At 39.5% G+C, this 60,948-nt stretch overlaps 7 protein-coding genes across 11 annotated transcripts; 3 read left to right on the forward strand and 4 right to left on the reverse strand.

The window, feature by feature from the left end:
* The first annotated feature begins 9,003 nt into the window (after positions 1 to 9,003).
* fibina (fin bud initiation factor a) lies at positions 9,004 to 10,059 on the forward strand. Its single transcript, XM_073472500.1, has one exon. The coding sequence runs from the start codon at positions 9,004 to 9,006 to the stop codon at positions 9,628 to 9,630; it is 627 nt and encodes a 208-aa protein (XP_073328601.1). The 3' UTR covers positions 9,631 to 10,059.
* Positions 10,060 to 14,586: 4,527 nt separating this feature from the next.
* tmem276a (transmembrane protein 276a) lies at positions 14,587 to 16,255 on the reverse strand. The gene is made up of 4 exons (XM_073472728.1): positions 15,853 to 16,255; positions 15,302 to 15,415; positions 15,043 to 15,180; positions 14,587 to 14,903 (listed from the first exon to the last, which is right to left on the reverse strand). The coding sequence occupies exons 1-4, from the start codon at positions 16,253 to 16,255 to the stop codon at positions 14,656 to 14,658; spliced, it is 903 nt and encodes a 300-aa protein (XP_073328829.1). The 3' UTR covers positions 14,587 to 14,655.
* A 1,530-nt stretch (positions 16,256 to 17,785) lies between these two features.
* Positions 17,786 to 21,525, forward strand: spi1a (Spi-1 proto-oncogene a). Its single transcript, XM_073472272.1, has 5 exons — positions 17,786 to 17,936; positions 19,178 to 19,271; positions 19,382 to 19,566; positions 20,680 to 20,845; positions 20,935 to 21,525. Exons 1-5 carry the CDS (start codon positions 17,913 to 17,915, stop codon positions 21,243 to 21,245), a joined length of 780 nt encoding a protein of 259 aa, XP_073328373.1. The 5' UTR covers positions 17,786 to 17,912; the 3' UTR covers positions 21,246 to 21,525.
* A 1,465-nt stretch (positions 21,526 to 22,990) lies between these two features.
* On the forward strand, positions 22,991 to 28,191 carry LOC141000584 (protein regulator of cytokinesis 1-like). 3 transcript variants are annotated; one of them, XM_073471321.1, is made up of 14 exons: positions 22,991 to 23,150; positions 23,640 to 23,772; positions 23,863 to 23,985; positions 24,078 to 24,311; positions 24,390 to 24,560; positions 24,671 to 24,820; positions 24,950 to 25,097; positions 25,184 to 25,320; positions 25,414 to 25,509; positions 25,857 to 26,003; positions 26,102 to 26,212; positions 26,325 to 26,429; positions 26,878 to 27,048; positions 27,668 to 28,191. In XM_073471321.1, exons 1-14 carry the CDS (start codon positions 23,140 to 23,142, stop codon positions 27,737 to 27,739), a joined length of 1,809 nt encoding a protein of 602 aa, XP_073327422.1. In that variant the 5' UTR covers positions 22,991 to 23,139; the 3' UTR covers positions 27,740 to 28,191. The 3 variants fall into 3 exon arrangements, with proteins under 3 accessions (XP_073327422.1, XP_073327421.1, XP_073327423.1); XM_073471320.1 differs by lacking the exon at positions 22,991 to 23,150 and adding an exon at positions 23,286 to 23,359; XM_073471322.1 differs by lacking the exon at positions 22,991 to 23,150 and adding an exon at positions 23,286 to 23,359 and having other exon boundaries at positions 26,878 to 26,981.
* LOC141000586 (uncharacterized) lies at positions 28,182 to 31,371 on the reverse strand. Its single transcript, XM_073471323.1, has 5 exons — positions 31,249 to 31,371; positions 29,600 to 30,253; positions 29,318 to 29,488; positions 28,640 to 28,741; positions 28,182 to 28,547 (listed from the first exon to the last, which is right to left on the reverse strand). Exons 1-5 carry the CDS (start codon positions 31,369 to 31,371, stop codon positions 28,413 to 28,415), a joined length of 1,185 nt encoding a protein of 394 aa, XP_073327424.1. The 3' UTR covers positions 28,182 to 28,412.
* A 723-nt stretch (positions 31,372 to 32,094) lies between these two features.
* clpxb (caseinolytic mitochondrial matrix peptidase chaperone subunit Xb) lies at positions 32,095 to 44,042 on the reverse strand. Of its 3 annotated transcripts, none has more exons than XM_073471592.1 (15): positions 43,776 to 44,042; positions 43,120 to 43,198; positions 41,853 to 42,013; positions 41,621 to 41,735; positions 39,932 to 40,086; positions 39,653 to 39,812; positions 38,829 to 38,870; positions 37,487 to 37,663; positions 37,181 to 37,345; positions 35,966 to 36,054; positions 35,606 to 35,770; positions 35,185 to 35,484; positions 34,107 to 34,199; positions 33,651 to 33,757; positions 32,095 to 33,513 (listed from the first exon to the last, which is right to left on the reverse strand). In XM_073471592.1, the coding sequence occupies exons 2-15, from the start codon at positions 43,172 to 43,174 to the stop codon at positions 33,423 to 33,425; spliced, it is 1,875 nt and encodes a 624-aa protein (XP_073327693.1). In that variant the 5' UTR covers positions 43,175 to 43,198; positions 43,776 to 44,042; the 3' UTR covers positions 32,095 to 33,422. The 3 variants fall into 3 exon arrangements, with proteins under 3 accessions (XP_073327693.1, XP_073327695.1, XP_073327694.1); XM_073471593.1 differs by lacking the exon at positions 43,776 to 44,042 and adding an exon at positions 43,524 to 43,542 and having other exon boundaries at positions 33,338 to 33,513; XM_073471594.1 differs by lacking the exon at positions 38,829 to 38,870 and having other exon boundaries at positions 43,776 to 43,943.
* A 2,082-nt stretch (positions 44,043 to 46,124) lies between these two features.
* Positions 46,125 to 60,428, reverse strand: LOC141000927 (uncharacterized). Its single transcript, XM_073471814.1, has 35 exons — positions 60,165 to 60,428; positions 59,079 to 59,130; positions 58,970 to 58,987; positions 58,816 to 58,887; positions 58,074 to 58,166; positions 57,614 to 57,733; positions 57,373 to 57,441; positions 56,945 to 57,034; positions 56,779 to 56,841; positions 56,593 to 56,682; positions 56,450 to 56,521; positions 56,256 to 56,333; positions 55,898 to 55,990; positions 55,610 to 55,702; positions 55,387 to 55,476; positions 54,992 to 55,081; positions 54,696 to 54,785; positions 54,301 to 54,390; positions 54,005 to 54,094; positions 53,625 to 53,714; positions 53,448 to 53,537; positions 53,065 to 53,154; positions 52,334 to 52,426; positions 52,175 to 52,249; positions 51,635 to 51,703; positions 51,464 to 51,553; positions 51,281 to 51,373; positions 51,103 to 51,180; positions 50,781 to 50,873; positions 50,470 to 50,562; positions 50,262 to 50,342; positions 47,195 to 47,248; positions 46,935 to 47,060; positions 46,675 to 46,825; positions 46,125 to 46,593 (listed from the first exon to the last, which is right to left on the reverse strand). The coding sequence occupies exons 1-35, from the start codon at positions 60,426 to 60,428 to the stop codon at positions 46,125 to 46,127; spliced, it is 3,552 nt and encodes a 1,183-aa protein (XP_073327915.1).
* Between the last annotated feature and the right edge of the window lie 520 nt (positions 60,429 to 60,948).

Here is a 60,948-nt window from a genome sequence, read left to right on the forward strand (position 1 = left end):
TTATAGTTAAGTATCGTGTAGTTACATAAATGTGTTTGTTAAGTTACAGATGTCTTTTTCAGGTTTTCATCTTTGAATAAATGTGTTTGTATTGACCTTGCTGGCAGTGTGTTTCACAAACTAGTCAGCAATGTTCCTGTGAAGACACCACTTGACTGCAATTTGAAAGAAAATATGTACTGACAGATTAAATGAAACATTGTTCTGAAAATAAAGAGGCCCTGTGGAGTTTCAATGTAAACAGAATGAGTTTCTGTTAACATTCAGTGCCACTCACCAAAACACATTTGTTTGTATCCTTCAGATCAAACAAATGTGTCGAATTCAATTTTCATAAAACATTTGTAGAGCAGAGCGTGCACAGTTTATATCTATGGTTACATGCTTCGTTACTGCTTTTGATGGCGTACTGCTGCGCTTCCTGCTTAGTGGACTATTGTGAAATATTGTGAAAGAAATTGGTACGGCGCTACACATGTGCGCAGGAACAAACAGAAACACCTCTCAGCAACCTAAAACATCCATGTGGCTGAAGTGTAGTTCTAGTTCTGTGAGAAAAGGGGTGAAGCAGATGCATATCTGCTCCTAACAATAAGGAAGATGCTCTAGTTCAACTCAAAATTTGTTCTGCAGCTCAGTTGCACATGTCTGCAGCAGTTGGGGGTTCTCTACAGGGCACCAAAGTTAAACCTGTGGGTTTGTCGACCCGTAAAACAGAAGCAGTGTTATTCACATTTCTAGCAGAGCAGTTTTCCAGAGCAGACATAACTCCAACCACAGCCTCACATCTCAGTTATGTTAACCAGTCTCCCTCTCGTACAGACTGCAGGCTTTAGTTCTTGGGCTCTATGTAGTGACTGATTCATACAGCACAGATTTACAGTACAGGTTAGGAAGGTAATCAGCGGTCCCGCTGAGACTGAGCCCATAAATTCAACAGCACTGAGGTGTAAACAGGACAGGGAGCCATGGATGAGCAGCAGGGGACAAAAGAGTCAGCACAGACATCCACAAATCATCAGATAGCTCAGCTCAACTAGATCACTCCAAAACCTGTTCTGATGGGATCTGTTAGATTTGTTTTGACAAAAATATTCGACAAAAGATGTTCAATGAAAATACCACTGATTTTATGTCAGTGGTTGATTTTTAGTCACATGGCTCGAGGGCTGGCAGTGGCAGTCAGTGGGTCAGTGCACCACTTTTGTTCAGACTAAGATATGTCAGCAACTAACAGATTGACCCCACTGTATTGTGTTTTTGCAAAAAGGACCCAAATGCAATACACCAAGACAAATGGATAAAAAAAAACAAAAAGGCAAGTTTTAATAACGTAAGCTAAAGTCCCCCAACTATCTTACTCCAGAATCGCCTCCCCCTAGATAAGAGGGGAGATTCATAAGATACAAACCCCCAGTGGTGAACATTAGGACCTGTTTAACATCAGCATGTTGCACTGTCATTGCATGTTAGCATTCTGACGTTAGCATTTAGCTCTAAGCACTGCTGTGCCTCAGTAAAGCCTCACAGAGACACTGACATGGCTGTCGACTTGTCAAGTCTTGTAAAGTCTTTATACTCTCATTAATGCATCCCCGTTTACAGACTGTCAGCATATTTTTTTTTATCAATTTATTGGATTTGAGTCTTTCCTGGCTCCTCATACTAAGTGCTGACGCCTATCCAAGATGATTTAAAAGCATTTGAACGGACAGCACACCTGGAAAAGCCTTCTTCAAGATCCAACACTTGAATATTAATGCAGGCAAATCAAGTTGTTTCCAGATCAGTGCCTACCAATAGAATTTCAAGCAATAAAATGCATTAAAATTCATTTTTGTTATATAGTGCATTTTGCACCGCAGCTGGTGAAGATAACAGTACAGCAGGCATGGTGGTAAAATGCCCAGCTGGGTGAGAGGGGACTGTGATTCAGATATGAGGCACGAGTAACAGCAGTGACAGCTGAGTTGACCTGAGTTAAGCCTCCTGCGCTGAGGAACAGCAGCCGCGAATTACTTTGCAGAGCTGGATGGATGAAGGAACTGACACCTGCCCAGAGGGTCGAAGCGAAAAACCTGCTATCAAACCTCCTGCAGCACCAGGAAATAACTGAGCAGAGTCAGTTAGATTTTACTCTAAACAAGATAGATATAATTTACTAATAAAACTGTAATTATCATCACAATCATTGCTATTGTTACTGGTTGTAACATATCTTTGGTTTAATAATATAAGAAAAAATACAGACTTATGCAACATATACCTGATTTATGTACATCTGTGCCTTTGTAAAGCATAATCATTTAAATTCTTGGCATTTCCACTCTTATGTAGGATGCATTTAGTGCCACAAATGTGCAGTCAGCTCCAAAGTAAACACCTGCAAATCGATGTTATCCTCATATGTAAAAATGTCACATATTACAGCTGCTTGGTGTCTTGCTGGTTTATGTTTGTGCTCTGCAGTGCAGATTCATCTGTAAATAGCATTAAGCTGGTTTTGTGTTGACACAAATGTTTGTCAGTCCAGGTGCTGGCAGTGCTGGAGAAAATTACAAACCACAAAGTCCCGATGGGTCCCCGCAGTAAGAACACGCACAGTGCTGAGTTGCTTGGTCAATAACATCCTCTGTTTAAACATAAATCTTGCAGAAATACACTGAAAACTGAAAACATGGACACTTAGCTTGGTATTTCTATGTCTGGAGAGACATTAAAGGATAAATTCAGCCAAAAATGAAAATTCAGTCATTATCTAGTCACGCACATGCAGATGGAAAATCTGGTGAAGTTTCATAGTCCACAAAACATTTCTGGAGCTTCACAGCAAAACAGTGTTGCAGCATTCTCCTAAACAACTGATGTAGATGGAAACTTGTTGTAAAACAATAAAAAACAACTGAAAATGGCTCTTTTAAAGCAGACAACACAGCACAAAACAATCAAATAAGTAGAGTGAGGAGGCTGAGGGACATAATCCTTCAACTTTAACAAACACAATTTTTACTTACACAAACACAGCTCTGCATATATTTACTGTGAGTGGAAGAGCGGCGGTCTAAGCTTGGTAGGAGCTGCATCTCTGGATTATGAGCTTAGTGAAAACACAGTGTAGTCGTGCCTCCACGTTGGTGTGAAAGTTGAGAGCAGAGGTTTATTAGTCATCCTCATTGTTCCATTCACTAACACTGTCAGGGGCATGCTGAAAACATCCACTCTCTGTTCACACTCTTGAATACATATTTCTAACCTTCAGTGGGTTCATTTCCAGTGGATCTATTTAAGCGCTCCCACTTTCCAGAAGGTTATTGACCTTATTGCTTTTAAACAATGGTGAGTGTGTGGGCTCATGAAAGAGTCATCATCATCATCAGTTTATATGTGTAGGAAGAGAGAGGGGAAAAAACTGTGACCGTGATTATAATACTACTGTAGGTAAAAGATTGCACAAAATTATGTGTCTCGGGGCTGTATTGTATTGTAGTCCATTGATGTTTCTGACAGTGGGAAAATAATTTGCTTCAGTGGGTTTTCTTCTGTGTGATTGTTGGAGAATAGAAATCTTAAAAAAAGACTTTTGTCTTTGGAATAAATAAAACAAACACTTACAGTTGATGCTTTTGACAGATGTATTTTTGTAGTCAATATAAATTTCAGAGTAAGACTTCTGTTTCTGGTTATGGTTTTGTGGAAACAATCACAATATCAGTGCTATAAAAAGACAGAGTAAAACACTCGGTTGTATTAGTAAATAGGCTGGTTTTGTTACTTACTGATCTAGCAGATAGAAAGCTGGTTTTGAACTGACTCAGTGGTAGGGTGAAAGCATATCAGCAGGGGAACAGACATTTACACAACACTGGTGCTCTCCATTGAATGAATGCCCATCCGTTCACTCTTGATTTACCTTGGTTTCTATCACTCTCCCTCTTCACCTTCTTTGCCTCCTCCTACCGCTGGGTTCATTTTTTATTGCATTGCAGTTTCCACAGTTATTTCTGTTGTTTCACAGTTACCTGGGGATAGTGGCCAGACAAAACAACGCCTCTTCCTGATTTGGCTGCGCAAATGGCAGACATGCTTCCATCTTGCTGTAATTCATCCAGTTTTTTGTGGGGAAAATCAAAGCTGTTGGCGAGCAGGGCGGCATAATGAAAGTGAGGTTTATAGGGTCCCAACCTATACGTGGATGGTGTCATTTTGTTAAAGCCATTACACTGTGCAAACAGTATTTACTGCAATGATAAGTTAAAGCAAAAAAGCTGTATATTGTCAGTTTAACAACAAGGTCCATCTTCCTCAGAATCGTTTCCGTAATGTTGTCAGACACTCAGAATAGCAACCTCAGTCTCTCAGTGGCAAAAAAAAAGCATGTTTAGTGGACTTAACGTTGCCAGTCGCCCTAAAGGATTACATAGCAGTCATTGAAGCAGTGTCAAGGCTGCAGGCTGAGGAGATCCATTGGACCAATTCCAAAATGTTTGGTATGTATGACCCAGTTCCTCACCCAAACATGTAAATATTTAATCCAGGTTAAAAAAAATACCAGAATTCCCCTTTAAGTGCATGTTGTCATATTGACAAAATGCAGTATGATTCATCTAAATGGCCATCAGTCTGCGGTCATTAGTTCAACTCAATATTTCCAAACAGGATTTACAGCAATTATTCTCAATAAATACATAAAAACAAAGCAAAGTATTTGCTTTACAACAGAATGAGAGGATTGAGCAGAGATTTGTGTTCTCTTGGTGATTATTTAAAGCTGATTGTTGATTAATAAGAAGTCGATGTTGTAATTCCTCAGAGACCATGTTAATGAAGGGCTGCATAAATAAACCTTGCTTCATCGCTAATAACTAACTAAACATCTCTGTAATGAATTATCAAACCTAAATAATTATTCTGACACTGAGAGGAGCATGAGGTCATTGAGATTCACTGTGAGTCAGCTGCCTGGCTCCCACACAGCCTGCAGGCCCTCGACCCTTCAGGCTTCACTGAGAGGAAAAAACCCATCGCCACAGTCTGAAAGGCATCTGTCCAAACTGCAGGCTTCAGGGTCCATACACACACATACTCGCACACATGTTACAGAAGAGGATCAACAAGAACATCCTCCGAACTCCACTGAATTATATTTGTTGTTACACTTGTTGCTACATCTGCTTTCAGACAGCGTTGCCCTGCAGAGCCTCACTCTGCTTTGGCAGGCTGGTCAGTTTACTCTATCTGTGTTTATCTTGAGTGACGCTCTATTTATTCAGGTGTTTCACTTAAGACGAAACAGAGAAAGCCTGGATACTGGGAAGCCTCAGGCTGTCTTCGCTTCTATCCTTCATTTAACAGTGTGTTCAGCAGTACAGCAGCAGCTTTCAAACAAACAACAAGCTCTTCTTTGGTGACCCAAAGTTGAAGTTGATGAGAAACACAAAAGTTGAATTTTAGATTATTTCCACAAGTTCTTGCTGAATGTGATGACTGCACTGTTGTGGTGCAGCAGTAACACAACACAGAGAGATCTCTCATCTCTGTACAGTTAAAAATAAATACAGTAGAAGATGCAAACTGTGTGTACAAATAGTGTCCATCTTGGCTCCAGTTAATTGAATTATTTTTTAGGTTAGAGCCAAATTATAATCAGTAATTGTTCAATTCCAATTAGTTACTGAAAATCAACAACAAAACACTGAAAATGTTCTGTATGAACTGTGAAAAAAGGAGCTGGAGTGAGGGTGTCACAACTGCAACAGCATCCCCACATTGATCTGCATCTGATTAATCACCCTGTTCGGCAGAAAGCACTCGATCCTCCTGTCATTTCAAAATAGATATTTTGACGCAGTCTAAATAATAATATCAGTAAGGACTGCACTCCAGCGATGCATCGATCTATCAGCAAATGTTCACCTTGTTGACTGTTATCGACCTTTCTACAAATATGATGACATTCGGCGGTGGCAGTGGCCGATGTTTATCTGATGTGTTGCATCAATTTTACACTGGCACATTCATGAGCTGCTGTATTGACATCCCTGCCATCAGTTTGTAAGGCTGAAAAATTCTTCTAATTGATTTGGTAGCAGTTACCTTAAAAAAGATCGTGAAGGTGGCAGGGCCAAACATTGATTGCCAATTTTGGAGGGGACAACTACATGAAATTTTCTCAAGAAATTCCTGAGGGGGACGCCTACATTAGTCCCACAACTCTGTTAATGAAGAGTCCGTTACCCTGCCAGCTAAGAAAAAGTAAATCGCATTTCCATCTTCTCTCATTGACTCATCAGCGTTTGGCATCGGCTACCAGACAAATTGTTATTTAAACATCAGAATCAACCCAGAATTTCACGATTGGTGCATCCCCACCACATATCATTTGGCCCTACATGTTTCAGGGCCCTGCTGATGTGTATTTTATTTGCCTTTAGTTAAACTCAAAAATCATTGAGGGCTGGTCCTTATTTACAAATATGTTGAGAAAAAAAGACAAAACTATTAAAACAAGTCTGCAAATAATGCACATAAAAACAATCAGTTAAAACGGGTACAGAGATAGTGTGATTTCTTATTGAGGATTTTATTACACTAAGGGCTACCAAATAATGAATTTTCAGGTGGCTGTCTCACTGATATTGTTCACTAATTGATCAGACATTATTAATGGGATTGATTACACCTTTGCTCTGGTAAAGGTCCATCAGTCGTCTCTACTGTGTTCTCACCTTTCCCCATCATCTGACCTCCTCACACACCTGAACTCTTGCTCTCAATTCCCTCATCAGCTCAAAGTATATAAACTCAACCTGTGTCTTCCTTTTAGCTGTTGTTTCCTGACAGATTGTCTATCGGGCCCCCGAGCCACAGTGTTCTGACTTTGTTGTCTTATATCTGCCTTCCTGTTTTTCAAATCTTCGATCCTTTGATCCTGACTTTTGCCTTCCTGCATGATCTCTAGGCTTTGTTCGCTGCTGACTGCCTGCCTTTTACCAACCTGTATCCTGCCTGTTGTCAGAGCTAATCCTGCTTTTATCCTGCTGTCTGTGGAGTCTGCTTGTGGCTCTCAATTGTTACAAGAGATGAATATACACAACAACTCCTATATGCAGAATACTAAACACTAGCCCTTGGCAATAGGATCAAACATTTGTGATTTTCCATTCTTCTTTTTTTAGTTTACGATTACATCAAATCTTTCATACAGTTCCCAAACCATATGTGTTTTATCAAACCATTTCTTCAATGTTGTGTAGCAGCAAATCACAATACTGCACATACTATATGGAACAAAAATGGATGGAGGACAATAACAGCCAGTTTCCAGCTCTTTGTTTACAGTCTGCCATATGTTTCCAGTTTGTGTGAGTGCTGCTGACATGCTGAGAGCCGTATCGGAGACCACCCCGTGATGATGTAATTATCCAAGACAGGATGTGAAGTGGAGGGGATCGTAGCCCAGGGGACTCTCCCCTCCGTGCGGTAATGTAATCACCTGACTGAAGTCATCAGAGTGAGCTCTAACTGCACTCTCACTGTCTGGGAGTCCAATAGAAATCATCGACTCCGAGCTGCACTCTGATAAAAATTCATTGCATTTATTCCTCATATTCCTGTGTGACAACAAAACAAAAGACTGTTTCCTCTTTTCTTACATTATTTGTGGACATTAAAACAACTGATCTGATTTCCTTTTCCTCTGATGATATACATTTGGCACTTTATTAATGGCAGCATTCTTGAAATTTTAATTTAATTCAGATGTGGAAGCTTTGTATTGTATTTATTTATATAGCTAGTTATTGTGTTACAGTCAGAGCTGTGACATTTAATCGGTGTACCTAAGTGGACTTGACTGCTGTGTGCAGTAGACAGGACTGCATTCAGGCAGGCCTTGAATATTTAATAGCATTGGAGGAACTTGTGCTATGTGGAAAAAACACGATGTAACTTAAAAAAAACGCTATGTAAAGGAAATGTTCAAGAAAAACCTGCATGTTGACTTGACATCCTTGACTTGAGTCGTTGTGACTCAAATGTTCATTTTATGTTTTCATAAAATGTTCATTTTTTTAGTCTGTCTCTCTTTCATGGTCCTGTCATTTCTGTGTTTTATGAGTTTTCTGGGGTTTTGTTGTATCGTTTGCCTTGTTTCCAGAGATCTGTTACTCCTCTGCTCCTCCCCAGTCTCTCTGAAATTAAGGATTTTTACAGTTATGGAGGCAATTCATGAGATTACATGCAGCTTCCTCTGGAGCCACAAAAGGCTTTGTACCACTTTTTCCCAGTAGTACTCCCAAAGACCTGTAAACACGCCTAAAGGACCTATTTGTAAGAAAAAATGATTTTTAAGTCTCACTCTCAATTGTCCATAACTGGCGCTTTGGGATGGCGGACGTCAATCCCAAAGTGTCAGTTTTTGACAAGTTTGAAATAAGACTCAAAAATCTACTTTTCTCACAAATAGGACCTATAATGTTTTAAAATGTTGGAGTTACCCTTTAAGAAGGTCAGAGAAGATTTCTGGTAATAGAAACTGCCAACTGAGAGCTTCATTATAGCACAAAACACAATATTAAAAGTTTATTTCACTCCTGAAATGACTGAAAGCTCTTTTAATAAGAACTATACTCTTAAATATTAATGTTTTAAAATGCACACACAAAAAAAACGGGACATAAAAAGTCTGTTTTCAAACGTGACTGATGGAGAAAAACTCCTTTTGCACTTCAAAATTTCCGCTCAGACATAAATTAAAAACAGTGTTCGCTCAGTTCTAAGGTTTCCTGTGTGACTCTTGTTGGAAAGCAGCCTGGTGACTCTGCGCTGACACTGTGTGGTTGGAGTATCCAGGGGCCACCAGGGGCCCTCCTGACTCAAACAGGCAGTCTGTGCCTTTTAGGTGACGGGGGACTGGGTGTAACATGAGCCGGGGTGAAAACTGTGCGCTGGATCCGGCTGCCAGTGCAGATGCGGTTCGCCAAAGAGAGAGAGAGGAGGTGCATGATGGATCCCGTCCCACTGCTGCTCATCATGGCCACAGCTCTGCCATGCTGCTCGGCGGTCTACACCGGGCCCCTCCAACCGGAGATCTCCAACGGCACTTTCCATCACTTCTTCGTCCCGGACGGGGACTACGAGGAGACTGAGGACCCGGAGGTGTGCCAGATGCTGTTCAAATTCTCAGATGTGTATCCATGTGGGGCCAATGAAGAGAGGGACTCCGTGGTGCGGGACGACTTCATCATCACCAAGCTGCAGGCGGAGGACGCGGCGCGGCTGCTGGAGGGCATCGGCCGGACCGTGGCGCACGACCTGGACGGAGAGGACAGCTACGGCAAGTTCCTCCAGCGGGAGATCAGCCAGATCGGAGAGGCCTTTAATAACGTGGACAAGTCTCTGGTGGAGCTGGAGGTGAAGTTTAAACAAAGTCAAGAAACTGAGCTGAGAGAGGAGCAACAGTTGAACGGCCACGTGATGAAGCAAGTGAGTGACATCAGGGGCTCTCTGAGGGGAACCACTGACATCTCTGTGGGACTGAAGGACAAACAGGAGCTGCTGTCTCTCATCATCCGCAGTCATGGTTCCAGACTGAGCCGCCTGAAGACTGAGTATCTTAATGTTGGCTCTTAGTGGGGTTATTGTACCTTAGTGTGTGTGAGAGAGTGTGTTTGTGTGAGAGTGTGTGAGGGGACCCTCCAGTTCAACAACAGCTGGAAATGTCAATGTGGCTTAAAAATATCTTTCTAAGTATCTTGAATAGTTGTAACCTTTGGTTATCCCCATTCCTCGGACGTGTGTCATTAAAGGGAGCTGGAACAATAACGTCGACACATTCCTCTGAGTCAGGAGGGGAAAAGGAAATGTGGACATAAATTAAGTCTGCATGGAGCCCTTTGTGCCACCCCAGAGGAAAAGTTTTATTCTGAAGAGACTGTGAAAATAAAAGCCCTCCAAGTGGATTTATTGGCCATAAAACATCTGTATTTTTGTTTGTATGGTATAATTTATGTTGTTTTTTTAGGTTATTATTGATCAAATAAATGCTTAATATTCATCACATATCTTTATGCTTCCTTTTATTTTAGACAACATGAGTTTTCTACTGCATGTCTTGCTCAATTTTTCCTACAATGCCACTCAGTGGTTTATTGTAATAAAATAGAATAAAACAAACATCTCCATCGCTGAAGCCTGAGGTCACCATAAACACTGAAAACCTTTGAAATCTGAACTTTTGATTTCCCTCCTCTGTCACGTCTTTACGTCACCATGTTTGTTGTTGGTACTTCAAGTGGCATGCTTGCCTGTCCCATCGAGTGGCCCTGGTTAATTGGCGTCTGAAGTCTGTCACTGCCTCCCACTTCCATCTGGAAGCCATCTTCTCGAGTATGAAATAAGTTCGTCCGGAGGCAGCCACTCTCTGCATTATCTACTCCTTTGTCTGTCACGGTCTATAAAATGTGATCTGAGATGATTTTGCGGTGAAATTCTGAGTCACTAAAAGTAGACTTATAAAAAGTGGCACACGACTTGTTTGAATCTAAACAAATCTACTCTTTTGTTGAAACACATCTTATTCCAGACCCATTGTTTGTAGGAGGTAAGTTGTTTTGAATTCCTGAAATACATTAACTCTACAAACTAACCAACTGTCAGGCTGTTTTCATTTGCAGCGCCTTGACTTTCATATTTTGAAGGCCTCTGGTCGTCATCTGTGTATTTTCTTTAACTACCATCTAAAAATGCTCTTTTTCCAGCCAATGTCTGCAACAACCACAAAGTAGCTGCCATAAGCGTGCCCTCTTTTTACACAGATAATGTCTCTGCAGATGTGAGCGAGCCAGATGGGTTGCCATGGGCGCAACTGGGTGTGATTTCCTCTGTCTGGTTTTCCTCACAGTCCGGCTTCCCCTGAGGGACCCCGTTTTAAAAACAGCCCTCTGGAGCTCAGCACAGTCAGTCAGCCAACCCCGTCAAAAACCCAGAGCTGCAGGAGCTCCATGTGCAGAGAAACCCTATATGTCTGCAAGGCTCCTAATTTTCAGGGGCACTGCACAGGGCTCACAGGATTTGATTAAAAGATTTGGTTGAATTTTCCACTGTGTAAGTGAAGGTAGAGCGGTCACGAAACCTCTCATAAGCACTCATCCTACTTAATTTGTATTTTTTGGCTCAGATCATAAATTCCACCTATAGTGAGAATATTTTTCTCTAGGCTGGTTTCAAACCTCATACAAGGAAGGCCTGAGTGAAGAGTGTTCTCCTCACTGCCTTATTTTAAGGACAAACAAAGAAAGGTCAGGAATGCAGAGCAGAGTTGACCTGAGAACACACTGATCCCTCTCCAAAGCCCCCAAACCTCATGCCTCTGTGGTGTTATTATTAGAAAGATGAGAGCTGTTTGAATACTACCACTGCTGCTAGTCCTACCATTATTATCACTGCAATGAAAACCATTGTGTAGTACAACTACTGCTATCACCGTTTAGCTGCATCTGTTAATAAATGGCACATTTCATACATCATTGTGCTTTACAGGATAAAAACACAGCAAAGTTTAACAGTGCTGTTTGTGAGAAAAGTTGACTTTTGAGTCTCATTCCCAATTCATCAAAAACTGACACTTTGGGATTGTAGGACGGGTCGGCCGCCATCCCAAAGTGTCAAACTAGGTCACAAAATTAAAAGTAGGTTAACTGAAAAAAGGGGGAGACAGAAAAGAAAAGTGTATGTCTGTATGTGTATGTATGAATAGTGCAACAATAATGTACGTTTGTAACAAAATCCCACGGCACACCTGGACTCCACCAGGTTCGAGTATGCACAATAGGTTTTTAGTTTTGATTTAAAAGTGGCCAGAGTCTGGACTTGTCTAATATAAACTGGGAGGTTATTTCAGGTCTGGGTTGCATGATATCAAAAGGATGCTCCGCCTGGCTGGTCGCAGATGTCCTCAGGGTTCTGCGAGGTTCATATGGCAGAAGCATGTCTGAGATGGATTTCTGCCCAGAGCCAAGCAGTGATCTGTAGACGAGAAGCAAGATTTTGAAGTCAATTCTCTGAGTGACTGGTAGCCGGTAGCCGGACTGGTAGAATTGATGTGATACAGTCAGATATCTTGAGAAAAAAAGATACATGCTGGTTGTTGATCACATTATAATGACAATAGAGTGAGTGCTTTTCAACAACTGAGAAAACTCCCGCTGAGCATCCTTCGATGAAGACCATGAGATGGCGTTGAAAGCTTTGAAAAAACAAGCAAGTGGGCCTTGAGTTAAGATTATTATTGTCAAACTTGTACGCTCACGTGTCTGATACTTATGAGCTGTAAACAATGGATGACTTCTGCACTGTGCTAAAATAAGAAATTGTTTAATTCAAAAACTGTGCATCTTGAAGATAATTTATTCTAGATTTTATTTCTATGTCTATAATATAAAGCATATCATTCATCATGTCATGGACTTATAATTACTTGCAAAAGCAGTCTCTGGTGGCCGATGGTACTCAACAGCAGGGATTTCTTTCGAGGCTGCAGCTGCTCACCATAACTCTGCAAAGTTAATAAATAGGCCATCATTTGAGCAATACAGCAGTGGAAAGGAGATGCTAACGGGCAGAGAAACCTCAGGAAATGATTGGTGCTATCAATCGAATTGTATGTCAGAAAGATTTAATTAGGAATAAAAGTTGTGGGAAAGTAATTAAAGCGGCTGGTACGCATGTTGTCAATGGATTAAACCTTTTAACGGTCATCAATCATATTACAAGAGGAAATTTGTGCTGATGTCACAATAAAGTATGAGATCAGGAAACTGTTGATGCAGATTCAATAATATTTATTAAAGGACAAGTTCACCCAAAAATGAAAAGTCAGTCATTATTTGCTACAACGGAAAGTCGGGGGGGGGACTTTTGTAGTCCACAAAACATTTCTGGAGCTTCACAGCAAAACAGTGTTGGAGCGTTCTCCTAAACAGCTGAAGTAGATGGGGACTTGTTTTAAAACATAAAAACAAACGATAAAAAGTAAACATAAAATGGCTCCATACAGCTCATCTTGTGTAATCCAAGTCTCCAGAAGCACTGATATCCCGAACTAATTTAAAAAGACGTTAACGTGGTGGAGCTCTTGCATCTGCTTCAGACAGGGTGTACGCTAACACGCTTTAAAAAGAGTGAAAATAACGCCAAATCAATCAATGTCTGGGCTTCTGGAGACTTGGATTACGCCAGACAAGCTGTATCGAACCCTTTTCTGTTTTTTTGTCCTTTTCTGGTTGTTTTTTTTAAAATATTTTAAAACAAGTCCCCATCTACTTCAGTTGTTCAGGAAAATGCTGCAACACTGTTTCGCTGTGAAGCTCCAGAATGAATGACTTTATTTTGAACCAAACGTTAACACAACATAATAAAAAACAAACAAAACAGAAGTAACAGAGTCCAAAAAGAAGTAGGTAGAAGTAAAACTTACATATCCCTTCCCCCTTTCTCACTTTTCTTCTTTTAACTCATGTATTATTTCAACACATTCTCAAATGTATTTACAACTAATAAACAAACAACTATCCCCAGTTTATTTGCCACCCTGCCCAGTTTATTTGCCACAATGTTAGTAGATAACAACCGAATTTTCATGTTTGGGGTGACGTTACCCTTTAAAGGAGATTTTTTGACTGTGACACACTGCAGACAGTTACTACATTTCGTCTGTTCTTTTTTTATTTGGATTGTTTTATTTTTGTCACTCAGTTTTGGTCACTGACTCAAGCTTTGGTCAATGACATTTTCACATTTAAGAGTTCAGAAGTGGTTGAATAAAACAGACTCCTTGTTACACTAACAGGAACATAAACAGCCGAGGCAGCTGCTGTTTAAAAGTAATGCTGTAAATGTTTGGACTCCATCAGCAGGCCCCTCTCTGCCTGCTGACACACCAGTGACTCAGAACAAGAGAAAAGACGACCACAAAGACGTTTATATCATGTTGGTTCGGTGTGTTACACGGGCAGAAAAAAAAAAAGTTTTGCATTGCTGTTTTATTTTTCAAAAATATTTCGATGGGGGGTAAGACCTCAAGAACAACAAAACATTTCCCTCAAACACAGTTTGGTCTTAATGCTCATATTTTTCCTTGAATAAACACAAATGCATCTGCATACATACAATTCAAAAAGTACATGTAGCCTACATATCTTGGTTTGAATGGGTACATAATGATACACAGTTGCCCTTTGAAATGTGACGGTACACATCCATGGATTGATCTTCAATACAGATTTCAAAGTTGTGCTATTGATCTTCTGCCAGTGTTTCTTTTTCTCTTTTTTTTCTTCTTGAACTAGCAGATTTTACAGGAAGAAAAAAAAACTTGTATAACTATTCTCCTCTCGAAGAGCAAGCAATAACACTGAACAGTTCATTCATAAAGAGGGACAGAAAAACAGCACCAGAGGAACTGAAATCATCTTCAGTCATATGTCACCTCTTTGTCATTTTCATGTGAGCGAGAGCCAGTGTCCAGTGCTTTCTCTGTGCCAAGCTGTGTGAAGGCTCTCTCTCTCTGCTCTGAGTCCCTGGGTGAAACTGTCTCTTGAACAGGGCTCGTCACCGTTTCAGGATGAGACAGGTGTCTGTTAGATGTGCGGCGGCCTGTCACACGCAGCCGTTCTCCTGCCTGGGCTTGTGCACCACTGGGGTGTGTGGAGGGTAGAGGGAAGGAGCCAGTGTGCACAAGAAACCAGCCAGCAGCGTGAGGCCCAGTCCGCCCCACGCACAGAACATGGACCAGCCGTACCCGTGGCTGATGTCCTCTGGGATCCCGAACATGTAGCGAGGGTAGCGGGACAGTTCAAAGTTGATCCCGGCCACACATGTGCAGAGGGAGATTATGCAGCATGTCCCTGGCAGAGAGGAAGGAAAATAAGTCAGACACACTCAGCCACCCATTGATGCATCATTCCCCCCCCTTTCGTTAACAACGACCTTACTGCCCCTCTGTGGTGATGCAGGGTAGTGCTCTTTATGTAAAGTGCATCTCACCTCCCATGAGGAAGAGGAGTCCAGCGACATACTGCATCAGATCATGCTCCTTACAGCAGCCCAGCACGCCTATGATCCAGCCGAACAGGATGATGGAGATGGCCATGCCTATGAAGCTGGCAGTCATCCTCTGGAGATCTGCAAAGAGAAAGAGAAACAGAGAGGGAGGGGGAGTGTTTGTTTGGGGTGATGCCAAGTTTCTCGACATTGATTCATCAGATTATGAAAGGGGGGGGAAAAAACAAAAAATAAAACTCACGGAGCGCGTGCCACTCATCCTGCCTTATTGTCTTCGTCAGATTGATTGGCAGATTTCTGGGCAACGCTGATGATGAGTAGTAGTATTTTATTGGAGTGCAGCGCGGAACCAATCCTGTGGATGTAAACAACACAAAGAGGATGTCACATAAGCACTGAGATCAGATGGAGAGGATATCACAAGGCTCTCTCTCTCTCTCTCTCTCTGCTGCCACCCCCCCACCCCCCTCCAAAAAATAAGCACCCAACCTCCCCTCCTCCACCACCACCACCCACCCATCCACCCACACCACTGTGGAGTAGCTTATTGTACGCATCTCGAGGCTTCTGTTACTACAGCTTGCCCTTTTGTGCTGGAAAATATCACAGCGCGTCGAGTGCGTTGTAACTGTACTCCGCGCGTTGGTGCTGCGTAGGCCTCGAGGGTCTGTGCGCAGCATCAGCACCTCGGATAGCGCATTCAAAGTATCTACCGGTGGCGCTTCATTCACACAATAACAACACAAATGTACAGAGCATTAAAGCACAGAATGTGATCCCTCAAAGACAAACCTTTAAAGATCAAATCCTCCGTCTCCAAGTCGAATCCCCCCCGGTGGCACTTTCTCCACAGTCCGGTGATGGTGGAGTTGTACTGCCGACTGCAGAGGGACTCCATGGCCGGGGCAGGAGGCAAGAAGTGCCGCTTCGCCCGCAGCAGCATCTCGCCGCCGACGCTGGAGCCCCTCCTCTCCACATTTTTCTCCTTTGGCAACATGCGAAGTGGCAGGTTGTTGTTGGAGATGTAGATGTAACCGGGGTCGTTTCTTTTGTTTGAATAATTCTTGCAGCGTTCCCGGTGCCTCCTCGCGTCCGTCTCGTACCAGTTGTCAGTGCTGATCGCTATCGCTATCAGTCCCAAAGCGCAAAACGCCAAAAAGAGACCCGCCACGGTTAAAGTCCTCATCGCAGCCATGTTCCATGCGTATCTCGCCTCGGTGCCGTGATGATTCCACGGGACAGCAGGACTCCGCTCCCGGCTGATGCTGTCAGTATCTGAGGTGGGGAGCAAATTCAGCAATACGCGGAAATGTGACCTGCAGAAGAATCCCCGAAGCCCTCATTTCTTTGATTTGTCAGCCACAACCGAAAAAGAGCCAAATTCCGAGGCAGGAAGATAAATAAATACATTTGGGCCTCGATGAGCTATTTTGGTTGTCTCCTCTATGCCTCTGAACTCAGTCTAGCCTAGATACTGGTCAGTCCAACATTTCTTTCCAGTAGATGGAGACAGAGCAAATATTTGAAAGCACAACAAGCCCCAGGCCTGCACTTACGCATGATCTGTAGGAGATGGTTTGGTAGTAGAGGAAGTGCCCTCCCTCACGTTTTCATACATATCACAGCTGCTGTTGTTTTAAACCTTCAGTTGTGAAAGACTGACTCTATTAAACCACACAGAGGGCCTCATCTTTCTCTGGCTGGTGTACAGGAAACTGTTTCATCACATCCAGCAGCTTGCCTGTGGCAACTTTCCGTCATCATGGGACCAAATGTGTAAAAAAAAATAGTCGAAAACAGTTTGGATCATTGTGTAATTTTGAGAGAAGTCATAGAAATACAAAAACAAATACAGCACATATATGATTTAAGTATTTGTTTCCTGCTAATGACGCTTACTCATGAGAGATGTATCTGGGTTTTATTCTAGGTTTTTTGGGGCAACATTTTTTAAAACACAAACAAGTCACAGTGACACATAAGCTCTGGATGTTTCAGTCATGTTTACACTGGTTTCATTCTCTTGGTCAATACTTCCTCAATTGAAACCAGAATGCCAAACTAAAAGAGGAACAAGTCCGATTCCAAACTTCACTTTTGGTTTCGGCTCCTGTGCTCAGTAACTCTTTATAAAAATTCCAGCATGAATAAATCTTACCGGGGATTCGTTGTTGTTGTTGACAGTGAGAAAACAAGCAAAGCAGATTTTCCTGCACAGCAAGAAGCTTTTACTAAATTATGAAGAGTTCAGTTAAATAGTGATGACCTTTTATTTGTGTTTTTTTCTTGTGTTAGTATTGAGAGCAGGATTAGAGTTAATGTTGCTCTAAGGTCACATTAGCTCTTGAACTCATGAGGGGGGAAGTTGAAGCAAACAAGGGCATGGATGTGGTACTGAACAGTGTGACGCACCCAAAAAAATTGTTTTGGAAGGTTTAGGGAAAAAAACAACAGCTTTTAAACAGCACATTACCTGCTGCTACTTTCCACTTTTTTCCCTGATGTTTTGAGTAATTATAGATTTACTGTAGGTTCTTCGAATCTGCTCTCAAAGAGAGGAATCATTCTGAATTATTGTACAATCATACCTCTTAATTGTGCACTACAGTGCATGTGAATATGATTGGCTCATACTGTACACCACACTCGGCCATCAGGAACTAGCTGATCACTTGAATTTGACGACTGGATGATATGAACGCCGACTGCATAGGGTCCGGCTTTCAGTTCCCATTTGTCTGGTGAAGTCAGTGCACAGTGACATTGCGTACGTCTCTGTGAAGCAATAAGAAAAAGTTAACATTCATCACAAGCTTCAAGGACCAAGATTCTCATGCTGCCTTGTTTACAAGATGGACGGATATGTCACATCACCTGTAAGTGTTGCTGTTTTATTGTCTCTTGGATCGATGTTTGTGACACTGAGAGAATATTTTACTGTTCGTTCTATGTGCCTCTGTAGCTGTTTCAAAAAAACCTTTTAGAGTAACGAAGTAAATTCTTGTGACCAGAGTGGGACAAGTATGGCCGAGAAGAGAAGACTTTCTTCTTTGGGTTTTGTTTCTGTTTAAAGGACGTACATTTTAGTAACCCTGAACATACATGTCTGTATGAACTCGAGTCCCCTGTGATCTGGTCTGTTTTGGCACTTTATTCTTTTCATTATCCCGTCTTAATGTTCTATTACAAGTAAGGCTGGTTGATATAGACCAACAAGATGAGCAAGACTTTTGATATCGTTATCTCATGATATGTGTAAGTGTAGCCTTTTCCCGGTTTTGAAGGCTGCGTGACAGTTTGATTGTCTGTGTCTGTGTATTATATAAAGCATATATTGCCAGGAAACTATTTATTTAAAGGGCAACTCCACCAATTTTACACATTAAAGTGTGTTTACAGGTCTTGGGGAGGATTACTGCTTATGTGAAGTAAAAGTATCTTATGTGAGTAGTATAAAGCCTTTCATGGCTTGAGAGGAAGCTCCATGTAATCTGATAAATTGCCTCCAGTGATGTCACTCGGTGGCTAAATTGCATTGTGGGTAATCTAGGCAGCAGGTTTTGTGAATGAAGATGGATACATGGATAAAAAGGCACTATCTTTGGTTCTGCTGGATCAATTTCAATAATTTGTTTTTTAAACCATAATGAGTCAGACAGTGTTATAAGAGCGCATTGCTAAACCAGCAGACTGCTTTTCAAAACCTGGTGCCTACATTACCCACAATGCAACTTTGCGTTTGTGTGACACAATTGGAGGCAAATTTATCAGATTACAATGCAGCTTCTTCTGGAGCCACAGAAGTCTTTATATTGCTTTTTTAACAAATGTATTAGTACTCCCAAAGACATGTAAACACACTTTAATGTGTGAGTTACCCTTTTAAGTCGAAATAATATTGATTAAATCGTTTTATATGAAGTGCTTTAGAGAAAATATTTTGTGCATTACGATGTAGCCTAAATATATTGCGATCTTGTTTGCAGGCTCTATTGCTCAGTAAATTAAATAAAACCTTGTGTTTGAACTGATTCATTTTTCACCTCACTTTAGCAGGACAAAGAGACACAACTTTTACTTTCTCTATGACAAAAAATTTAATTCTTTCCCTTCAAAGGCTTCGGAGGAAATCCTTCCAAATGAACCTGAGGATTACCGACCCCCTGCAGAGCTGTACCCGTACCTCACTACTGCGGGGGAGATTTATGAAGGTGAGCAGTTGGGATTTAACCATTGAACAGAGCATGAATATCTACATGACTGAGTGCCTTACAGTGCAGTACAGTTACTGAGTGCCTGTATACCTTCTGTCACTTTTCAGACCATAGATGGACCTTCCACTCTGAGCGTGTCCAGCCAACAGACTTTGACAATTCTCCAGTGAATCATCTCACAGAGCTTCAGTCTGTATCTCCTCAACAACTGATCCCACCCTACCGCTACAGCAGCGAGTCTCTGCCCCTTCACCTGGACCCAGCGCTCGGACCTCTCTCTGTGTCACCACCAGTAAGATCTTGTGTGTGAATAAGTGAATGGTGGTACTAGTGTGAAAAGACACAATCTCCTCAAATGTGGTTTAAGATATAGATAAGTAAATGTTGTCTATGATTATAGACATATGTACCAAAGCAAAACCAACATCCCAGCAGGAAAAAGCTCCCTTAATTGACTACAAGGTCAATTTTGAATGTGATCTTAATATTGGTGTGCAGCTGATGAAAGAGCTATTACGTGATTCATGTTGGTCATCTTACTGTATTTACTCTGAGTGAAGAACAGAAGCAGAACAGAACAGAAAGAAGGAAACTGACTCAGAAAAACTTGGGTTTTGTTGATTTTTCTTCTTATTTTTCATAATTGGATAATTTTTAATGTAACAGAGCCCCTTGTGAAGATAAAATGATGGTAAATTAAAAAGCTAACTAGGGCTACCCCTAATGATTGTTCACTAATCATTATAGATTAATCTGTTGATTATATTCTTGCTCGATTGATAATTGTAAAAAATGCCAATAATAATTTTACCAGAGCTCGAGCTGACTCCTTTAAGCTGCTCGATATGTCCAACCAGCCATCTACAACCCAGTGATATTCAATTCACTATCATATAAGACAAAGGAAACCAGCAAACATTCACTAATAAAGGAGCTAGAATCGACTAACAACATTGTTGATTAATATTCTGTCAATTGAATAATCAACTAATCATTTCAACTTCATCATTTCCTATGGTTAATATACATAAATGTGTGGTTGTACGTGCTGCAGGTCAAACAGAAAAGGTTCTTTGGACTAAATCTGTTGCTGCCACAATAATAACACAATACATTTCCAGGAATTACCCTAAAAAAACATCATGGATTTAGATCACTTATAATCTAACAAAAAAAAGGGCTTTGATCTCTACAAAGACAGCGCATGACGTTGGGGATATTTTCACTGAAATGTCATCTGCACCACACAGTCTTGCTGAGCATTGAAATCTATTTTGGCAGAGTTACTTCCTCTTTTGGAACAATGACAGTGTTTTAACGAAAATGTCAGACGGATTGCAACACAAAACCCATTGCAGCTCTAAAACTCCTTTTAACTATACTGTGCTTTATATCTCTCCTAAAGATCCCATATTACACCCAGTCCCTGGTTTACCAGTACCAGCCCTCTGCCTCGCCTGGCCATTACTATTCAGAAGAGGAACAGAGAGGAATGAGTCCCCCGCTTGAGGTATCAGATGGGGAGGATGAATTTGAAGACCATAATCACTCCTCCTTCAGGAAAGACACTAGTGAGTATTTCCAATGCAAATTTTCTACTGAGATTGAATGTACTGAAAGACAAAATTGCTTTAATGAGTCTAATGTTTTCAAAAATCAGGCAACAAGAAGAAAATCCGCTTGTACCAGTTCCTCCTGGACTTGCTCAGAAACGGTGACATGAGTGACAGTATCTGGTGGGTGGACCAGGAAAAAGGCATCTTCCAGTTCTCCACAAAACACAAAGAAGTTCTGGCCAGCCACTGGGGTACTCAGAAAGGAAACCGCAAAAAAATGACCTACCAAAAGATGGCTCGAGCTCTGAGGAACTATGGTAAAACTGGAGAGATTAAAAAAGTAAAGAAGAAGTTAACCTACCAGTTCAGTGAGGCAGTGCTGAGGAACATCTACATACGCCAGTATCCTCACTGATGGGGGAGCAAAGGCTGTCTTTTGTTACGCTGAAATCACTAAACTAGCCAAGATTGTGTTTGCCTGTTTGCTATGTACTTAGTTTTTCTACCAAGTTTTCCTACCTATTTATTTGTGATGCACGTCCTCTACTGCTTCCATATAAATTGCTTTATTACATACTCAAATTAAATTTGTGCTTTTGTGTCTGCAAAGATTAAAGGATAATGACACATCAGGGAAAGTTAAAAAAAAAATCTATTTTTTGTCATGAATGTGTGTAAATAAATATTATGTTCTATTGTTTTTGTCAAATTACTGAAATAAACTGAATTCTCCTTTAAAAAAGCAAAAACCATTTCAGAGCATGGTGTAGCCTATTTCCAAATGGGGCAACATTGCTGCAAATGATCTCATATCTCATTAAGAGCAAGATGAGTAATCGATAAGTCGATCGAAAGAAAGTTAACAAACAATTATTTTGATAACATTTGCTGTGTCCAGCTCCTGAAATATCTGGATTTGCCGCTTTTCTTGGTAATTTATGACAGTAAATAAAGGGTCTTTGGATTTTAGACTGCTGGTTGGAAAAACTTGCCATTGTTGTTTTTTTATTTTTTTTTTTACATTTTATAGACTAAATGATTGATCAATTAATCATGAATATAATAATCAGATTAATGGATAAGAAACAATATTCAGTAGTTGCAGCCCTAATCTTATTGTTTTAGAGCCTTGTTAAAATTCAAGATAGGGAGAGCAACAGAGAGGGGATTCCTCTTCCAGGACAGACATGCAATAATGTCCCATGTATAGAGAAGACAGTAAATGGAGTAAATGATTTTAAACATTAATCCAAGATCTAAAAACAGAACTACAAGTTACAGACAGAAACTACAACTGAGCATGTCATGCAAAAAAAAGTTTCAATCCTAAAAGCATTTGCAAGCAGATACTAAAGGTGTGTGGAGTGGGACTGTACCTATGAAAAGACATCTGGCAACTGGCACATCAAGGGAAATTTACACAGCGCAGAAAGATGAATCATATCAGATATATTGAACACTCCTGATCCAAAAACCGATATGAACAACTACAGTGCAAGCACTGACTGAGTCTGTAGGATCAGACAAAACAGGGAAACATAGACATGAGATATGGTCAGAAAGACACAGAAAAATAGTGTGAGATAGCTAAGTAAAATCTGAATCACGTTCACTTCCAGGTAGGTTTTCACATACTAGGAATTTGCCTCATGGTAACAAAAAAACAAAACATAATGTAATAAATAGGAAAAATGAGCACAACAAAAGTCAAGAATCACAATTATAGATAGATGATTTATAGATGTGCTCATGATTTACCACATTTAGGCTACAGTTGAACATCTGATTGTCTGTTCCGATATGACCAAGTGTTTATTTGTAAAGAACATTTCTGATTTACAACTTTAAGATCGACCTATAGCTAGCCTACCTCATTTTGAAGCACAGTGGTTCCGTTCTGATATCTGTTTCCAGCCGGACTGTTGCTATGTTACACACATTTAGCTATTAGTTCAATTTAATCACCTCACAGAAATTAAGGGCGAACATATGGCATCGTTTTGATGTTAGTATTATACTTCTATAACATGCGAGCACAAAAATATTATTTATGACGTTACTTTTAAGGGTTTGCATTTTCCTAACGGACGAGTGGATTTTAAAGGACCGCTCCCAGAACAACTTCCGCTGACGTCACGTGCCTCAGCCAATCAGAGCTCAGGTGTTGTTTCGGTGCAAATTTCAAACGCCGTCGCGTCGACAAACGGACGGGCAGCCCAACAGCCGTAGTTGTTAACGTAGTTTAAGCCCGCTTTGGTTTTAAGGAATATTGTGTTTTTTAATATAATTTAGCTGTCTGCGGTGGCACCATGAGAGTGAGGTTAGTAATAAACATTTTTATTAATTACAGTTTGAATTATTTAACGATAACAATGGAATAAGTTAATCATTTAACCAGCTAAACGGTACTTCCTGATTGGCCTGGTGATTGTGGATAAAAGCTAATGTTCGCTTTACTCTGAGCAGACGCACACAGCGTGTATCGCGTCTTTGCCGTTTGTCTTGTGTTGCAATGAGTATTTTTGAACGGTAATTATGTTTTCTGTTTATCTCATGTCACTCATGCTGCTCATGAGCCGGCCTTTTTTAACGTTACAACTAATGCTACAATACAGCGTCTGGTAGTTAGCTAAAGTTAGCTTGCTCAGGATTGTGGCATCTAATGTTCGCTCTTTGCCGCTAAAAGACTCTCCTCTAATTTTTAATTAACGTTGCTCACTTTCGCTAATGTTGATACTGACCCGGTTTTGACTGGTAACAGGTGTTTTCACCTGAAACTGACCCACTGAAACTACTGCTTTTCTTCCAGTGAAGTCCACGCAGCAGAGTCTGTTGCCTACCTCAACAGAGCACTGGTCAGGCTGCAGGATATTTGGGAAGAAATCGGGATCCCAGAGGAGCAGCGCCTACAGAGAACCAATGAGGTTCACAAGCACATTAAAGTGAGTCCCATGTCAATTTATATAATTTAAGTATGGATGCTGACCTCACAGCTAAGGAACTATAACATTTTTGTTTTCCTTGTCTGGCAGGGTTTGCTGGACCTAATGATTGCAGAAGAAGAGGAGCTCAGGAAGAGATTACTGAAGAGCATTGAAGCCTGTATTAAGGAACTTAAAAGTTTGTGCAGTGAACTTCAGCTGCCCCCCTTTGAGGTACAGTCACCTTTGAATATGTGCTTGTTTTCTTAAATCTGTCTGGGGAAATTATTAACCTGTTTTGACTAATGTTCTGGATTTTTCTGAAGGAGGAGGAAGGCTGCACCATGTTGCAGATGGAAAAGAATAGCCGCACACGTCTAGAGGTGATGAAGGAGCACAAGAAGCAAAGAATGGAAGAGCTTAAGGGCCTCCTTAGCAAAGACCGTGAGCTGTGTGGTATCCTGTGCACTACCCCATTTTGCATTGACCAAAACGCCATCCCATCACTGCAGCAGCTGAAGACTTATCATGCCTACCTGGATGATCTTACCAAAGAGAAGGTGTTACTTACTGTCTGCTTTTCTTAATAACTCACTTGTAATTTTTTATTAGGGTTATAACCTCGCTTTTCTTTTCAGGAGCGACGCCATGATGAATTTGTGAGCGTCAAAAAGGAGATTATTGTATGCATGGATGATCTGGAGCAGAACCCAGAGACCAGTTTTGAGATGGATGTGATGTGTGAGGATGAGGAGGCATTTTGTCTGTCGGATGACAACATTGCTGCTCTTAAACTACTCCTCAGTCAGGTGAGTTTTGTGATCGTTTTCATCCAGACATTTGTTGATTCTGTAGTGTACAATATTATGTGTTATATATAATCATATTATAATGATTGATGGTTTTTATGCCTCTTCAGTTACAAGACCGTAAGACTGAGAATGAGCTCCGTTGTTCAGCTTTCCGCACCAAGATCCAGGAGCTGTGGGAAAGACTTCAGATTCCCCAGGAGGAGAGGGAAGCTCTCTCTGAGCATATGGTCGAGTCAAAGAAGAGAAACATTGAGGCAGTAAGAAATCTACCACGTGTAGTCATTTACATGAATGATAAGTGATTCAGACAATGTAGCAGTTTATGTGCCACGCAACCCAAACATCCCCACGACAAATTTTAATAAATGTGCATTCTGTTTTTGCAGCTCAAGGCTGAGGTCGAGCGCCTAGAGGTGCTGAAAATACAAAGCATGAGGAGTGTCATTGAGTCCATCAGAGCTGAGATTGCCCTTTACTGGGACAAATGCTTCTACAGTCGAGAGCAACAGCAAGCTTTCGTTCCATATCATGCTGGTGAGTAATGTCCTAACATTGAATATACATAATTAATCATCACGAAGGGAGTGTGGGTCTCAGTGCCTCATGTCTTCTTTCCACAGATGATTTCACTGAGGAGCTTCTCAACCTGCATGAGGCCGAGGTCAAGACCCTGGAGAAGTATTACATGGACCACCGAGAACTTTTTGAGGGAGTCACAAAGTGGCGGGAGAATTGGACCCTGTACTTGGAACTTGACGTAAGTACCATCGTCGTGAATTTAGTGGGGAGGCATTCAAAACAAATTTCCCTCGGTGTGCTAAGGTGTGGATGTGTGTACTTTCCTTCTCAGAAAAAGGCTAATGATCCTGGAAGGTTCAACAACAGAGGTGGGAACCTTCTGAAAGAAGAGAAGCAGAGAACCGACCTGCAGAAAAGTTTGCCCAAGGTGAGGAAACGTTTAAATGTGGTTTGACATGTTCTCTCTCTGTTGGGTAAATTTAAAAAGATGGGATTGGTTTTCTGCTCATATGAGAAAGTGTTAGTGGGAATTCAAAAGAAAAAAAACGAGAGTGACAGAGGAGAGTGAAAACAGCTGAGGTAGTTGGTGCATTGCCAGGTTTGGCCAACAGATGGCGACATTAAACATTAATCTCAGTCTGTAGATCCTGTGAAAACAATTGTGCACAAGATTTTGACATGAATGGCATTTTAGAGATTGGACTGTTATGTTGAGGTCAATGCTATGTATGATTACAGCAACATGGTAAAATAAGTGTTTCCTGTTTGTTTCAGCTGGAAAAGACTCTAAAGACCCAAATCGATGCCTGGGAGCAGGAGCATGACAAGGAATTCCTGGTCAACGGACAGAAATTTCTTGAGTATGTGCAGCAGCAGTGGGAGCACCACCACACTGAAAAGGAGAAGGAGAAACTGGAAAGGGTATATTATTTATCTGATTTTAAAAAACTACAGTCTTTAATATCACTGTCACAAAAGTGTTGTCTGTATTCATGACTACATTTTTCTGTTTGAAATAGCAAATGAAGAAAACTAAACAGACACAGGAGGACATGCTATATGGAACTGGGAAGAGAACACCATCCAAAAGGCGGATAGCAGGGACACCCACACCCGGAAAAGTAAGAAAGGTAAGATGGTGCAGCAGTTTTATTAGATTTAATGAATGTGATTATTTCATGTGCATTGCTACTATCTGACTGCACCTGGATGAGCTGACCCATCTTGCTTCCTCTGTCTTAGTTCAATGGCACGACCCTCTCCACTCCAACCAGCTTCCTTAATTCAGGCCTCGGTGGAACTATGTGCCAGTCCTCCATCCAGAAACCACCTCTGTCTGCCAGCAAGGTATGCTCACTGTCTTTCTCCTGACTTATCTCACTGACAAAATTCACATGTGGCTTGTCAGACTTTAAGGTTAGCTCTGTATCAGACTCTTGTTCTGAGTCCATCCTTTATATTAATGGGGTCAGACAGGGTACATTATCTAATTTTTGTTTAATTTGTGAGCATAAGTGTATGTCCATGTCATGCAGTGATGTGGAAAACCCAGCTGCTTATTGTATATTAAACAGCCTAAATGAAGCATTGAACAATTCTACCAAAAGCTGCTCTTGTGATACTTTGATGTGGCAGCAGGAGTGTACTGAGGATGATCGATGCTGTAGTTTTTCATTTTCATGATGATGTGCAAGTGTGTTTTGTTTTTTAACACATTCATTATAGTCTTATGTAGTGAAGTAAAATGAAAATGGTGGCAAAAAACACATTATCATTCAAGTTGGTCTTGTTGTAGGGTCTTGGCCTGCGAACCCCTGGACATGGAAAGACTCCCCGTTTACTAGACCGAAACAAGGAAAACATCTCCCATCTTAGAAATGCACCAAGTGGCACACTAAGGTCTCAGGATACTCAAGATCACACCTTCGCCTTTAACTCTTTTGCTGGCTCCTATTCGGACTTTGCGGTAATGTGGTTTTACATCTATTTCGTCCCTCTATTTCAGGAAAAATACTAAATTTCCCGTGATTTCAGCAGTACCATGAAGTAACACTAAGAGGAATCTTGTATTTTCAAGTCTGTGGGAAGAAAAAACTTGAAAGTCCTCAGAATAACATTTCATAAATCTGAAGGAAGATTTTCCCTTTGAGAGCAGCTAAAAAGCAACCATACATACTTCTGCCAAGACTGCATAATGAAGTGAATTTTTAGAAACAGATAATTTGCCTCAAAGACACAGACACAATGAGTACATACTACAGTTTTTTTTTTTTTTATTATTCAAGTTAGGGCAGCATGTCATGAGAAAACAGTGGAACAGTTCTAATACCCTGCTGTAAATCATGACAGTCAAGTCGATCAAGACTTGTTCCCCGGGTCACAGTTGAACTTTCCACTACATTACTTTTAAATCTGGACGTCATGACAAAAATGTTTCCAAAATGAATATATACATTAGCATTTCATATTATCATGTTACATGCTAAGACTGTGAATGAGACACATTGACTGACTTGTATATTTACTCATTTGACATGTTAAATATAAAGATACTGACAATTCATTTGGACTTTTTTTTTTTACAGAAAGACCTCTCGGAGGCTTCTAAATCGAATGTGAAGTCCGGGCTGCTGAACTCCACCGTCAGTCATCAGTGATGAGTCAAAGCAGTGGCTCCTGTGCCAGAAGTCATCCAGCTCAGCAATAGTTTGGTGTAGTTTCATAGAGTGGGCAAGAGGGAGCTTAAACTCCTTTTAAACATTGTAAATATTTGAATGTGTCTCCATCGATCATCTTTCTAAACTTCAGGGTTTCTGCTGGAGCAGTTTCCTCTGCTGTATGCATTATGTGGCAAGTTAAGGATATTTGTATCAAGGCTGTTGTGGCTTTTTATTTGACATTTTTCTTTTGGGGTGACAGCCTTTGTAAGTGAAATGTTTTTTTTACCATATCTAGAGCACTACATTATTTTAGTACTGTAGCAGTTACCCAGTGCACCATAATTTTCTTCCTCCAGCTGGAATGACGGCTACATTTTCTCCTCAGAATCTAAATATTTTGAATGCTTTTTTTAAAGTCGAGCTGTAAATAAACGTTTTAAAAAAACGTTCATCCTAAGAGTGTATCTGTTTATTATCTTGTTGCCTTCATAGTTTTACCTGAATGTTCTAATTCTAGCTCCTATTGTTGAGTTGCACATGTTTTGTTTACCCTGATTCAGAAGGCAGTAGCTGTTAAGTATTTAATATTGACCTCATACCGTGTCATTAGTACATTAAATGTGAAAATAATCCTTTCTCCATGTAGACTAGAAATGAAAAGATGTTCTGTTTAAGCCATGCGTGTCATGAGTTCTTCGAGCGCCCTCTCACGGTGATTTTCATGAACAAGCAGCACTTCTTTGATTGTACTTTGCTGGAAGCCCATCTCATTAAACTGAGTCAGAAGACGCAGGAACTCAGCAGCCTGAAACAGAATTCAAAGTGATAAAACACATTAAGTTATGATGAGCTATGGTTAAGATGTTTCTTTTTAGCCTTTTAAAAAAAAACAATTACCTTGCTTTCACAGTTCGGAAACATCTCCAAGGCCTCCTCCACCTGAGCTTCGTCATAACCTAACTGACACAGACGGTCACTGGCCTTCAGGTATTTTAGGATCTGTCAGTAAGAAGAGAGAGAAGATAAGATATTTTAAAATAACTGAGAATGACATGGCAGTACTTCATAAAGCAAATAATCCAACTTAATTTGTTATTACATTTAAATCAATGTTTTCATAATGCTTATGTATATGTTTATAAGGTTTTTACTTCATTATGATTAAATATTGGTGCTTTACAGATTAAAGACGGGACATTCTATGGAATTATATTGCATAGAGAAGCACAATAAATATGGTTTAATTGAGGAAAACCATGTAAAAAGCTGTTAAAATTGCAAAAATACAATTCAAGGTAAGCTTGAGTATCCATATTGTATTTACTTTAATCGGCCTGCTTTGTCCTTTGAGACAGTGAGGGAGAACCCCTCCCACTGACAAATTTGGAAGCATTTATTACTTATAATAATTTTTAAATGCAGCTTTGGTGATTTTTATAAAAAAAAATGTATTTTACAATTTGCTATAAAGCCTGTTGTCACAAAAGGCAACTCAGAAGTATTTTTTAAAATACATTATCAAGGTTTTTGAACCACAAGAGATCCACAGACTTATAAGCCCAAAGTGGTGCCTACCTTCTCTGGACTGTGGTAGCCCGTCTTCTGCAGAGCCAGAATAGCTGTGCGTAGAGGGTATCCCTTCTCTGTGATGGTTTCAAGTAGCTCCCTTTCTTCCTGGCTGAGTGCTGACAACAACTCTGCTGCTGAATCGAAGAAAACCCCACAAGGGCCGCCTGTCCTCAGGGCCTGATGACAAGACAAGAACAGACATAAATAAATGTTTATAAAAAAAAAAATGAGATGAAAGTTTTTCATAAATTCTCCTCTCAGTGGCACTGACAGAATAAAAAATATAACCTTCTGTCTGTGGTTCTTCACAACAGGCCCTGCAGAGGAGGGGCGTTGCTTCGGCAGCCTGCATGGTGAGGGACCAGCAGGTGGTGTGTTTTGGGAGAACTTTCTGCCGCCAGAACCCAGTGAACGCTGCCTCTTTTTGCTGTTCTTCTGCCCTGAGAGAAGGGGGCTGGCCTGCAGTGGGCGATGCTGCTCCATTGCTCTCAGAGTTTGTCTGCAGTCTTGGAGTGAAGGTAAAGACCCTCTGTGGCCTCTGAGGCCCCGAGGTGAGTCAGGCTTACAGTGGTGAGTGGAAGGACAAAGGTGCATGTCTTTGACTCTGGAGACTGGGTCTTTGGGTGCAGCGCTCCGGGGCCGCTCTCTGCTCTTGAAGGGGTGACGAGCATCTTCAGTGGAGGAGGCTTCATTATCCTCATTGTAACCATCCTCATCCTCAGAGTCAGATACGAGGAACTTTACGGTGCGATGGTGCGACGAGCGAGTGTCAGCTGAGTTCAGGCTGTGACTGCGAGGCCGAGGCCCGCAGTCACTGCTCCTGCAGCTGGACCTGCGACTCTCCTGAGGGCTGCAGAACATCATCCAGTAGGGGGGGCAGGATGGGGTCTGATGGACTGGCTGCTTCCCAGTTGTAATCCATTTCTCCAGGTTGAATCCATACTGCAGTAAAAAAACAACAAAGACATTCAACAAAAGACCTTCTACGCAGAAATTGCACATAATGCCAATATCTACTTAATGTTGCTTTAAAGGCAAGGGTTTATCACAACAGAGCAAAAGACAAAAGCAGTAACCTCACACACACACACAGATTCATAAAACCTGTTCAGATGCCAGTGGTTGAATGTAACTGAGTACATTTACTCAAGTACTGTACCAAGTACAGTCTTGAGCTACTACTTTATACTTCTACTCCACTACATGTTAGAGGGTACATTGCATTTTTTACTGCACTAGATTTATCTAATGACTTTAATTACAAGTTACTTTGTAGATTCAGACTAACAATAAAATAAAATATTATATAACATACATGATTAATAAATGATAAAATTTAGTAAAATAAATTAGCATGTATTACAATATGTTAACATCAGAATGTATTCATAAACTAACCAGCAACATATAAAATACTTCTTTAAAGTTATGAATTAATTAATGCATGAATAATTCTATATAGAGTAATATAACATACTGTGTATTTTTCTGAAATTAGCCATTCTGAATGAGTCCTTTTACTTTTGATTCTTTAAATATATTTTGTCACAAATACTTTTCTACTTTTAGTTTAGTAAAATTTGAACACAGGATTTTTACTGATTTCTACACTGTGGTATTACTGTCTTTACTTCTATAAAAGATCTGGGTACGTCTTCCACCTCTGTCAGATGCAGCACCAAAACATTTTGGTTTATTATTTATTATGGCTTATTTATTATAAGTGTTTTTAAAAATCCATTTAAATGAAATTGGGCCTTATTGGTCCCAAGTACTCAATTTCCCATCAATTTAACTGACCAGTAACTAGGAGAATAAACATAATGAAGTTTGACTGTCTGACTGACTGTGACAAACAGATCACGGCTAACGAATTGGTCCCAGAAAGACGTTCAACAGAAAAAAAAAAACTTCAAATGTTCACGTGCATGTGTGACCTCAGTGTCTCGCAGTATCTGTCGGCAGTCTGGTACAGTGATGTCTGGAGCTGTCACGAGCTGCACTTCCTCCTCCAATGGACCCAGTAGGGTCTGAAACGGGACATCTTCCAGAGCGTTCATGTTCACCAAAATAACCTGCATCAGAAGAATCGCAGAGTTCCTGAGATTAAAATCAAACAAACAAACCTTCATTGTAACTGTGTAAGTACTTACGTCTGTCAGGTGTTCTCTCTGAGGTCCACCCCAGCTCTCTGAAGCATTGACAGGTGTCTGAAGGACTATCACACACACACTTCATTGTACGCGATAAACCTCTTCATCACTAAGCCTCTGACATCATCTGAGGAGTTGTTTACCAATAACACCCTGATCACCTGTTGTAATGCTACCTGCAGCGGAACGGTACAAATAATGGGAGTAATTAAATATATACTTATAAATATATCCTAGTAATAAAAAAACTCATAATAAATATTATTTTGTCATTAGTATTTACTATAATACATTAATGCTGCAGGATCCAATTTTTTTTTTCCTGAATTTTATGTTATTATTTGATTGCAGCTTTTTCATCTATATTCAAAGCCACACTTCAGACCATGTGACTTTCAATGTTGGCTTGAAGGGGGGATCAGGGAAATGCTGAGGTATTTGGAAAGAGAACGGCGTGATACTTTCCAGAGATTAAGCAGATTACATAAAGGTGACAGCGTAGCAGCATGGAACAACATTGTGATGTCTGTTGCACTCATTTCCTGTTTCACTGATTTGACTTTAGCAACCAAATCAAAGTATATGTTCTTGTCTGCAACTTTTAAAAGTAAAGAACAATTAAAAGTACTGTACAGAGATATACATTTTATTTATATATTTTTTTTAACAATCACAATAAATTCAAGATTTCAAGGGGGTGGGGGTTACAGGTTCTGTAACAGACCTCTGAAAACAGAGAAAAGCAGTTTGGAAACTTTACTAAAAGAAAAGGAAACTTAAAGCAAAAGGAGAACAGATCTAGTTTAATCTCATTTTATAGCACAAACAGCATTTTAAAGAATACAGCAGCGTGGTTCAGATCAGTCAGAGAGCGTTTTAGGTGGAGGCTTGATTACAGACGTGTGTATTGAGGTACCATTTAGTAACAGGGTAGCACATCACTAAAGGTGAGGCGAGCTGCTGACGCTGGGGGTACACACAAAGAAAAGAATAACACTTGTGCTGCTCTGAGGGGCGTCTGACAGAGCAGGTTTGGAGGATCATCCAGTTAACTGTGACAGAGATGATCTGTCTGATTATGAATCAGTCATCTATATTCAGCATTACTACTCCAAAATAAAACAGTTCCGTGCTAACCTGCTAATCCTGCTTTGTGAGACAGCCCTCTGATCCAGAGGTCTGCAAGTAAACACATATACATTCCCTAAAGAGTGGGCTCGAAAAGGAAGCAAACACTGACAAATAACCATTCTGGCTGTTTAAAAAGGTCACCATTAGTTTTTACCTGCTCTGTTTAGTGTGCTGGTGAATTACACGTCACAATGTGTTCTCCTAATTACAGGTCATGTCATACAAACTGCTTACAAATGCAGTGTAGCTCAACATTTACAGCCTGATTTTATACTGTGAACACCATTATTACAATGGTGGTAAAGAAGAAAACATCAAAATATTGATGCGCTCATGGAATATCATGCCCTTATGATATAAGGCATTACTTGACATGGTAACATCGCATCTAGACCTTCTCATCGCTCCACGTTTTCAAGTGTACAGTATGATCCCATAACTTCCATTTGCTTCCCTTGCCATGACAGCCCATCACCACAAAAAGAGAAAACAAATTAACTAGCTACAAATCCTTTCATGAATAAAATTGCATTATCTTTATATAGATAAAATGTTAACAATCCCCAGAGATTGAAATATTTCATACAAGGTCCACCCTGTGAGTGCACCGCTAGAAAATTAACATCTGATGCACAGGACCAAAAGTTGTTACACTCTCCTAACTTGTTCATGATGAAAACACTCCTCAGTGAGAACCATTGCCTCTAACACAATGTCCGCAGCTTGTTTGTCAGGGGGCTATAATAAAACCCAGAGTTGGTATACAAAGCTTCATAGTAATCTAATGATTTCAGAAACTGTCCTAGGTGAAATGAGTGACATGTGGTTCAGTTGTTAGCGGCGTCCGCCTGCCGAGGCCAGTTCTCCTCCTCAATGCCCGAGTCGTATTCCTCCTCTGCAGTCTCCTTGGCTGGAGCTCTGAAATTCAAATGGACACTCCAGTTCAGGTTTCACACCAACGCAACACTGAAGACTGAGTGAGTTGAATCTTCTAGGAATCTGATCTCAAACATGACACACATGAAGCCCTGTGCTGTTAGCAGAGAGACTCTGACCTGATATATCTGGGTTGTGATTTTCCTTGAACAACATCTTTGTCCAGCTCGACAGCCATGATGTCAGAGTGCGGCACTTCAAACATGGGCTCTAGAAGGAGCTTTTCCTATTGAAAAAGAGATACGTTATTGTGTTACGTTATTAGAGCCCGATTGATACTTTATTTTTGTGGCCAATGCTGATGTCAATATTAGGGTTAAAAAAAAATTCAGAAATTGATATATCGGCTGACATAAACACCATTTTTGCAAGAAGATATGCATTGAAGGCAGGAAACTTTACAGTTTAATAATTAACTTTACTGTTTCAATTCAATGGTGAAATTATGGACAATAACATTTAATTGAATAGAATTTACCCCAAGTATCTTTATCTGCATTATAATGTCTAAAAAAAATAAATATCGGTGCATATCAGACAACATTTAGTTTGATATGTTTGGCAAAATCACATACCATGATGGATCTGAGCCCACGAGCTCCAGTTTTTCTCTCCAGAGCCATCCTGGCTATGGCTCTCAAGGCATCTTGATTCACATTGAGTTCACACTGAAACAAAAAATATGAATTTTTTAATAAACAGACACATGAAGATACACTGCCTGGCCAAAAAGTCACCATCTGGATTTAACTAAGCAAATAGATAAGAGCCTTCCATTGGATAATGACTGCAGTGATTAATATGTTTCAGCTGGCATAGTTATGTAACCCTAACTGATGCAGTGAGTAGCTTCTCATTTCTTTAACAACCATGTCGGAAGACATATCCTGTGGTTGTGGAAAAGATGATTATTGGCCTGCATCGAGCAAAGAAAACAACTAAGGAGATTGCTGAAACTACTAAAATTGGATTAAGGACTGTCCAACACATTATTAAAACCTGGAAGGATAGTGGTGAACCGTCATCTTTGAGGAAGAAATGTGGTCAGAAAAAAAATCTTGAATGATCGTGACCTGAGATCACTTAAACATTTAGTGATATCAAACCGTAAAAAATCAACAGTAGAACTCACAGCTATGTTTCATAGGTTAAAGTAAGAGCATTTCCACACACACACAATGCAAAGAGAACTCAAGGGACTGGGACTAAACAGCTGTGTAACCTTAAGAAAACCACTTGTCAGTGAGGCTAATCCAAAAAAACTACAATCCAGGAGGGACTGTTTGAATAGTAGATTCATGAGTTTGAAGGCTCGTCAGATGCCAGAACACTGCCTTGGGTTTATAATACTGTCAGAAAGGATTTAACAACTCTGGAAATTCATCACAGGGGCAACTATTTTATCTTTTGTTATAACAATCGAAATGTAAACATTAGAGAAACAGAGTTCACATTAAAAAAGTAATCTACCAGGAATGTGCACTTGCAGGTGACTAGATGGCTGCAGTGTGTTGTGACAACAGCTGAGCTTTTTTGTCCCTTGTTGGAACCTTCACTGAGCAAATACAGTAGTCCCTTTCAAATGAATGAGGGGGCCTTGTGCTGTTTTCTCTCTGAACACCAATGTAGAACCAGTTATGTCAGAGCCCTTACTTTGTCCATGCTGAACAGAGCCTGGTACTGGGGCACCACAGCGTTGCGTGGTTCGGTCAAGATTCGGACTAGCGTCTCTTCATCCAGGCTGTGCAGAGGAACGACCACCGGCAGACGGCCAACAAACTCTGGGATCATTCCAAACTCAATCAGGTCTCTTGCCTCGACGAGCTTGAGCAGTCTGTCCTTCTCCTCTATCTCTGCCACTGTGTCCGTCTCACCACTGGTGTTGGCCAAGTCTGCGGCGGCAGCAGCACGTCGTCCTTTCCCCAGGTTGGAGGGAGTTCCAAAACCCAGATACTGAAGAGTGATGAAACAGGAGGATCAAGTTAGAGGCAGGAATGACGACAAACAAGAATCTTGGCTGACTGTCTGAGGAAACGTACATCAGTAAACATCGTATGACCTGTGTTAAATTTACCTTTTCATTCTTTCTTCTGCTGATGATTCTGTCAAGTCCGTTGAAGGCACCGGATGCAACAAATAGGATGTTTGTTGTGTCGACCTGCACCGTTTCTCCTCTCAGTTTCCTGGAGTTTTTCTCAGGAACATTGACGATTGTGCCTTCCAAGAGTTTAAGCAACCCCTGACAGAGAAGACAAAAAACAACAACACAAGTCTAAGCAAACAGAACAGAAACAGGAAACCAGTTACAGTAAACAAGTAAATTCTGTTCTCTTTCGTTTTCAACCAAACCCCACAAAATATAACGGTGACAATTTCATTTTACAGACAAATAGCAATAAGGTTTTATTTAGTGTAACTTGGGTTGAATACCGACCTGCTGGACTCCTTCTCCTCCTACATCTCTCAGCTGGTGGATCCCAGGCACACTGCCAATCTTATCAACCTCATCCAGAAACACAATACCTGCACATGAAATACAAGAACAGGGCCGTGGGGCAGTCTGAGTTTCACTTCTCATAATCACATAAGAGAGTCCCTAAGAGTGCATACATGTATACAATGTTCAATAGAGATTTAAGCTTACACTATACTGTACACTATTATCTTGAGTAGAAGGGCAATGGTAAGTCACCCGTGTAAAAATTACAGTAATGTTTACTTTTGTTGATCTCAGTTTGATCTCATGTTTTTAGACCTTCTTCCTGCTTCCTTCCTCGACTCACATCCAGCCAATAACACATTCTTTATCCATTTAAGGAAAGGCAATGGAAATGGAAATGTGATATAAATGTGCAAATTCAAAGAGGTTGTAGATGACTAACACAGCACTTAATGTAGAAGTAAACATCCAACCTTTACAAAGGTAAAGTCGCACCGAGCGGTTTATAAATGTTTGACAAGACTGTTCTGGTAGTGTTTCACAGAGTTTATATTAAATCTTTAGAAATGTTCTTGGCATATATTAGAGAGCACACTTTAGTAAAGGTGGATCAATTTGCCTAACAGGACCACAAATTCAGAAACAAGTAAAAGGGTGGTGACACACAAAGCCAGTGTTATTATTTTTGATTGTGTCCTTTATCTTTTCTCTTTCTTTAAGGTGTTAACATCCAGTCAGCTGCTTGCTGCTGTCAAACTGGTTTTCTGACTGTCCTTTCCTGCATGTTGGTAAATGAGGGATACAGGCCTTGTTGTCACTGTCATGATGTTGTTCATACAGACTTGAATGACTCTATATCTGGTCTCAAACTCTGGATTTGCACCTTGCAACTGCCTTGTTTGTGTTATCTGTGAGCGCCATCTTTTTAATACTTTATGTTACTATATATCCATTTTGATTTTAGTCATCAGTACTGTGGGTGGGCTGATTTTCAGAATGCCAAAATTAAATGTTAGAAACAACAGAAAACATGCAAGTACACAAATCAGACGTGATTTCCTCTCTCTGATTCTTTGATATGGTATAATGAGAGAGAAAAAACGAATGTTATGTTTAATATACTGCTGGTACTGTAATAAAAACAAACATACGTTTGTATGACTAACTTAACGAAACTACACTGCTGTTAAATTAAGTCCATCTGCCCACCTTGCTGCGCTTTGTCCACTGAGTAGTTGGCATCTTGAAGCAGTTTGGCAATAACTGATTCGATGTCTTCTCCCACGTATCCAGCTTGAGTTAGTGTAGTGCAATCGCAAATTGCAAAGGGAACATCCAGACAACGTGCCAGTGTCTGCGCCAACAATGTTTTTCCTGAGAAAAATCAGAGGAATCAAGATAAAATTTATTTTGGCAAAGCAGATTCATATTTACAAATGAGTTGCATATTTAGCGGTGTTAATGTTAGTAGCACTGTGCAATATTACAAATTAGGACAATGTTGACAACACAAACCTGAGCCAGTTGGACCTAGAAGTATGATGTTACTCTTCTCCAGTTTAATGTCAGTGTGTGTGGAGTCCAGCACCTCCCCGCCCCTCCTCTCCTGAGGTGCCTGCTGGCTCGCCTGCTGCTGCATGGACGCTCCTAGAGCATTTCCATGAGGACTGATTCCTGCAATCTGCAGCAGTTCTGCAACAACGTGCAAAGCCACAAGGTTAGCTTTGTGACAAGTTTATTTCACAAATCACCATAACACAACTGTTCAGCTTTCTATTTGAACTGCTGTACACTTTAACAGGCCATTCATTGATGGTTTATGTGTCAGACGGTGCATAGTAACCGTTTCCATGTACAGGCTAAAAATATTCCTGCCCTACTCTGTGCCAGTGTGGAGTTACCAAGTGATAAAAGCTGGACTGAAAATAGCCAAAGTACAGATGTGAATATAGGTCACTAGGCTACCTTTATCTTACTGTCTGGTCAGTCAAAGATTAACACGCATCATTTTATTGCTTCAGTTTCTGTAGCTTACTTGTACACGTGGTAATGCCCTGAATAAACATGAAATAAAATCAGTCCCTGTTCCAGAATAGCTGTACTTCATCAAATAATATATACTGAAAATGCTTAAGAGGGCTTTAATTGAGCACGATTACAAATACGTTACTAAAAATTTTTACCTGAAAAAAGCAGTACTATCTGAGGAGCCACAGAGGTCTGTACACTTTGGCATTTGCGCAACTCATGAAACTCATGAAAATAAAGACTGTTTAAAGGTTCTATATATGAGATTTTGAATATTAATATAGCAGCAAACAACTCTCTGCTATGTAAAGGTATGGTGGAGTAATGGCATCCTGAGCAGAGAATGACATCTCACTCCTTCTGTGTGCATTGTCATCTGAGCTTCTCTGCTTTGTTGTGGTAGCCGGTCTGGCCGGGCGTGCATGTTAGTGCATGCGGGTTCCTCCTTTGAATACTGTGACACCTCTCCACATATGTAAGGAGACCAAGAGAGTGACCTCCCACACAGCATTGTAAAAGCAGAGTTCAAAGCTTTCAGCTGAAGGTGCTCAAATTCAATTGAAACCATCAAGCTTCAGCTACCAGCAGTTATGCTGAATTATTTTGTTCCTGTCGAGTTTGAATCCAGAATGTGTTTCACAATGATCTGCCAGGTAAAATCCCAATGTTTGTCAATGGAGTCTGGTGGCTTTGAGGGGAGCAAAATAGCGGCTGTTTCTGGTTAGGGGGGAGGTAGTGGCGGTAAATATCGTATATAGAACCTTTAATTGTTGTGACTTTAAAAAGGGGCCACTGATAAAGATAACACTAAAGAGGACCAATCACTTACTTGTGAATCTGTACTCATCCTCTCGTCTTCTCATCTCTAGCTCTACAGGGAGGATGAAAGTACTCAAATCAATATTATTTATGAATCATTACCATTATGACATTATCAGTACAGTTGTACAAAAACTTTTATACATTTGAGAGAGATAATTATTGAACAAATGCCAAATCATACAGCTTATGATTCAAATCAAGTTATACATATGTGATTATCGTCTCCTATTATTAGTGTTGCCTTTATGAGTAAATGGCTCTTGATTATGCAACGTCTGCAACAGAAAGATATTGTGCCCTAAATTTTATTGCTTTAATGTGACAAACATGAACATCTGCAAGTGTATTTGTTTCAGCACAACAAATGGTTGTGTCTCCTGTATGCTGACTTTATCAGGAACTCATTTAAAACAGCCTCGTTTTTAGATATAGACTTAATTTTCAAGTTTGGTTTTGAAATATTTGTGTTTTTTGTGTTTAATCGATTCCCGAATCTTATTAAAAACTCTGTGATACAATTTTTTTTGTTGTATTTTAAATTACAAGCCTTGTTGAATGTCATTCCCCCTCACTGTTTTCCCATCTTTCCCTGCTGTCTTGGATTGAACAAAAACACACACACACCCCCAAATTAGGTCAAAGCTCAGCACTGCAGTATTTTCCACATCAGACTTTATCTGATAATCTGGTTTACACGTGGAAAAGCAACAGTGAATTGATTTATGCCAGGGACCAGTGGAAACCAAATTTATAGATGTACATTGTGTAAAATTAATTTAAAAGAAAAAGCAGCAGAATAAAGTAATATTCATAAACGACAGTAGTACTGACCACGAGGTGTTAGAGAAGGCTGTTTTTCCACCTCCACCTGCTGTCGACTTCCAGCAGGGATGTTGTTGTAGATGCGCTTGTAGTGATTGTACACTGCAACTGCTAACACCTTTTTTGCATAGGACTGGCCAACAACGTACTTGTCGAGGTAAGCATATATCTGAAAAAAAAAAGTTAATTATATTTCATAACCGTATAAAAGCATAATAGACTATTATGACAGAATGTGTAACAACTCATAAAATGTTGACATCTTCTTTTCCTGCATCGATTCCTCACCTTCTTGGGGGGAGGGGGCGGTTTCTGTGCAAATGCCAGTTTCACTGCCTCCGCAGCAGATTCTGGCTCTTTGTTTAGCCCCTTCTTGGAGTCAGTTTCAGACAGGACCACGAAAAAGTGATGGCATTTCTCACATTTGACAAATCGTGTTGATGCTACAAAAGAACAACAGCACATTTAATACACTAACATTTCACAACCTGTTTGAAAGAAGAACATTTTCAGACTAACTGACACTCAAACCAAAGTTAACCTTTTAGTGAGAACATGTTGCTCAGTGCTGAAATGGAGATAAGGCCCAAAATTGTCCTGAACTACAGGAAAACTTGCTGATAAATCTGTATTATGTAATGCTAAGTTGTGTTTTTATTTTAAAGATATGAGCTTTAAGGTATGACGACTAAATACAAATTTCAGAGTTTAGATTCACATTGTAATGCTTCAACAGTTTGACAATGGTGCCATCTACTGAATTGTATTTATTCAGCAGTCAACACTTTATCATTATACATTTAACTGTGGAAATAAAGGTTTAGCTCACACTGTTATGCAATAGGATAAATGTGAAGAAATGGTAGAACACATGCTGCCTAGCTCTGGAAAATGTCCCTCTTACTAAACAGCACCTCAATGTGTCACAGAGCAGTCTATGACCAAACAGCACTGTCAATACATCATGGACGTAGGGGGAAAGACAAACTGGAGTATTCTGTGTATTTAGCAGACAGACAAAATGACCTGTGAGTTACCCTGCCTAGTCATGTTCAGCCTAGTCAATTTTCTGTGTTATTCAATTTAGAGTATTCTGTGTAAATATTAGCTTTTTACATTGAAATATTAAACCACTTTGTACACCACAAACCTCTTAACTTTTTAAAAATGGAAAAGGTGAAGAGTGACTTTAATTCCAATGATGGTGGATGTATGTGACTTTTTCCTTCGAGTAACTCATGATGACTCAGGGGTTTAGGAAAGTTACAAAATCAAACCGGTGCAATAATCTGATTTACTGAGAAGAAGTTTCTTATTCCAATTGACAATCCAAACAACACTTCGTAGTTGAAGCAAGCAGCAGCTTATAAACTTACAGTTGATTTTGTTACACAAAGTAAAAACTACTCATTGGCAAACAACCTACTAACATCTGAGTGTTTGCTTGCAGGTCTTTCTTCTGACAAAATATGCCAGAAAATGATGTGTGGTGGCTGTGCTATAGTATTTACAGTATGTGCTGTGTGTTTACAGTACAGACATAACTATGTGTTCGTAGTTATTTCAGTCCACCACACAGTTCATGGATTTAAATGCTCTACTGGGGCACTATGCCTCCATTTCCCTTTCTTCTCATTCATGTTGCATGGCCTTCAGCAATGTCAACAACATCTCTCCTATAATGTTAGTTATTCATTTTCTTCTTCTAATTTTCTGTAATGTTTTTATGCTTGCCAAACAACTGACCATTACCATCACAATTCAGGCTCACATACTTAGGACTCCTAACTGTGTCAGCTCCAGAGGGTGCTGGAGCAACAAAACAAAACATTTGAGACAGATGTTTTTCCCCAATTATCTCTAAGCTACATTCCTTTACATCTGCTCCTCGTGACCTTACATTTCTACATGCACTATGCACCCAAAACGCACATTGGATCATTTGTCTTGGGAAAGACTGTCAAAAGGTTTACTCACATACAAACGTCTCTACATGTGTGCAGGGATCTCCACATTTAGGGCAGCGTAGCTGGCTTCCCCCCTTGCCTGATCCTCCAGAGCCAGATAGTCTCTTCCCCTCACTGATGCTTTTCTGTGTAAATTGTGTAAAAATTAAATTACATCACAACCACCTCTTCCATCTACAAAGTGGTGTGTAATACAGCCATAGAAAAGAGGTACAAATGAGATTTATCCTCGAACAGATTACCTTTCCACCATCACTTCCACCATCCTTTGTTGTTCCATCTTTAGAGGCAAAGCAGACAGCAGTCTCTGAAAACGACCTCACCCGTACCCGGGGAGGTAAATGAGTTTCCCGTGACCCCTGACGACTCAGAGAAAACAATTGGATCCGGGAGCAGGACAATCCTGTAACAACAACAACATCCTTTTTTTATTGCCTATGTTATTTAAAATGATTTTGTTTACCCATACAACACACCCATACAAATTTTACAACTCTTTGTATTCGCCATGTAACTAGAGCAGAAATTAGTTAATCTAATCATCCCGCTCATTTATGAAGCAAAAATACCAAACACTCTCTGGTTACAGCTTCTCTTATGTCATGATTTGCCTATTATCTTTGTCATTTATGTTAGTGCACAGAATATCTTTAGACTTTGGTCTTGGTCAGACAAAAATCAAAGACATCTGACGATGACACCTTCTGAAACAGTTTCACAATTTTGTTTCACTTAAAGGGGCACTATGTAGTTTCAGAGAAGAAATTCAAACTCAGAATTTTAATATTCACAACCTTAATGAGCTTATAATACAAACTCAGAAATGTTTATTTTTTTCCGTAACTGAATAAACAAGCTGTTCTCCGCTTTGAAGCTAGAGAGGTGGCAGGGTCCGCCAAATATAAACAAAACAGTATGACATTGTGTTGTCCTTTAAGGTCAGTTTGTTTATTCAGTTTATTCAGTCATGAAATGAAAAGAGTTTGTTTATTTCGCTTGATTAGGCATAAAAAAATAAAAAAAAATCAGTCAAAGAAGATCTTTCTCTTGATTAAAATTTCTTCCCCAAAAGTACATAGTGCGCCTACATAGGACAATCAATTAATTGATTAACTGAGAAATAATCCACATAATAACAGTTCAGGATCAGGAGCATATTACACGTTTTGTATTCCTCATTATGTGTGAAGGTGTCTCTAGCAGGCTGGTAGATTGAATAAGTTAGCCTAGCCAAAGCTAAATAACACCATTTTTGTGGTTTTAGTGATGTGTTTTTCTTTTAGTGCTGTTGCTCTAAAAGCACAGCTGTGCCACTCTGTGAAAGACTTGGTTATATAACAACGCTACATTAGATTCAGCTTCATCAGCTAAATAATAAAGTGACACCTGCTGCTGACATTAACGTTACTTCACTGTCATAACAAACTGCGATCTGGGCTAGCCGAAGCAAATAGCACAATGTCATGGAGCTCTGGCAAGCTGGCAGGGTGTGTGTTTCCCTTTTCTTACCTCTGTGGGCAGTGTTTAGGAACAACCTGGCAGCCGAAGTGCATGGACAGGACATAACTCGTCTTTTTGGCCCAAAATCCTGTAAATAAACAGAAATGTCACACGGTGTACCGAGGGGAGGGGGCGGCTAAATTAGCTGGTGGCTAACAGCAGAGGCCAGTTAGCGTAACGTTAACACATTTCATAACTTCAACGTCACTGTTAGCATTAGCGAAGCAGGTCATGGGCTGGTGAAGGTGGACAGCAGGGCTGCCTCATGCTTACAAAACCTTCATTGTAAACCAACGCCAGTGTAACGTTATTAATTGACCGGGCTAACACGGCTAAGTAGCTCATGCTGTCTAACGCAAGTAATCAATGGCAAAATAAACAATATAGCTAACCGCGTTTAATAAACAGGTTACCGTTAGCCTCTTAAGCTAGGCCCAAGCCAGAGCTACGGCGTCCCTGCCAGTGGGGATGACAAACAGCCCTCGCTGGACAAGACAGCCAATGCTGCTGCACAGTGGTTAATCTGAGTGGCTTTACCCCGCGGTGTGGACGCAAATAAGCAGCTGACAGTCAGGCACGCAAGCTAACAGAAGCCTAGCTTAACTCTTAAAATGACACCAGCAAAAGGGGAGGAAACATGCACCAAGCTCGGTAGTTTTACTCACAAGGCACGATGAAACCAGTCGCGTCTTGACAGCCCTTTCGAAAACAACAAAATTGCCAAGTCACTGCAGCTTTCGCTCTCTTGTCGTAGCTGGTCAGGTCAGTGTGTCATACTAATGGCACAGTGCCTTTTGTGGGAAGCGTTTGCTCCTTTATGCCGCTATTTCCCAGGTGGGACAGCCGAAGTGATGTAACGTTGCTGTTATGAACTGGGTCGGCTACCCGCTAGCTAGTTAGCCTCCGCTCGGGGTACAGTATCTGGTAGAAGTCGTGTAATCGGTGTAAACAGTCAAAGCAAGATGGCGGCCGGTCGTGTGTCTATGGTTTAAACACATCCACATGTTTAGAGATCTACTGATCCACAGGAGGCGTTAACAGGGACGACTGCTGGTGCGTTCAGGTGATCTTCGTAATGTGCGGGATTAACGGGGGTATGGTGTAACTGTGTTGCGTTTGGGTGATCCTCGTAAATGTGTGACACTGCCCTAACCCAAAAAGCAGGATTATTGAATTCTAAGCATGGATGTACTATTTATTATTTATTAAATGATTCACGATTTAAAGGTCACACATTTTCCAATACAGTGCTCCTCAAGCTGAGATCAGCCATAGGTGGAATAATTTTTTGAGGCCTACAGAAACTTAGGAAGGCTAAAGTCCTGAGCAAGTCTCTTGTCACCTTTTACAGAGGAGCAATAAATAGAAAGCATCCTGACTGGCATAGTTTGTGCACAGCCCAGGACAGGAAAGCTCTACAGCAGGTGATTAAAACCTCCCAGAACATCATTGATTCCCATCTACAGAGCATGAGCAACATCGGTGCAGTAAGATGTCTGCACAGAGCCCAAAGGATACTAAAAGACGACACCCATCCCCCCCGCCATAGTCTGTTCACCCTGCTGCCACCTGGCAAAAGATACAGAAGTGTCCACTGCCGTACCACCAGACTACACAGCAGCTTCATTCCCCAGGCTGTGAGACTCCTGAACTCATCCTCAACAACAACACTCAACACATAAAATAGATGTAGCAGGACTCAAGTACTCTAAATAACTAAAGTCCCTGTAATCTGTCATACTCGCTTTAACAACAATGATAATATGATAACGCATATGATAACATTTCTATCTTACTTCATCCATGGGCGTAATTCCCTCTTTGCATAAACCCATATTATCAGGACGGTTACCATGGCCTCAGTTTTACAGCCGTGATAATGACTGAAATAGAGAGAAACATGGGGCATAATTGTCTTTCGAGCCCGAGACATGTGATGTGATGTCTCCCTCTGAGCCCAGCTGGTTCTCTCTTCAAACCACAAGCATCCTAAACCTTTGGTCAGAGTTCACTACCAACTAATACAATACGCTGTAAGTGCACTGTAACAAGTTTTGGTCTCCACAAACCAACTCACTCAGTTGTACATTTAAAGTCTGGTCTCAAAGTAATTTCAGCCATTTTCTGTTCCCAAAAATCAAGTCTTAGTTCTGCTGTGTGGCCTCAGACAGCTCACAGAAGTGTGTATATGTTTGTCGGGTTCCTACTGACCACCACCACCTCCCGCTGCCTGTGCATTTATATATTGTGCACCTCAAGTTTCCATGAAGACAGGTTGTCAAAATTAGCTAATAATGTTAGACCTTCTTGAGTTCATATATTGTTATTCAAATTATCAAACAAATTACCTAAAAATAATCAACAGACAGAGAATCATGGGGCTTTTAAGCGCACTGGGAGTCTGGGGCCCTAACACGGTTGCCTGCTTTGCCAGTTGATAATCCAGCCTTGACTTTTCCACAGTCAGTGGCTCTCTGATAAGGAAGAGTGCTGCTTTTCCGGTGCATGTTGTCTGTTTGCCCTGTGCCCGAAATGTAGGGCAGCACAAATTCATCCATGATGACGTGTTGCCTTCAGCTGGAGCTCTTCCTCCCCCTTCTATGTGTTTCCTGATAACATGTAGCTACAGTGTATCTCGATTATCACACAACACACCCAGGAAATTATCTGTATACATATTTGTTTGACCATGAACATGAAAAAGCCATGTGAACCATAACTATCAGTCAATTTTGTGTGAAACTTTTTGTCACATAAGTCTAAAATAATAGGCTCTTATTTATATTTTGGCAAAACCTAAAAAACTGTTGCAGCTCTGTGAATAACAAAACTATTTCTCTATGTGATACAATGTCTAAATTTCCGATTACCATTCATCATGCCATGTTTTATTGCAAACAATATCCAACACCTTCCTCCTGTGTCAGAGTGAGGTAAGAAATTCACGTAAACCAAATGAGATAAAAAAAAAAAAAAAAGTAAAAACTTTATTGTTAATTTTACAAGATTGGTGGTTATTTTGGGGTCGGTTTGAATTTAACCTTGCATGTTTTCACACTGCTGTTGTCCCACAGATACAAAAGCTTTTTGTGAGGATAATATGAGACCATAGCCAAGATCCCATTACCTGGCCTGAAATCAAAACTTGCATCCTGGGGACTCTCTTCCTTTAAATCAAAGGCATATGTAACTCTTCTGTCATTGTCGTCTGTGAAATACAGCATCCCACATACAATGAAAGCATTTCCCGCTTTAGTTGTAGGGTAGTGAGTGTTAATGACTGACTCCACAGAGAATGTGTCTGGGTTAAGCTTCGCAACCATCGTATTATCCTCTGTATCTGCAGCATAAATGACCCACAGTCCATTTTCGTCCACAGCAAACTTGAAGTACGTCTTGGAGTTGTGGAAGAGATAAGCCAGGTGTTTGTATCTGCTGTTTGCCATGATCAGAGTGTTTGTCCTTCTGGTGTTCAGGTCAAATCTGTAAAATATTGATCATGGGTAAGTGAAGAGTACAAAATTCACTGACACAGACAAAAAAAAAAGTATGTCAAACACTTACTTTACAAGTCTGTTTGTTCCTGCACTTTGAAAGAACAAAGACTTCTTGTAAATGACATGTCCACAGCCTTGGAAGTAGCTCCAAACGTTTATGTCTCTGTTGCTTTTATTCTGAAATGTCGAAATGTTCCTGTGCTCTGCTAGAACTCGACCTGGTGAAAAAAAAGGTTTCTGTGTTAAATCCACAATAACTTACAAACCTCTGTGATTTATGGTATCAATCAATCAAACTGGTACACTTCTGGTTGCTGTAACAATCACCTGAAAAATGTTCGGCCACCCAGTATCGACCATCATCCTGCTGAGATGCGTCAGACATCCAGGCTCCATAAGTGCTCGACATTTTGATGGCTCTTTCTGAACATTTAATAGTTTTCATAGTGCACTCTAAATTAATGAAGACAGGTAGTTTAGTATTTGAATAAGTTGTCAGATAGATAGATAGATAGATAGATAGATAGATAGATAGATAGATAGATAGATAGATAGATAGATAGATTAATTTAACAAAATGTTCTAACCAGTTCTTTTCGGTCTCTCAGTGGTTGTTGTCACATTGATCAGATATGAAGAGTCTGGAGAAAAAAGGAGAGGAAGACAAAGAAAAAAATATATAGGAAATACAGAATTAAAAATAAAAAAATAATAATAACATTTATAATTAATAAATAATAAAGATACAAAGAATATTAAAAAACTATGGAAGCCCTAAAGGGCCATGCATTCATACATTTTATTTCCTCTGTTTTCCCGTGATAACGAGTTCATTTCATTTGTTTTCTCGAGATCTCGAGTTATTATCTCGAAATAACAACTGCTGTTTGCCTGAGATTACGGGATCATTTTCTCGAGATCTTGAGAAAACAAAACGATAGTGTAGTATATTAAATCATTGCAGGAAACATCATTCAGTGTAGCAATGTCAGAGGAGCAGGAGCATATCGATCACCACGTCACCACGTCAACGGAGGAAATAAAATGTATGAATGCATGGCCCTTTAGTACGGAAGCCCTAAAGGGCCATGCATTCATACATTTTATTTCCTCCATTTTCCTGTGATAACGAGGTAATTTCATTTGTTTTCTCGAGGTATTGAGTTATTATCTGGAAATAACAACTGCCATTTTCCCGAGATAACGAGATAATTTTCTCAAGATAACGAAACTTTGTTTTCCCGACATAACGATATAATTAATTTGAGATCTCCTCATTAACTACATAGCTGGTCAGCTATGTAGTTAATGACGACATCAGGCTCACTTAGATTACGCCGCCGATATAGCTGAAGCCTTGCTAACCGTCTTTTTAGATTATGCACACTAATGTGTATATTATCTGTAATAGCAAGGCATAATGCTATTTCAGCCTGTGTCAGGCCTTGATTGAAAAGATATGTGCCGTGGTGATCGATATGCTCCTGCTCCTCTGACATTGCTACACTGAATGATGTTTCCTGCAATGATTTCATATACTACACTATCATTTTGTTTTCTCAAGATCTCAAATTAATTATATCGTTATCTCGGGAAAACAAAGCTTTGTTATCTCGAGATCTCGAGAAAATTATCTCGTTATCTCGGGAAAACAACAGTTGTTATTTCGAGATAATAACTCGAGATCTCGAGAAAACAAATGAAATTAACTCGTTATCACGGGAAAACGGAGGAAATAAAATGTATGAATGCATGGCCCTTTAGGGCATCCGTAAAAAAGAAATAACATTCACTTTAATTTTCGGGATAATTTTCTCGAGATAATGAAACTTTGTTTTCCCGAGATAACGATATAATTAATTCGAGATCTCGAGATAATGACTGTGATATGATAGGCCTGAGATTATGGAGATGCCCGGGACCTCGTAACTGGTCAGCTATGTAGTTAACGACGACATCAGGCTCACTTAGATTGCGCCACCGATATAGCTGAAGCCTTGCTAACCATCTTTTTAGATTACGCACACTAATGTGTATATTATCTGGCATAGCAAGGCATAATGCTATTTCAGCCTGTGTCAGGCCTTGATTGAAAAGATATGTGACGCGGTGATCGATGCAGTGATTTAATATACTACACTATTGTTTTGTTTTCTCAAGATCTCGAATTAATTATATCGTTATCTCTGGAAAACAAAGTTTCGTTATCTCGAGATCTCGAGAAAATTATCTCGTTATCTCGGGAAAACGGCAGTTGTTATTTCGAGATAATAACAACTAATAGATCTCGAGAAAACAAATGAAATTAACTCGTTATCACGGGAAAACGGAGGAAATAAAATGTATGAATGCATGGCCCTTTAGGGCATCCGTAAAAAAGAAATAACATTCACTTTAATTTTCGGGATAATTTTCTCGAGATAATGAAACTTTGTTTTCCCGAGATAACGATATAATTAATTCGAGATCTCGAGATAATGACTGTGATATGATAGGCCTGAGATTATGGAGATGCCCGGGACCTCGTAACTGGTCAGCTATGTAGTTAACGACGACATCAGGCTCACTTAGATTGCGCCACCGATATAGCTGAAGCCTTGCTAACCATCTTTTTAGATTACGCACACTAATGTGTATATTATCTGGCATAGCAAGGCATAATGCTATTTCAGCCTGTGTCAGGCCTTGATTGAAAAGATATGTGACGCGGTGATCGATGCAGTGATTTAATATACTACACTATCGTTTTGTTTTCTCAAGATCTCGAATTAATTATATCGTTATCTCTGGAAAACAAAGTTTCGTTATCTCGAGATCTCGAGAAAATTATCTCGTTATCTCGGGAAAACGGCAGTTGTTATTTCGAGATAATAACAACTAATAGATCTCGAGAAAACAAATGAAATTAACTCGTTATCACGGGAAAACGGAGGAAATAAAATGTATGAATGCATGGCCCTTTAGGGCATCCGTACTTTTTGTAGCCAAAGGTGCTGTATTTGTTTTTTTAATTAATATAAAATAATACATTAATTCATTAAACAGAGGGCTGACAGTGGTATTAGCACAGGTGCGACCACTAGAGGGGGCTGTGAGGCGCCACATGCTGTAAGACAGTAAAGGTAAGTCAATATTGGAATGGCCTACATAAGGGACAACGCCACAGAACTGTGATCACTGGACATGTTGAAAAATGTATTTTGTCTTGTGTATTGTATATTTGTTTTGTATACTGTTCTTTATAATGTAACAGTTTTTGTAACCTGCTTATGGGACAACAGATGTTAATTTGCATTCATGCTAATATACAGCATGTTTTCATCTTGTAGTTTTTTACTGATGTTCATTAACAGGCTTTGTCTCTATCAAGTGAATGGTTGAATGAATGAATGAATGAATAAATAAACAGTTTCAAAAATGATGGATGGGCTCTGAGAGAAAAGACTAATCTTATTTTAAAAAATGTAATACTAAACACTAAAAGAATAGAACGGAAAATACTTAATTGTCTATCTAATGCATGCAAAATGCAGAACTTTGTCTTTGCTTGCATGTGCACAAAGGTGCATTAAAAAAGACAACATATCATGTCTAATATACCTAAATTATATACCAAAACCTATACCAAATATGGTACACATGACAGTTTCTTACCACTTTTCATTGGTTTATCCATAATGTCCACACTGTTATTGAAGGTGTCCTTCTTTTGAGCCTGGTCTACAGAAAGTGAGGCTGTAAAATAAAGGAAATATATCAAGATGAACATATATATATATATAGACAAAAGTGAAGTGAATGTTTTGTTTTTAGGTCAATGTTATTTTTACATACAAAACATTCAAAACAGAGTGTTTCCTACCTGTTAATAATTTAATTGGTGCCTCTGTAGCATTTTCTCTTTTGGGATTGTTCAAGGTGTCGTGGCTGTTGTCTTGATGAGATGATACTGATTCTAGATAATCAAAAAGTATTGGGATGAACAAGTTTTCTTTTTCATATAGTCAAAGTTAGGATTGTATTCACAGTCTCCCCGATGCTCAAAATGATTGCAATTTTTTTTTTACTTAAATAAACATACATGTGAATTGTTAAATACTTCAACAAAATACAGTTTATATGATCGTTTTTTAAACCACTTTTTATTGGTGTATCATTGTTAGGATCTACTACCTGTAAATAAGTTAACTGGTGCCTCTGTAACACTCTCCCTGCCGGTTTCAATCTGTGTGTCATGTCTGTCATCTGGACGAGGTGACACTAACTCTGTAGAAAATAAAACAGAACCATAACCATAACATTTAAACTAAACCCGGTATGTTGTCAAGCAGTCTCATTAATATTAACATGGTATATAAATGCCCTGAAACATCCGTAAAGAGGTACGACCACTCAAAATGGTTGTTAACTAGATTTAATAAACTTCACTAAACATACATGTGAAGTGGTCAAAAATGACAACAAACACAGTTTATACAATGTGACAGTTCCTTACCATTTTTCAAAATAACAGTAAAGTTTTCCCTGTCATTGAAGTTGTCACTGCTTTGACTCAGGTCGGGAGAAAGGAGGGCTGTAGAGTGCAACGAGACATTATATAAGATGTTGTAGGGCAGCAAGTTTAATTAGGGTACAAGGAGACCTTTACTTATAATTCAAAATACAGTTAATACCTGGTAATAATTTAATTGGTGCCTCTGTAAAGTTCTCTTTGTTTTTATCATTCAACATGTCGTGGCTGTACCCTGGACGAACTGATATTGATTCTAGAGGAAAAAAGAAAAAAGTACCAGGCCAAACGTGTTATTTACATGATTAATATCGGGTCTTCCTACCACCCAAAACAAGTTGCTTACCAGATTCCACACTTGTGTCTCGAAGTTTCTCAGAGTCAGTAAAAATCAATACACCTTTGTCATCATCGGCTGGATGTGATGTTGATGAGTCTGCAGAAAGAAAGCATATCAATAAAATAATTAACTCACATAATATATTGGTGTGTTCTGCTCTCATCAAAGTTTACTCACCAGTTTCTGTCCATCTCACGCTGTCTGTCACATTGTCCTGGCTGTCGTCTTGGTGAGATGATACTGACTCTAGAAAAGAAAAGAAAGTTACTAGTCACGTTTACCTTGTTGTTGTTCTGGTGTGAATATGAAGAGGCTAAAAATATAATATATAAAAAATAATAACATAGCCCACAACTATAAAACACTGTATACTCACTTGAACTGTATCAAACTGTAATTGTAGTCTAATATGTTTGCAGCTTTCATACAACTTTTAACAGTAAAATTCAAGCACTTTTAAGATACCTTAATCAAAAATTCCCAGACTCTCAAAACCTTTATCATCCCATCTAAATTATTATAAATGCAATTCTGAAAAATAAAGTTCACAGAATTCTGTTACACCCACAGCAATCAATGGATTATTATTATTATCATTATTAACAGCTATTCTAATCAACTAAATATTCAAACAAACATTGAGGATGATGACTGGATTTTGAGGCAGGAATAAAAACTACTGAAACAAAGACCAAATAGTGAAACAGGGTTTCTTACCACTTGCCATGTGTGTATTAACGATGGTTCGAATGTTATTGGAGGCATCAGTGTTTTGACCTACAGAGAGTGGGGCTGAATGAAATGAAACATTACGTACAAAGCTTTAAAGTTGTGGTCACTCGCTTTACTCATAGTTTAAAACACAGTATTTCCTACCTGTTAATGATGTATTTGTTTGGTCTGTAACATTCTCTGTGCTGGAGTCATTCAGGGTGTTGTGGTTGAAGTCTTTATGAAACGATGCCGACTCTAGGAAACATTTATGGATGCATTTCTTCTTGAGACTTCATTTCAATAACTTATTCAAACTTTTCACAAAAACAAAGATTAGAGAACAGTTTCACAGAAATGAAAACACAATTGTCAGAACATTTTTTTCTCCTTCCTTCTCCGATTAATCATCTCACGACTCCTCAGATTTATCTTGTGACTTCTTGGAGGGGTCAGATCTGTATGTTGGGAACCATTTGACTAAAATACCAAACTATCAAAGAGTATATAAAGTAGTTAAAACTAGCTCTATTTTGAGCAGATACAACAGTAAAATGCTGCGTACACAGTGATGCAACAGTACGTTAGTATTGTAATAATACTACAATATTACATCTTACTGCAGAGCAAGTACTTTTACTTTTGATACTCTGAGTACATTTCGCTGATGCTACCTCTGTACTTAAGTATGATTGTGAATGCAGGACTTAAACTTGTAATGGAGTATTTTTACATGGTTGTATTTGAATACTTCTCCCACCACTGATTATTTCAGAGTTGCAAACTTAAAGTGATACTGTATGAATAAACATGATTTAATTTCCTTGTCCATTGTCCTCTTTTTTATGCATTCTTGATGTCAGTGAAGTCTTTCAGCCACTCAAATGGTTGCTTACCAGATTCCTCATCTTTGTCTCGAAGTTTCTCAGAGTCAGTCACGTTAAACACTTCTCGTGCTTCATGAGCTGCATGTGGTGTTGGTAACACTGTGGAAAGAAAGGTGAGATCTACATTTAAAAGGGACATATTCAACTTTTTACTCCATTTAATTTATTTGAAAGCTACAGTTACTGGTTACTTTTCAAATGAAGAGTATATAAAAACATATAACATATGTACAGTATATCCCCTATTGACTTCTCACATGGTTTCATTTTGTGAATGCAGGACTTTTACTTGTAATGGAGTATCTTTACTTTGAAACAGTCATATTTTAATATTTATTTCTGATATTAAGAGAAGCTATGGGATTAAAAAGAGTACCGAAACAGTTGCTTACCAGATTCTTCATCTGTGTCCTGAAGTTTCCCAGAGTCAGTTACATTAAACACTTCTCTGGCTTCATGAGCTGTATGTGCTGTTGATAACACTGCAGAGGGGAAAGAGGAGATTTACATTTAAAAGAGACATAAAAGTCTGTCAACAAAGTCTTTCAGTCACTCAAACAGTTGCTTACCAGACACTTCATCTCTGTCTTGAAGTTTCTCAGAGTCAGTCACAGTTAAAACCTCTCTGGCTTCATGAGCTGTACGTGTTGTTGGTAACACTGTGAAAAGAAAGAGGAGATTTACATTCAAAAGGGAAATATCTATCTTTACTTTTCAAATTGAAAGTTTATGTGAAAACAGTTATATTAAATAATCTTACTCTTTGTAAACACAATTCTTCCATTTAATTTTTATGTCATTATCTACGTTTTTAGGGTTTTATCTCACTTCAGGAGTTAATACTGACCTGTGAACTCACTTTATGACTTAAAACAGTCATATTTTAACATTCCTTTCTAATATTAAGAGAGGCTATGGGATTTAAAAGGGTAGTGAAACGGTTGCTTACCAGAGTCGTCTTCTGTGTGTTGACGTTTCTCTGAGTCACTCACAATAAAAACCTCCCTGGCTTCATCATCTGGATGCGTTGTTGGTAACACTGTGGAGAAGAAGGGGAGATTAAAAACACAATTCATTCAAATTTTTAGGTCATAACCACATTTTTTTTAGGATATTTACTCACTTTATTACCACCTACCCGTTAATAACTGAATGCATTTTATGAGCGACAAAAAGCAAAAAAGAACAATAAAACCAGTAAAAGACTGTCAATAAAGTCTTTCAGTCACTCAAACGGTAGCTTACCAGATACTTCTTCTCTGTCTTGAAGTTTCTCAGAGTCAGTCACAGTTAAAACTTCTCTGGCTTCATGAGCTGTACGTGTTGTTGGTAACACTGTGGAAAGAAAGGGAAGATTTATATCTAAAATATACATAATACATGCTTTACTTCACTATATTTATTTAAGAGCTATAGTTACTGGTTACTTTTCAAATTAAGAGTTTACGTAAAAACAATTATCTTAAATAATCGTAGCCTTTGTGAACACAATTCTTCAATTTAATTTTTATATTTTTAGTGTATTATCTCACTTCAGGAGTTAATACTGACCTGTGAGTTAAAATGGTAATTTTTTAACATTCCATTCTAATATTAAGAGAGGCTATGGGATTTAAAAGGGTAGTGAAATGGTTGCTTACCAGAGTCGTCTTCTGTGTGTTGACGTTTCTCTGAGTCACTCACAATAAAAACCTCCCTGGCTTCATCATCTGGATGCGTTTTTGGTAACACTGTGGAGAGGAAGGGGAGATTAAAAACACAATTCATTCAAATTTTTAGGTCATAACCACATTTTTTTTAGGATATTTACTCACTTTATTACCACCTACCCGTTAATAACTGAATGCATTTTATGAGCGACAAAAAGCAAAAAAGAACAATAAAACCAGTAAAAGACTGTCAATAAAGTCTTTCAGTCACTCAAACGGTAGCTTACCAGATACTTCTTCTCTGTCTTGAAGTTTCTCAGAGTCAGTCACAGTTAAAACTTCTCTGGCTTCATGAGCTGTACGTGTTGTTGGTAACACTGTGGAAAGAAAGGGAAGATTTATATCTAAAATATACATAATACATGCTTTACTTCACTATATTTATTTAAGAGCTATAGTTACTGGTTACTTTTCAAATTAAGAGTTTACGTAAAAACAATTATCTTAAATAATCGTAGCCTTTGTGAACACAATTCTTCAATTTAATTTTTATATTTTTAGTGTATTATCTCACTTCAGGAGTTAATACTGACCTGTGAGTTAAAATGGTAATTTTTTAACATTCCATTCTAATATTAAGAGAGGCTATTGTATTTAAAAGGGTAATGAAACGGTTGCTTACCAGATTCCTCGTCTGTGTTTTGACGTTTCTCTGAGTCACTCACAATAAAAACCTCTCTGGCTTCATCAGCTGGACCTGTTTTTGGTGACACTGTGGAATGAAGGTGAGATTTAATAAGAGATGAGATTAAATAAGTTAAGATAAAATCTGTGTGAATATTTCACAAATGTGTTTTTCCGTCATTGTTAGTTTTACATACGATTCAAAAAAGAGTTTTTCCCACCTGGTAAAAATGTAATTGGTGCCTCTGTAGGATTCTCTCGTTTGGTATTGTCCAAGGTGTCGTGGCTGTCGTCTTGATGAGATGACACTGACTCTAGAAAATAAAAAAGTATTGGGTTTAATATGTTTTTCTTATTATGATGCTGATGCTCAAAATGGTTGCTATCTCTTCTTTTTATTTGTGCCTTGACTTAAATAAACATGTGAATTGGAGTATGTTACAGTTTATACAACATTACATTTTTTCTTTACCACTTTTCATGGGTGAATCATTAATAGGATCTACTACCTGTAAATAATACTTGGTTAATAGCTGGTGCCTCTGTAACCCTCTCTCTGCTGGTTTCAATCAGTGTGTCGTCTGGGCGAGGTGATACTAACTCTGTAGAAAATAAAACAGAATTTGGATAACCACAACATTTTAAATCAAACCAGGTATGTGGTCAGGTAGTCTCGTTAATATTAACGTGAAGATTGTCCTGTGGAATAAATTAAAATAAGTAAAGAGGTCAGTCAATTAAGTCTTCCTGCGACTCAAAATGGTTGTTAACTAGATTTTATATTTGTGCCTTGACTTAACTGAACAGACATGTGAACAGGTCAATACTGACACCAAACACAGTTTGTACAATATGACAGTTGCTTACCATTTTTCATGGTATTGGTTAAGTTTTCCCTGTCATTGAAGGTGTCGCTGTTTTGAATCAGGTCTGGAAGATTTTGGGCTGAGGAATAAAAGCAGACATTATGTAAGATTTACAAATGATATTGGTGTTGTAGGGCAGCAAGTTTAATTTGGATACAAGAGACTTTTACTTATAATTAAAAATGCAGTTAATACCTGGTGATAATTTAATTGGTGCCTCTGTAAAGTTCTCTGTGTTGGTGTCATTCAAGGAGTCGTGGCTGTACTCTAGAAAAGAAGTACCAGGGTAAATTAGGTCTGACAATGACGTCTTTCTATTACTAAAGACAGGTGCTTACCAGATTCCACACTTGTTTCTAGAAGTTTTTTAGAGTCAGTAACATTCAATACATCGCTGCCATTATCAGCTGGGTGTGTCGTTGATGATTCTGTGGAAAGAAAACATATAATTAAGTCATTAATTCATATAAGATATCCGGGTGTTCTGCTCTCATTTGAAGCCTAAATTCACAAAGTTTACTCACCAGTTTTCGTCCATCTCATGTTGTTAGTCACATTGTCCTGGCGCTCGTCTTGATGAGACGATACTGATTTTGGAAAAGATGAAAAAGTACAAGGTTAATTTTTTTTTTTACATGATCAAAATCAGGTCTGACAATCATCTTCCTCTGACACAAAACAGCATCTTACCAGATTTCACACTTGTATCTCCAAGTTTTTTAGAGTCGGTAACATTCAAATCATCTCTGCTGTCATTGGCTGGATGTGATGTTGGTGATTCTGTGGACATAAAGGTGAGTTTCACATAGAGGAGTTGATACGGACATTGTGTATTATTTAACGATGGCCAATTCAGTTACCAGTTAATGTATAATTGGCTAATTATTTCAGCTGTACTAGTATTGATCATATTTTATAAGCTCTTGTTTGTTCATGCAAAATTTTAACTTGTAAAGTAACTACAGCTATAAAATAGTAAATTCTGAGTAAATGTACTTACATTCCACCACTGATTGTTCATCATCATATAACATTCAAGATTAACTTGAAGCTCTAAGTCACAAACAGCCGATAATCTAAATCATTAACTTGTATAATTGTTGTAAATTTTCTCCTACCATCTCTGTTAACTGTGGAGCTGCTGATGTTTTCTGTGTCGGTTTCGTTGATCAGAACAGGAGATGAATCTAAACATGAGAGTAGAAATGAAAGATCGTTTTTACTTTAAAACTTCAGCTACTAGTCATTACAAAAGATTCTTAAATGCATATGAAAAGTCCACACTGACTGCACCAATAGCCTAAAGATATAAATCAGGCTGATTGATTTTAGATGATGATTCTGTGGAGGCGTTCTCACTCGTCAACATGTTGGTTTGACAGATGTGCTCTCTGGTGGTCTTGTTTCTCACTTTATTACAGTACCAGGCAGGACAGGGTGGACCAGGTGGGCCTGGAGGACCCCTTGGACCAGGAGGACCTTTAAATATACACATACAGTAGCGTCAAGTCAGACATGTAAAAGTGACATAATAAACAATTACAGTGGCTCTACAACAGCCACCATTAAGGAAAAACATGAAAGCTATTAATAATGTGTGATAATATGTTAATTTCTTAAATATTTGATTCCAGTATTGTACTGTAACTTTTAAGGGAAACTTTAGATTTAAACAAATCTTAGTGGCCATCTTGATATTTGTCAAATTTTGCGCAAAGCTTCTCAGGTGTAATCTTGAGTAAATACTGGATGCACTCTGCAGTTTCCTCTCTGTTAATCACATTATCATATCAGGTTTAAGGATGTCGTCGTCTCTCACCCTCAATGAGAATGTCATTGTAGGTTTCTCCTTTCAGTTGAAGAGGCCCACGGTCTCCTTTAGGTCCTGGATCTCCTTTTTCACCAGGGGGTCCTAGTCATTAACAGGTGTCATTATTAGTTTAAAACACTGTCGAAAACGGAAATCCAAATTAAAAACAGAATGAGCGTGTGTTGATTGTAGGGCTGTGAAGCTGTCAACAGATGATCTTAGATAAAACTAACCGTGGACAATTCAAGACGACGATCTCAAAACTCTTCAACTCAGTTTGCAGTTATTTTCACTGAGTATCGCTCTTTTGAAATGTTTTAACGCTGCATATTTTTGTGCATCTTGACATCATTGCAAAGGATTTGAAGGAAGCCTCAATGATTTTTTTTAGGCTTAAATAAAGGTTTGAATTTAATTTATCAGTTTTAAATACAACCGAGCGGCTCTGTAATGCCCTCAAGAGTAACTGAAATGTCCCTGTGGATGAGTGAACATTTGTCCACAGCGCTTCTCAATGGCTCAACAACTTCAAAAAGAACAACAAACCAGTGTGATTCCAGTATGACCAGTCCAGCAAACAAAGTTTCTTGTAGACAGTGAGTGGGATTCTCATGTTATGTAACTGTGGCTGAACAAAGGAGGAGACTGTTTGAATCTTTTGACTAACTTCTGTTTCTGTGGCTGATCTGGTGCACACTTCATTCAGGGAGCGGTTTATAGCTTTCCAACCAATTTCTAACCGATTACTCACCTCTTTTTCCTCGTCTCCCCTGCGGCCCGGCCACACCCTGCAGTCCTGGTGAACCAGCTCTGCCAGGCAATCCTAACAGGCAAAAGAACTGTGACTGCAGTAACAAATTCAGCTTAGTCTAAGTAACTGATGCAGCTAATTAAAGTGTTTTTACCTGGAGGTCCAGCCGGGCCTGGGAGAAAAGTAAGAATAAAAAAGTAAGTACTTTACACAAATCAAATACAGAGGAAGCACCAGAAACAAAAAATATGTATGAAGTGCACCTGTTAAACAAAATCCTCTGGAGCTGTTACACAGATCCATGAGAGCCTTGACCTGACATCAAGAAAAAGAGACAGAAAGAGTTGGTGAGGTCAGCTGATTGTAACTACACCTGGAACATCTGGAAGCTTTCTACAGTTACAGTTTGGTGTTTAAATCACTTGGATACAAACACTTTTCATCTCCCGTGAGACATCTGGTCAAATGCAGCTGTGTTATAGTTCTCAGATTAGAGAGAGGATTACTTTTATTTTAGTTTTGCATTATTCTCATTAGCCCCATGACACTAAAAGCCAAAAATCTACTTGAAGGGTTCATTTGCAAAAACACCCATATCGGTTTTCTTAAAGGGGCACTGTGCACCTTTTTTTCCCACCTATATTCTTGAACAGTCGAACCTCTAGACGGGCAGTTAGCTCTTTTTGATCTCACCCCGCCAAAACTCATAATACACGGCTGTTGTTCTCCTTCTCTGTACACATACAAATGTAAACATATGTAGACTTACAAGTACATCTAGAAATTCATGTTCAGGAGATTTAAGACTTGATCTGTAGACCGCTCACATTACCAGATAGTTTGGGCTGAACAATGGTACCAACTGAGGTCCCAGGTTTCTTAAATGTGTCAGTCTGTTGCAGCCTTAATTATTATTGCCAATTATTTACCAATCAGGTCAATAATAAAACTGGACTTTATTTTGGTAAAATACTTGTCGATCACTGATAAATGTGCTGTCAACACACACAGTAGCGCCCGCTAAAGTTCCCAGAGGATGTGATTACTGCTGAAGGAGGAGCAGGGAACAGTCACGCTGCTCAAACTATTTATGTAGCAACAGTTCAGAGGAAAACCAGACTTCTTCTTAATGTCTGCAGCAGGCTCTTAGATTCTTTGCATTACACAGACATGCTTCTAATCCCAAAAGGGAAAAAAGAGGAAATGTTTCTATAAAGTTGACTGCAAAGAGATGTTGATTGGTCCCCTGTTCTCGCTCATATTAACACAAGAAGAATACAGTAAATAATCTGCTTTATATTAACAATTTCCTAAAAAAGAGCCCATATTCAAGCTGTGAAGTATCTTACAGGAACCATGGAGTATGTCATCATCATCATCATATCCTTCTCCTCTTGGCTCTGTAATGGATCTTCCTCCTGGTCTCTTCTGCTGCGGTGGAGCTTCTTCAGCTCTTCAGCTTCTGCAGGCTCCATGATTCCCGCCTGCAGCCTGCAGCTCTGTGACAGCTCCTGCATCTGGGCATCCAACCTGAGCAGCTCCTCCGTCAGCTCTCTCTGTCGCACCAGCAGGAACACCAAACCTGCTGAGCTGAGGAGCAGCAGCACACACATCCCCACCGACAGCACCTTCCACGCCAGGAAAACTCCACTCCTCTCCTTCATGTCTGTGCCCTGTTTCCTCCTCCTCCACTGAAGGACTGATCCGGACTCTGAAATTTACAAGCACATACAGCACATAACTGAACACCTGCCAACAGATTAGACGTCAGAGGGAAACTACGCTGTGAGCTGCCGGAGAGGAATAAACATGTCAAAATCTGTCTGTTTGTACCACGTGACGCATTGCGCAACGACAAGCAGCTGGGAAACAGTTAAACTCTAATAGGCCTTCACTTGATTAAGAAGCAGCTAATGGACATAATTCAAGAATGACACATTGTGCAGACAGTGTAGTGCTTCTCATCATTCTGGTGCCCTTCCTCTCAACATTGTCACCAAGCCGTCCTACACAAAATTACATGGAAGTGGAATAAATAAGTTGTGAACAAGGGGAACATTCTTCGGATCTACAAAAGAGCTTTCAGAGCACTTTCAGTAAAAGACTGTGGGTGTGTGGATGTGCGTGTGCTGA

This window comes from Pagrus major, chromosome 8 (genome assembly GCF_040436345.1).
Source record: "Pagrus major chromosome 8, Pma_NU_1.0".
Classification (NCBI taxonomy): Eukaryota; Metazoa; Chordata; class Actinopteri; order Spariformes; family Sparidae; genus Pagrus; species Pagrus major.

Coding starts and splice junctions, on each gene's coding strand:
- spi1a (XM_073472272.1), top strand. CDS start 17,913: ATGGACGGATATGTCACATCACCT. Junction 19,272..19,381: donor TGCGGGGGAGATTTATGAAG/GTGAGCAGTTGG, acceptor GTCACTTTTCAG/ACCATAGATGGACCTTCCAC. Junction 20,846..20,934: donor CTCCTTCAGGAAAGACACTA/GTGAGTATTTCC, acceptor TTCAAAAATCAG/GCAACAAGAAGAAAATCCGC.
- fibina (XM_073472500.1), top strand. CDS start 9,004: ATGGATCCCGTCCCACTGCTGCTCATCATGGCCACAGCTCTGCCATGC.
- LOC141000584 (XM_073471320.1), top strand. Junction 25,098..25,183: donor TTTCGTTCCATATCATGCTG/GTGAGTAATGTC, acceptor TTCTTTCCACAG/ATGATTTCACTGAGGAGCTT. Junction 26,213..26,324: donor CACCCGGAAAAGTAAGAAAG/GTAAGATGGTGC, acceptor CCTCTGTCTTAG/TTCAATGGCACGACCCTCTC.
- LOC141000586 (XM_073471323.1), bottom strand. CDS start 31,371: ATGAACGCTCTGGAAGATGTCCCGTTTCAGACCCTACTGGGTCCATTG. Junction 29,489..29,599: donor TGAAGAACCACAGACAGAAG/GTTATATTTTTT, acceptor TCTTGTCATCAG/GCCCTGAGGACAGGCGGCCC. Junction 28,742..29,317: donor GCTACCACAGTCCAGAGAAG/GTAGGCACCACT, acceptor TCTTACTGACAG/ATCCTAAAATACCTGAAGGC.
- clpxb (XM_073471592.1), bottom strand. CDS start 43,174: ATGTCCTGTCCATGCACTTCGGCTGCCAGGTTGTTCCTAAACACTGCC. Junction 42,014..43,119: donor CCTAAACACTGCCCACAGAG/GTAAGAAAAGGG, acceptor TTGTTGTTACAG/GATTGTCCTGCTCCCGGATC. Junction 36,055..37,180: donor AGTGGACAAAGCGCAGCAAG/GTGGGCAGATGG, acceptor TTTCATGTGCAG/GTATTGTGTTTCTGGATGAG.
- LOC141000927 (XM_073471814.1), bottom strand. CDS start 60,428: ATGTGTGTGCTGCTGCTCCTCAGCTCAGCAGGTTTGGTGTTCCTGCTG. Junction 56,683..56,778: donor CATGAGATGGACGAAAACTG/GTGAGTAAACTT, acceptor TTCTTTCCACAG/AATCATCAACGACACACCCA. Junction 50,343..50,469: donor ACCAATTAAATTATTAACAG/GTAGGAAACACT, acceptor TTTATTTTACAG/CCTCACTTTCTGTAGACCAG.
- tmem276a (XM_073472728.1), bottom strand. CDS start 16,255: ATGGCTGCGATGAGGACTTTAACCGTGGCGGGTCTCTTTTTGGCGTTT. Junction 15,181..15,301: donor GGATGAGTGGCACGCGCTCC/GTGAGTTTTATT, acceptor TTCTCTTTGCAG/ATCTCCAGAGGATGACTGCC. Junction 14,904..15,042: donor ACTCCTCTTCCTCATGGGAG/GTGAGATGCACT, acceptor CCTCTCTGCCAG/GGACATGCTGCATAATCTCC.